Consider the following 71,742-nt stretch of genomic DNA (forward strand, 5'->3'; position numbering starts at 1 on the left):
TGCATTTTTACTTAATGTCATGTTATGTTTCTTAAAATAAACCTATTGTTGAAATACAGTGGAGTTTAACTGTTTTTGTGGCAAATCTGTGTGCATTTAGTAAATTTCTGAAAATTAATCTGATGTATTTTTGATGTTTGTTCAGTTCTTCTATTTCTGGAGTTGTGCCTCACCTGTGTGTAATGTCATTTTTGTTTTTAATGTGGAAGGTGCTTTGTTCTTTTGTCTCATTCCTTGTGGCTGTTCAGGTGTAACTTCTGGTTTGTTTACACTCAGGCAACGTGGTCTTTGCCTTCCCTTTCTCCATGCCTTTGGCTGCAGTTGGCATTCCAGCAGGAGTGTCAAGTGGGGCTTTCCAGCCTGAGAACACTATTGGAAAACCCCAACCCCTTTACACTGAATTTCCCAGCACCCTTGCTGCAGAGCTGAGAACTGGAGACCCCTGGCTATCAAAGCAAAGCAAAACTGCTGCAGTGATGGTTGCAGAAGTGCTTGGACGTGGTACTGGTTGGTTGAGAGCCTTTGTTCCCTTCCAGAGGCTCTCATGACCAGTGGAGATGCCAAGTCATGGCAGCCTGGGAAAACACCATGGGATTCTCTTGTTGGGGACATTGTGCTGATTCTCTTGTGCTGCCATTGTCAGGTCTGCAGGCAGTGTCTGTGTGCAGTCAGGGGCTCTGGTCCTGCTCTGACTGCAGAGCTGTGCTGGGCTGGCTCCTGTGGCTGGGATGGTGCTCTGGAGAGCTGCACTCTTTGGGAAAGCCAGGCCAGGGAGGCACTGTGGATCTGGGGGCAGCACTTGGGATGTTTCAAAGTGTGTCTTGGGGTGGGTGATGAGTGAGTCAAGACTTGGGGCTCTGCTCAGGGCAGTCTGGTCAGTCTGACCTGCTGTGGGTGTTTGTTACAGGCCGCCTGAACATGAGAGCATGAGGTTTTCTCCAGGCAGCCTTTTCAGAGGTCTTGGAGCAGTCCCATAGGAACAGGGGTCCAAGAGAGCTGGTTGCTATTAAAGGATCACTTCCTTCAGGGTCTAAAATGATGCAAACTGATGAACAAGAAATTGGGTAAAAGGGGCAAGACACTTGTGTGAGTGGAAAAGGAATTCAGTTCCTGCATAAGCAGGAAATACACAGGAGATGGGAGCAGGGTCAGAACAAGAGAGGGACAGGAGTGTTTCAACCATGCTCTTTGATTCCCTAATTTCTGTTGTCGAGGCAAAGAACAGATGCATGGATTGTCCCCCAGTGCCCCAAGTTCCTGTGGAGCTCTTGTGAAATCCTTTCAGTGCTGGGCTGTGTTGGCAATGCTGTAACAGAGGAGGATGACTTGGCAGGGTCAGGTTAACCTGCTCAGGTGCAAAGAGGGTGAGCAGCTAACCAAGTGAGCTGGGGAGCCACAGGCTTGCAAGTGATTATACTCCTCTAAGGGTCAATAAGGATTTTCCTTCTTTGGATACTAAAGTAATTTCCAATGTATTTTTTTGAAGAGAGAAGTAGCTGAGCCCTTGAGAGATTGTTCCTGTCTGCAGGTTGGGGATGGAATTATTTGCTGGGCATTTTTTTTTCTTTCAGAGACTTCCTTTTAGAAGTGAGTTATTTTAGAAGCTTCTGCTGAAGGACAGGAACACACAAACCCCTGCACTCCCCCTAAAGCAAAACAGCATTAATTAAATGAACTTATCCACTGTGTTTGTGCCCCAGAGCTGTGCAGTGCATGCTGCATGCAGGGGAGTATCTGCCAGCTTGGCACTCGTGTGCAGCCAAGAGGTGGGGAAATCACCATCCAGATGTTGCTTTCTCCTTATCTCTTTGCACATGTTCTCCCCCCTGGGCCTCTCAAAGAGTCTGGAAGAGTGAGACCAGAAAACTGGAACCTCCCCCATTTCTTAATATCTCACTAAGGTCCCTGTGGCTCACTGCTGGTTTTTGTGCTTTACACAAATAATGTACAAATATCTACTCCAAGAGGCAGGAATTTATTAACTTTTACAAATATTCTGTGATCAAATTACTTAACAAGTATAAGCTACAAAACCAACTGAATTCTAACATCTCTCCAAGAAGAATTTCTGAAGTACAACAAAGGCATTTGTCAGCCAGCTTTCCCTTTCAGAAGGTGCTGGTGGGGTCTCTTTGTTTTCAACAAATCAGTAGGACACAATTCCTGTGCAGACTCTACATTTTTGAAAGGTTTGGCCCTCTACAAAATGGAATTTAAAGCAGCCTCCAACTGAGGAGTTGGGAGGCAGAGTTGTGAGAGTGATCAAGCACATGGACAGAATCCTGAATATTGTATTTCTTCATGGAAAAAGTGCTGGGTTTTACTGTTTTTGAAGGATTAGGTGAATTCCTGCATGTCACAAGCTTTGACTGAAGAAGGCCTAGATCTCCCTGAAGAGGAACAAAAGGGAAATAGGTGAAGCATTTTGCCCTACTCTTTGCAGCACCTGGATGATGGGGAGACCTTCCCAGCATGGAGGGACCTCTGTAATTCGTACAAGTGTGTCACAGCTTTCTCCTCTGCCCTTCTTCTTTCTGTGGCTGTGAGCCAGGGCACAGCCTGGTCCCAGAGGCACTCCAGGGTAACAGGGCTGGAGGTTGTGCCCACATGCCTCAGGCTGCTGTCTTTTAACAGATCAGCTCCACAATTTACCATGCTATGTGCGTGTTTAGACCTTTAAGTGTCACTGAGTGCTAGCAATGATAACACACCTGTAAAACATCAACCTAAATGGCACCAAATCTATCTGTTTTAAGGAATGCCCTCTGTCTCCTTAGATCTGCACGTGACCTCTGCTTTGCAGCCCTCACTGTCACAGAACTGTAAGGACTGTGAACTGTAGGCTCACTTTGTGCCAGCTTTTCATCCTTTTGTTTAATGATAAATATCTAATTTTTGATTATCTAAAAACTCAGTTCTAAACTCCATTAGATCAATTATTTTGAAGTCAGGATGTTGTGTGACACATCAGTTGCAGAAAAAGATTTGCGGGTAAATTCTGAATTGCCTTAAACCCTTCCAGAGTGATTCAGTTCATGTTCCTTCAGTAACAGATTTCTTTATAGATTCTGAAAAGTTCAGGGGCAAGAATAATTGGTGAATATCAAATTAACTGTCTCCAACAGCCAATAAATTAAGTGCTGAAATTGTTTTTATTCTGAACATTTAGATTTTAAGTAAAAGTTATGCCACATTTTATATCAAAACTAGTATATGGAGAGGAAGTGTTAAGAAGAGCAGTTGGATTAGTCTTTTAAGTTCAATTTTTCATATTTTTTGAAATAGTAGAGTTTCTGCTGCTTTTGTCCATCTCAGCCACAAGGGAGGTGTCCAAGATTTTCTGAAGTGATTTTGAAGAGCAGTCTCAATAGTGTGAGTTGCTATCGTGTCTGAAGTGCACTAGAAGTGGTCACAGCCGGTAACTATCAGCAAAAACCTCTAAAAATCAGGCAGTTGCTGTTAACAGAGATGGAAGGAGGAACAATATCAAACAAAGGCAAATCTATGTTTTGATTTGGTAAAGCACCAGTCTAAAATGGCTTAGTGTCAAGGGAGCTGTTGGGTATCCACAAGCAAAACAGAAAGTGCATCTTTGGAAGTGTAGAGTTAATTAATTCTGAAGGGTAAAAAGGATTTCATCTTTTGCAATGCCATTCTATCTTACAGTAGCATTCTTCCAACACTATACTTTTAGGAACGAATGACTCCCATGGACTCCAGGTCTGGAGTGGTTGCATTCTCCTCCACAGCCAGCTCCTGGTGCCCTCCCGGAGGACCACATGCACCTCCAGCAACCTGTAACAAATCCCCACAGCACCCACAACTGCCTTTAAAGATCTACTCATTTCAGAACACAGAAAAAGCACCAGGTATGCTTGTTATATTTCTGGCTGTGAAACGTTTTTAGAGAGAATAACTGGTAGGAGCCATGGCTGGTGAGGCAGAAAGAGCAGGACCACGAGATCGATCAGCCCAAGGAACGTGCAATTGGAATTTGTTCCCTGACTCTGAGCTAATGGTGAGAGCCTGGGGAGACAAGCGTGGAGTGCCTGTCAATACTCCCCAAGCTCCAGCAATTTGCCATCTGCAATGCCAGAAGTGACATCTCTGTGTTTAATAGTCCTCAATGGATTTCTCCCCAGAATTTATCTTGCTGTCTTTTGACCCCTGGAGACTTTTTTTATCAAGCTGTTACAAGTGCCTGGTAGAAAAATCTTTTAAAATGGGAAATGTGTATTGTGTGTCCTGTGTTGTGAGAAGAACATCTGAGCTGGCTGGGAGAGCACCATTTGCAGCCTTTTGTGCTGATGCAAACTGGGAACTTGTGTGTGGGTTTGGGCACTAATTGTGTCCTTGCAAAGATATATCTGCTATGGAAGAGTGTGGATAACTCCATGTGGCTACAAGGCAGGAAATACAAGCTACAGGAGATGCTGACGGGCAAAGTTAACTGGGATGTATCATTTTTCTAACTCCATTTACCTTTCTTATTAATTTTCTACTCAGGTTGGCTGAAAACAGTTCCCTGGCCCACCTACAATCAGGGTTTTTTTCCTATTTTTCTTTTGTGCCTCAGTAGTGTATTGCAGCATTGGGATTATAAACACGGCTGCGGAATGTTTTAAATCCCCCAAATGGGGATTTGCAACATAAGTCTGGTGGAAACATTCCTGCCGAAACTGGGTTACATTAACCTTTACAAAGCATGGATATTGCTCATTTAATAGTCCAAGTCAACTGCTTGGTTACTGGTAAAAAATTCAGGAATTTTCTGTATCTTTTCCCCTCACTCCAGGGTGATATTTACCCCTGGATAAGTGTTGCTGTGTCTTGTCAACTCCTTCATTTATTGGGTGATCAAAACCAATCTTTTGGAGGATTTTGGGTGACCCAGAAGTGATTCAGGAGAACTTTGGGCAGAGGGTTAAAATGCCCATAGCAGGATGGGCAAAGACCTCCATATGCAAATTTCCCTGGAGCAGAGCCTGCAAAAATACATTTTAAAGAAAGAATAAGTTAATATGTACAAGGAAAAACGATATCTGACAAATAATTGATCAACATCCACAGGGAGCTGAGACATGCCAGCATTCCAAGCACAGCGGACTGAGAGCTTGCTGTGAAGGGCCACCCCCATTCAAGAGGACTTAATGTGACATACAGCAGCCTTTGGGTCCAACAGGTGGCAGAGATTGTTCCAAGTGAGGGTAGAACCTTTGATCTCCTCTGGGGTGGGGGACAAGGTCAGCAGATGGCTTTAAAAGGCAGCAGGTTGCTCCCAGAGGAGCCAGGGACGGAGAGGGACGGCGTCCGAGCCGGACAGGGAGCAGCCCAGTGAGTGTTTGTGTGTGATGCTGTGCTGGGGTTGAGGGAATCTTGGCCCCATGGAGCCCTTGGATCAGCAGGTGAAGCTTCATTAGACTCGGGTTTGATTTTTCAAGGTGCTGTCATCTAGCAAGAAAACCCAGCCCCTACCAAGTAAAACGAGCAGTGTAGCAAATTGCACAGTCCGAGAATGGCCCCAGTTGATCTGGGTTACTGAATGAAGGTTGTGATTGTATTTGTTGGTTCAATAAATCAAAGAAAGAGGATGGTAAATGTCAACTGGATTGAGATGTAAGGGCCTTGATTGTGCAAGTGACCTGGAATTCCTTTATTTCCAAGTTGTTGTTTGTAGCCTCAGAGAGATTCTTGAAGAGGGTTGAATGATAGTGAAGATCCAGAATACCTGTCTAAAGAATAAGCCTAAATAAACGATCAGGAATTAAGCAGAAGCCTGCAGGGAGTGGTAAGTGGAGAAATGGGATATCCAGACTTTTTAACTTCACAAAAAAGGAAATTGGGACCAAGTGAGAGAGCTGACAAGTAAATTTGTGCCAGACAAAGACAACTCTTTCTTTAAAATGACAAAGTTGTGGTTAAGAGGTGTTAACAGAAGGGGCAGTGCCTGTGGGAGAATGGTCCTGGGCCCTCCTTGGTGCTGATGTCTCACAAACCTCAGGGCATCATGCCACAGGAGAAATGAGGGGAGACTGGGACTGTATCACATCACTGCCTGCTGGTTGCTGAGGCTATTAAACCCTTTAAAAATAATCCCAAATTTTATAATGCCAAAGATGGGTTCCCCTAAGTCTTCCTCTGAAAGCCTTGTTTTAGAGTTGGAGAGGTAAGAGTCAGCTGGTGTGATTTTTAATTTTGACTGTACATTATATTTTCATTTAACTTTGGTTTCTCTCTTTGGTTTACTGTATTAATTTGCCTTGATATAGGAAAGATTTACAATGATCTGATACCATGGTCTGATTTTATGCTAATGTCTTCTCAATATATTTCTCATTAAACAAAAAAATCAAATTAAATGCACAAATATATTCATCATGTAAGACTTCTAAAGGTGGTGTATGATTAGTCACAGTTTTAGAATTGGTGGTAATAAAAAATAGCCTTTTAAATCCCATTTATAATGTTCAGGTTTAACTTTTTTAAAGGATTACGAAAAAATTTGAATTTGAGGGGCCTGAGAATTTTGCATATCCTAAATTTGAATGGCAAACATAACGTTAAATAGGGAAACATGTCCTCACTCTAACCACCCCTTTATCAGTTTTATTTTGCCTAATTTCAGAAGCACTAGTATATGTCAATATTTTTAGGAGCTTGGTATTCTCCATAATATTTGAATGGCCTAAACTGGGTAGAATAACCATGAATGAAAGAAGCTGTGCAGTGAAGTGCAATTTGATGAGTAATAAGATCTCTTAAACATCAACAGACAGGCATTTCAACATCACCACTATTACTTTTTAACTTGGGTTCTCCTTTTAAAATCTCACCTCACAGTAATGAAGTCGAGTTAATGTAGTTCTAAAAGAAAATTATTTCCCTTTATGGAAAGGCTTAGATGATGGGCTATAACAGACTCTGCATCAAAATGTTCCATATACTGTGGGTACCTGTAAAGGGAAAAAAATGTTTCATGAATATCTATCAGAAAAGTTTATTAGCTAATATCAGAGCAAGAGAAACTTTGCAAGTACAATCTTGCTGATCCTGAAATTAAAACATAGCATCCTTCACAGTGTAATGCAGCATTTTCTTTATTATTTATAATTTCATTGTAAAAGACTTAGTTGGTCATCTCTTGATATAGCAAAGAAATCTCAGGAAACCCAACATCTTGCAATGCTAGATATTATCCAGATAGAAATTAGAGTGGATATATTAAATATTAACATTTTGGGCTAATAATTTTTCCAGTTATAGTCAAGTTCCTCTCATGTCCAGTGAAATCCTTGTGAAGGGGTTGGAGCTGGATGACCTTTAAGCTCCCTTCCAACCCAAGCCATTCTGGGATTGTGTGTAAATGGAAGTGAATCCTCTCGTGGGTCTCAGTGGATCAATCCCTGTTAGACTGGCTCTGACCAGGGCTCCTCACCCACAGAGGCTGGGAGAGGATGCCCAGGGATGAGGGTGAGGATGGAGCAGGGGTGGAGATCCTCTTCAAGTGTAACCTCTCATCATTTGAGGGCCTCTAGAGCGCTGAACATGGGTTTACATAAATTTCCTTCAATTAAAAATAAATGAAGATGAATGGTCTTGGTCTGTAGCAAACAAAGAGAATGAAGAGAGGCTATGACAAGAACAAAAATCAGTGATTATCTTTCAGTACAGGACAAAGTTTTCAATGGAGGTCTGACTATTTTGCAAAGGGATTCCAAAACTCATCTCTGATGTATCTGAACGATTCACAGAAAAGAGATGCATGTTTTATTTATTTTTCTTTTTTATCCTCATTTTATTTTAATGACCAGGGAAAATGGGAAGAATGCAAATGAGTGAATGCCCTCTTTGATCCGGGCTGTTCCTGAGCATAATCTGCTAACCTGGCAGGCACCAGGGACGAGTGGAATTGCTGCCCATAAGCAGGAAGGAACCTCAGCCCCTTTGCAAGCAGTTTCTCAGTTTGGTTGATGGTTTGAGGGAAGTAACAGCCAGAAGAGCCCTGTCCCCCTGCAGAACAGGGGAGCTGGGCCCGCTCTGGGGCTGCTCACCTGCTGCTTGCACCATGGGGATTGTTCTTTCAACCAGGAATCACCTGAAATCATAAGGACTCCCACCCATGTCTGAGAAATACACAATAAAGGATTCACCCTGAAAAAGGTACAACCACTGGGTTCTCTCCAGAGGGACTGTGACAGGAGTGACCTCCAGGAGTCATCTCCCAAGGTGGGACACAGAGCCACAGGCTGGACGTGGCACAGAGCACAGAGTGAGTGACTTCACCTGGGACTGAGCTCTGCTCCTGGACATGGGGGCCATAGGAGCATTTTGAGGGTATGTATTTAAAATGCAGGTGGAAGAGCTGGACAGGGTTATTGCAGAGGGAAGGGTGATCTTGGTTGTGTTAGAATTGAACAGTAGAACTGTCCAAAAGCAGCAAAAGGATTGAGGCTTCAAGAGCGGGTGATTCTCTGTACCTCTAAATCATTTTAATTTGCTTTAAAATGATGCCTGACCACATGTTATGAGCAATCTGTACAACACACCTCTCCTCTGCTCTGCAGGACACCGGCAAGCAGGGTTTGCTCTGGAACCTGCCCTGACCATGTCTCCTCCAGTGCTGTCAGACCTGGGCTATGTCCCCCCCGATGGAGGATGGGGCTGGGCCGTGGTGCTTGGAGCCTCCATCTCCATTGGGTTTGCATTTACCTTCCCCAAAGCTTTCACAGTCTACTTTAAAGAGATCCAGGCTTTCTTCAACATCTCCTACAGCCAGATTGCCTGGACAACATCCATCATGTGTGCCACCACCTACGGAGGAGGTAAGTGAAGCAAGGCTGGATCTTCCTTTGGAAAGAGAAGATCTGAGCTCTACACCAAAAGGGGAGAATGCATTTCTTTGAGAAAGTTCCTGGAAAGCGCTAACTCTAAGCCTGGCTTTCTGTTTCCTGATGATACATATTGGAAAAACTAAGAAAACCAGTAGTGCTGAGTTTTTTATTGCCAACATATATGAAGCCATCAATTATTATTTCATCATAATCCTTGCTATGCGTGGGTGAGTGGAGGCTTGGAATTATTTGAGTCTGGGAAGTTATTTCAGTATATTTATTCTTTTGTTCTGTTCCTATTCTTGTCTTTCCTTTTGAAACAAAAAATGTGTGGCTTGTACTCTTGATTGCAGAGAAACCACTGAAACTCAAACCCCAAGTTTTGCTGATGTACAGACATGAAATATGTGCATGTGTATCTTAAGGCAGCATTGAAATATGTTCTTCCCTAAATCTGTTGCTAAAATCTTGTTTCAAATAAGTAAGGGATGATGTTTTAGACTTTTCTCTGTAGAATCTTTCTAAAAGAACAAATATATTCACTGGTTTCTTCAGATTAAAAAATGTTCACTGGGTACCTGTACCTTGGCTGCAAAAATTGGTGCTGTGGGAAGGTATCTACTGTCCTCATAAGGGAATCACCAAATGGGTGTTCCCTGAGGGATGTCTCCAGGTTATCAGTCTGCCACTTTGATGTGAGCAGCAGGTCAATCGTGCTGTTAATGGTTAGTGGAGATCAACTGGTTCAGGCTGCTGGTGCCTGTGAGGTGCAGCTGCTGGCAGGCATTGCTGGGCTCTCAGCAGATCCTGCTGGTTCTCGGCTGGTTTTGCAAGGGTGAAAGGTAAAAGGATTAACACTGGAGAACACAAGATGAGCCACCCAAGTGTGAGTGACCTCACACCTCCCCAAACCTGTATTCTCCCTAAAAAATTCTCTGACATTCTTTGGGGAAGACTATTACAAAAAATTTTGTAGATGGAGGGATCTTCTTGGTACCCTCCAACCTTCAGGACAGGGTGCTTTGGAGGCTTCCTGGGTCACTCATTGCAAGATCAGGGGTACACTCTGGGCACAGAAGGCTCACCCTTTAGGAACTGGTTTTACATGGCAATAAAAAAGGAGCTGGTGTGGGATGGATTAAGTTGAAAGGAGATGTGTGTGACCAAAGGGGTGTGAGGGATGACAGAGCCTCTTCAGGTGTGGCTGGAGTGGATCAGACTGTCAGTGAGGCAGAGTCCCTGGGCTCTTTGGGCTGTGCTCTCTGCTGCAGATGGACAGAAGGGTTCACCTCCAGGGGGAATAAATCCCTGGATTTAAAATCCTGGAAATAAAAGCAGCTCCCCTGAACACTGATTTCCCCCTGAAACAATGGCTGTGTGTCCTCTGGCTGCTGTTTGGCCCTGGTGGTTTTGTGTCAGGAGCTGGGAAGGGCTGACAGAGTGAGAGATGGAAGAGAGATTCATTTAGAGGGATTATTTCCTTAGGGTGGTTGCTCAGGGCCCTCTGGAAGCTGCAGGTCTGAAACTGAGCACCAGACCCTGCACATGTCTCAGAGTGGTGGGGATTTCTGGTTTTTTATTCTCCACATTCCCTGAGTGAGGGCCTTTGACATCTGGCTGGAAACAGGAGAGGACAGCAAGGGATCCGCTGGCTGTGGAATAGATGGGGGAAGAAGCCATCACAGTATCAGATTTGTGGCTTTCATCACTGATCTTCCCATCTTTAAATACACTTTTCTGACACCATCCTGCTGCAGAGCTGTTATTATAAACCAGAACTGTGTGTGCAAGTGCCTGACTTTCCCAGATGCCACCTGTAACAACAGGAGGGTGCAGCACAAGCAGGAAAATATGAGATGCTGTAGAGAAAGTCAACTTTTCCTTTTCAGCATTGTATTTATATTCACCCAGACTTTGGGCCAAGAGCTCAGTGCTGGTAAGGGGGTCTTGTCCCTGTCACAAACCCTGTGTTCATTGCTCTCAGAGAACCTTTCCTCTCTGGGGTTTGTCCCCCAGGCAGAACCTGCTGCCCTGCACCTCACTCAGCTTTTAAATCCCTGCAGCATCTGAAACAGATAATGGAAAAACATAAATCTGAGGAAAAAATCCCTGTGTACTCTTCTAGAATTAAGGGAGATCAAGTGTCTCATCTGTTTTTGAGCATGATTCATAATTCTAAACATTTCCCTGTCATGTTCTCATCTTTCAGTTTTGCTGCCAGTAACTGGTGTTGACATCTCCATAGATCTGAAGGCAGCAGCATGCTAATAGCAACAGAAGAGGGAATTGCAATAATAACAGATTTAGGACTTTCATCTCAGGGAATAAATACCTTTGAGTGCATAAGTAATTGAATACTCAGTTTGATCTTCCTTTCAGCTATAGCAGCATAACTCTACAGCAATTCTGTAGCATCCAGTGGAGCTGCATGCTGTGGTTGGAGAAGGAGGAAAGCACCAACAAAGCCTGCCCAGAGTGGCTGGAGGAATGCAGGGGATCCCTTCAAACCCCAGATTTTATTTTACAGCATTCAGGAAAGCTGCAGCTATCTATATAAAACATATATATATATGAGATATATATAAATGATTGAGATAGATATATATATAGATATATATATATAGATATATAAATACATAATAATGTATAATATATATAATATATATGTATTAAATATATTAGATATATATACATGAGATATACATATATATATATATATACAGAATATATATATATAAAAAACAGTTGTTTTTTATATATATATTATATATATATAATATATATATAGGACAGGACAGCCTAAAGTAAAATAGTACCAGAGTAAATAGTAAAAAAAACCCTTCAACAAACATTGAGTATAATTTTTTGGGTAAAGCCTGGGCTGCACTGAGGTTATCAGGCATTTTGCCATCATCTTTAGTGGAGCCAGGATTTCATCTTTCAGCTGCTGAGTTTGACCTGCTGAACTGGAGCAATGGAAGCCTGGCAAATTTCAGCCTCAAGCATTTTGGGAAAAGCGCTTTCCCAAAGGCGTTCAGGAATAGGAAGCAATGGAGTGCCCTGTAACAGGTAACAGGTGCCTCTTTGGAGCACATCTTACAGGGAGTCATTTCTGTGGAACTCAGGGGGCTCTTGGCCAGCCTGTAAACCTGGGATTACAGCAGGTTTGAGTAAACACTGCATCTGGACCAAAAAACCTCCTGGTTTTGTCCTTGTGGGGTAACAGGGATGTACAATGTCAGAAGTTCAGCAAGTTCCTTAAGAACTCTGTGTAAGACCTTGGAAGTTAATGCCAAAGCACTGTGCTGGTCTGCTGGACAACGGTCATGCAGAGGGGCATTCAGAGCCAGGAGCCTGCTGGGCTCACCCCCAGCAATCCTGAGAGCTGCACCAGCCTGTGTTAAGGGCACAGGGGTGTCACACAGCTCCCTGCACCCCGTGATGTCTGCACTCAGCTCCTCCCAGGTTTGTTTCTGTCTCTTGTTTCCACATCCCAGTGTTTTACTGAATTTGAAGGGTAATGAGGAGCTTCCTGGCTTTCCTCCACCCCATCAGGAGGAGCTGGTTGTGTTCCAAGGAGCTGCAGGCTGGATCCTGTTCTCCTGCCTCCCACCTGCTCTCCTGCCTGCCCAGAGCTCGCTGGTGACCAGCACCGCGAGGTGCCAGCTGAGACTGGCTGCTGCTCACACCATGCCTGTCCTTGGAGCACATCAAAGGCGTCCTAAATGCATCAGCAAACAGCAGCTCCTGCTCCCAGAGCACTGCAGTCATAGAGAGAGATTTCCTGGGGAAACTCATGTTAAATAGAAACACCCTTGTGGAGTTACAATTTTATTTGGTGAGGAACCAAAACCCACACCAAAGCCTCTTTATGATATTTTTCTGTACTTATAATTGACTATCCCTCCATCATCTTAAAACTTGGGTGATGTGGGGTTAAGTTTTTTGGAAAATACCTGGATTATGTAATGACTAGGAGTACTATGATCTGCAAACAATGGTGTTCCAGACACTGCTTGGAAACTGCTGTGACCTCTCCCTGTCCCCTGGTGACTGACCCCCAGTTCAGGCTCAGTCAGCATTGTGCAGTCCCAGGTTTTGCTGCTCTGGAGTGGGGCTCACTCTGCAGGGTGATCCTGCAGCATCTCTCCTCTCTCAGACACCATGAGGCTTTAATGAGATCTAAAATTCTCCAGCTTGGTGAAGAGTTATTCAGGCAGCCTTGAGGCAGCTGATCCTTTTTCTGCCCTGCTGACAGCAGCTTGGGAGTCTGCTGGGGACAGCAGTGGTTTTCTGCTGCCAGATGTGCCACAGCTGCTGAGGGCCATGCCTTGGATGTGGTGCTGGTGGAGAGGTTGGATGTGCCACAATTCTCCAGATTAGTTTTGCCTGTCTAAGCTGCAGATCTTTGCTAACCTGGCTCTTTTTCACTGAAGGGAGTAAGAAAACCCTCACAAAAATACTCTCACCAGAAACCACAGGCAGGCTGGGTGGGTAAGGCAGGCTGGGGCAAGGTGGGATCCACACTGGTTTTACTTTGGCACACTAAGGAGTCTTTATTCATTAAGTGTTTACCTTGAGCAAAAATGTATGGACTCCTTATCCTGTGCTAAAACCTCACAGCAAGGACAAGGCTTGAGCGTGGACCTGGGTAGGCCCAGGGTGGGGAAGGCAGAGGTTTCCCTCTGTCACCAGTGGAGTCCCCTTTATTTTCAGTACAGAGAGTGACCTGCTCTGCTCTGGCTAATGTGTAATTGTACCTTCAGCACAACCTCCTGCCCCAGCTGTTTGTTTGCCTGTCTTTGTGTGCACAATCTTAAATGCCTTCAGGCTCTGCATTCAGCAGTGTTTGGAAAAAAACACAGTATTTCTCCTCATTTCAGCCATTTAGGATTTGGCATAGCCAGACTTCTGTCATAAAAGTTAGTAGCTAAATTCTTGCTGCATCTCTGAGTACTTCAACCATGTTGTTTTTCCCTTTCTGTGCAATCATTTTCCAAATATAACAGAGGAAGATCCTTCTGGGATTAAAATGTAGATGAGACAAAGATGCAATAGCAAAGGAATAATTTGTTTTAATTCCCCAGTGAAAGCATTCCAGTTATTAGATCTAGATTAATTGTCACCATCTTTTTACCAACAAGAATGTTTTCATTTGAGCTGCTGATTAAACTCCTGCAACAAGGGAAAAACAGAAGAAGTGATGTTATTGCTTGGTTTATTCTGATTTCTCCAGGAAACCAGCACATCCTGCAGTGATGCCTCATGCACCTAGCTGGTTTGATGGCACAGACACAGGGCTGGGGATGTCTGAGAGGTTTCCTGGCTCTGGAGAATATTATTTCATGTCATGAATCCCTCTACTGTCTGTTACTAATATTGTGGTTTAGCAAAAAGCAAGTTTGATATTTCATAACTTTCTATTTCAACCTCTCCTTGATCCCCTTGTAAAACACATTGCTCAGTGAAAAACAAAGCCAGGAGGCTCTGCCATTGTCCCAGGTGGTTTTGGTGCCAGCACTGATGTAACCTGGCTCTGTGCAGTGTCACCTCATCACCAGGGATGAGGAGCTGGTGGCTCTGCCTGCAGCAGAACATCTCACATAGCAATAAAGAGGCTGCATGGAAATTAAAGGTTCCCTCCCCTCCCAAATAGCCAAGGAGATGCCAGGGGATGTGGCCTGACCAGGTCTGACCAACAGATGCCACTTGGAACGTGTTGGTTGGGTGCTGCCTGCACCCCTCCTGCTGCTCAGTGCCCCAGGAGCCACCAACCAGAGTTTGGTTCCCTTTAATTAAAAACCCAGGCATGGAAATATTAGTGGTAAATCCCTGAGTGCTGGAGATAAAACACAGAGGAATGTGTTTTATCAGCCTGGTCATGCTCAGGCGGGGAGAACACAAGGTACAAGGGTAATTCTGTGCTACTGGGAAGGGAAATGATGCTTTGTCCCCCAGCTGGCATTTTGTGGTGGCATCAGCTTGGAGTCCAGAGCAAAGAGTTTTGGTGATTTGAAATCTACTCTCAAGTTTTACTCTGTATCTGTATGGATTGATCCCTTGGAAAAAGTTAAGAATTTTATTAGGAGCACAAATAAATGGGCCTATTTTTTGAGGATGTGATATCTCTCTCCTAGGACAGGTCACACAGGCAAATGCAGGGGATGTTCTTTAGAATGACACCCAATTTATGTGCCATTCCCTCCTGGAGAAGGGAATTCTCATCTTCCAGTGATGGTATCACATGGGTCCAGCCCTTTGGTTTTGCAGAAAATTGCTGTCTGTATTCTCATCCATCAATTCAGGAGCTCCATTTTAACAGGCTGTGGATTGGATTTCAGTGCTGCTGCACTTTATGAGCAAATGGAACATGACAATAGAGCAGGGTTAAGAAATGGGGTGTGCCATTAAAGGCCCTTTAAAGAAGTGCAGAGGTGCCTCTTCTGGCATTTACCAGATGCTGTTTTCAAGCAGCAGAGCTAGGTATGGATTTTTTTTTTTGTAATGTGGAAGCAATTTCTAAAGTCCTTAATTGACTTCCAAAGACTCAATGAAAGAAAAACTCTGTTGGAGTTATAAAGTTGTAGCTCTTACCTTTGGCTGCTACAAACTGCTTTGCATAAAATGCTCTGAATAAAATTATTTCCAAGTGCCAAAGTGGTTCACTGAAGACAAACGGAAATGTTTTTGTTTCTTGAGGGGGCCCAGAGGTTTTCCCCTGATCCTATTTTTTTTTTCTTTTTCCAAGACAAGAAAAAACATTGAGGTTGTCCTCACTGGTCACTTTTTTGGGGGAACTTAAGTGCTCCACTATATGGGTAAAGTGAAATGAGGCCCTGGCACAGGTTGCCCTGGGAAACTGGGGCTGCTCCATCTCTGGAAATGTTAAAGGCCAGGTTGGATGGGGCTTGGAATAACCTGGTTTGCTGGAAGGTGTCCCTGCCCATGCCAGGGGGATGCTCCCTGTCCTCCCAAGACATTCTGTGGTTCTATAATTTTAAATATTGTCCATCAAACCTTGGGCTTCAATAAGTAAAGGCTGTGAGTTCATTTGATTAGAAAATCATGACCTGGGAAATGTCACAGAAAGCTTTGTGAAGATTGGAAGATGGGAGAGGAAGAGTTTCAGATTCTGCTTTGCTCCTGTCCCCTTTTCCCTGCATGCCCCTCTTCTTTGAGCAGCCCTGGAGCACTGGGAATTACAATAGCAGGCATTTATTTACATGGAATACTGTGATAGGGAAATGAGTCATTTGGAAAGGTGTTTTGCAATTTTAATCAATTTTTTTGCTGATTGCCAGCAAATTAAAAAACCTGCCCTCCAGGAAGCGTCTGCTGTCGGTGGATGAGAAAGCAGAGCCTGGTCCCCACATGGATGGGGAGCCCTGGCACAGGCAGCAGCTCTGAGAGCAGCCCAAGGCTCCCAAACTGCCAGGAAATCCTTTCTGACCTTTGAGGCCAGGTTTCCAGTGTCACTGCCACCCTCTGTCTCAGGCTGTTCTGCTTTGCTTGTGATTCTCCTCAGAGCAGCAGCAGCAGTGCAAACACCGCATTTAACATCTTTAGAAATCATTTGTTTGCCCCCAGAGTCACCTGCTGCAACTGGTTCCCTGCTCCAGTTCTGAGTTTGTGTGAAAATTTACCCAGAGGTGCCCTGCTGGGCTGGCTGCAGGGGCCATTCTTTAGCATGACACACAAGGACACACAATTTAATAGTTCTGGAGGAGGAAATTCTCATCTTCCACCTGAGAGCTGTTGCAGCTTCCACGGCTGAAGCTGTACCTGCTTCTCCATCCCTCTGCTCCCTGAGCTTTCCATCTGTCCTCCCACCTTCCCTGCTCCTGCTAAGGATGTGCCAAGCTCAATCTTGGGTGTGTTTATTCCATTTTGGCCTTATTTTTGATTTTTAATAGAACACTGAAACAACTGAATCCTGGTATCCTCACAGCCCATGAAGTTGGTCAGGGCTGTACCAAAATAAAACTCCCCAAGTCATCACACTGTGACCCCACAGCTGAGAGTAAAGGTTTCTGGTCGTTTTGAGTTTACTCAGTTTTATAGGAAGAAAGAAATGGCAGTAATAATACATTTTACAGTTGTGTTGTGAGGAGATTTCAAAGCTCCAGATTGACTGAGCCAGGTAAACTGCAGAGCAAGGCCCTGGTTTTTTCCCCCTCTCAGCTGATTCATGGTGCAAGCAGAAAAATGGGGCACACACAGGGCTGTTAGCTAAGGCAGGGGGAGGCAAGGTTGAGAAAGATAAAAGGTCTGTGGTGAAACTGCACCTTCCCAGCCAGAGCAAACACTGCTTAATGTTTCCCAAGCAGAGCCCCATGTGAAAACTAGAATACACAGCGAACTGGTGAGCATGAATAGGGGGCAGAAGTCTGCAGTGATCACAGAACCACAGAATTCTGAATTGAGTTGGAAGGGACCTTAGAGCCTATCCCATTCTAACCCCCTGCTACCTTCCCCTATCCCAGGTTACTCCAACCCTGTCCAACCTCTCCTTGGACACTTCCAGGGATGAGACAGCTTCTCTGGGCAACCTGTGCCAGTGCCCTGGCACACCCACAGTGAAGAATTTTCTCTCAACATCCAATCTAAATCTCTCCTCTTGCAGCTTAAATATGTTCCCTCTTGTCCTATCAGCATCTACCTGTGTAAAAAATCCTTGCCCTTTTTTTTTTTTTTTTTTATAACAAAGATGTGGGCCAGGGGCAGGAGTGTAAAGAATCACTCTCCTTTTTCTTTTGTAATGATGATGTGGTCCAGGGGCAGGAGAGCAGCAAACAACTTGGTATGGGGTAGAAAAGAGGAAGCACGTAGATGGAAACGGAAAAGTACGGAAAAGAGGAAGGATGTAGATGGAAACACAGGGAAGTAAAAAAGAAAAATTTGCATGTAAGTAACTGAGGGTGATTTAATTAACACCCGCGGGGTGGCTGGTGGTGCTGCCTCGGCTGGGGGCGAGGAAAGGCGAGGGGACAGGAGCTGGAGTGAGGGATGTGACAGCCGGGGGGTTCGGAGCCGGTCCCGCCCGGGCAGAGCCGCGCTCCGCAGCTGGGGCCGCTCCGGCCGCGGGTCCCATCGGCGTCCCACCATTGTCCCACCAGTGTCCCAGCAGTGTCCCACCGGTGTCCCAGCAGTGTCCCACCGGTGTCCCAGCACTGTCCCGGGCTCGGCAGGCACGGGGCGGGGCGGAGCAGCGCGTTGCAGCCGCTGTTTGAAGGTTTCCCCCGGTACACGTGGCATTCCTGCCCCGGCGCAGCCCCAGCGGCTCAGGCACAGCAGCACACGGGACCCACCTGAGCTGAGGTGTGTGCGGGGCTCAGGGGGCTCGGGGGGAGCAGCACCCCGGGATTGGGGGATCTAGGGAGCAGCACCCCAAGGCTGAGGTCTGGAGGAGCAGAATCCTGAGACTGGAGGTCCAGGGGAGCAGTATCCTGGGACTAGGGATTCAGGGGAGCAGCATCCCGGGTCTGGGGGTCCAGGGGAGCAGAATCTCAGGATTGGGGTTCCAGGGGAGCAGCATCCTGGAACTGGGGGTTCAGGGGAGCAGAATCTCAGGATTGGGGTCTGGAGGAGCAGCATCCTGGAACTGGGGGGTCCAGGGGAGCAGAATCCTGGGACTGAGGATCTAGGGGAGCAGAATCTCAGGACTGGGGTTCCAGGGGAGCAGCATCCCGGGAGTGGGGGTCCAGAGGAGCAGAATCTCAGGACTACAGATGTGGGGAGCAGTATCCTGGCACAAGGGGTCCAAGGGAGCATCATCCCAGGACTGCAGGTCCAGAGTCTCAGAACTGAGAAGTCCAGGGGAGCAGAATCTCAGGAGTGGGATCTGGAGGAGCAGCATCCTGGAACTGGGGTTCCAGGGGAACAGCATGCCAGGACTGGGGTTCCAGGGGAGCAGAATCTCAGGTGTAGGGGTTTGGGGAGCAGCATCCTGGGACTGGGGTTCCAGAGGAGCAGCATCTGGAGACTGGGGGCTTACGGTCTCAGGACTGGGGGTCCAGGGGAGCAGAATACCAGGATTGGGGGTTTGGGGAGCAGTACCCCAAGACTGGAGGTCCAGGAGAGCAGCATACCGGGATTGGGGGTCCAGGGGATCAGAATCTCAGGACTGCGGGGTTTTGGGGAGCAGTACCCTAGGACCCGGTCTGGAGGAGCAGCATCCATCCCGGGACAGCGGGTCCAAAGGAGGAGCAGCATCCCGGGTCTGAGCCCAGAACTATTTGTGACCCCCTCTGTTGCAGGGCTCCCCGAGCCATCCCCGGCCATGCCGGCCCCTGCCGAGGCAGGGCGTGTCCCCGGCCCGCCGGACGGTGGCTGGGGATGGATGGTTCTGCTCGGCGCCTTCGTTTCCATCGGCTTCGCCTACGCCTTCCCCAAAGGCTTGGCCATCTTCTTCAAAGAAATCCAGGATTTCTTTGGCACGTCCTATAGCGAGATCGCCTGGGTCTCGTCCATCATGCTGGCCACGACCTACGGTGCAGGTGAGTGCTCCTGCACCAGCCCTGTAAGAGCAGCCAGAAACCTCCACTCTGGGCCAGAGCAGAGCCACCAAGTGTCCATCTCTATGGCCACCATCCACAGATTCACTTTCTGATCGTGTTTCCAAATGTTTGTTTAGGCAGACAAGTCATGTGTGGAGCCTGAGGGGCTCCTGGCCAGAAATCAGATTACCTATGAAAACTTTCTATGGGCATCAGGGAAAAAGCCCTGAGAATAGGCTGGTGTGAAATAACTGGGTCTGGGTTTCAGCCAAGGCTGAGTGTTGAATAGAATAATAAATGAAGTAGCTGCTTGTTTATTGTGGCAGCTGATAATGACAGCAATGAAATTGCCAGTCATTCCTATCAGTTGTAAAGCAGTGCTTGTAACTCTGCTCTTTTTTATGATTTCAATATCACTTCATGACTGAATGAAATACATGGGCTGCCCTTGATTAAATCTTCAGCTGGAGGTGGACAGGAACCACACTCTGCAATTGCAGGAAGCTTCATCAATATTTATCCCGTCTATTAAAGACATTCTGAGAATAATCTTTGTTTTTACAAAGGTGGTTTTATTTTTCCCTTAATAATGCACTGTAGTGCAAGAGCACAGTTGCTAATGAAAATAAAGTTGCTTTGTGTAAGTTTGTAGGATAGAAGTGAGGCTTGAGTCAGAACCTATTGTAATCCACTCTGTTGTAACCCAGACTTGGTCCTACAGAGATGAGCTCTGCAAAGTTCCTATAGTTCTAAAGTTCCTATATTAGTTCCTATATAAGAACCCACCAATGGAGCACTTGGAGGGCAGAACCCAAGCAATGATTCAGAGAGAGAAATGCCCTGCTTGTGCCAGTGCTGTTGTCCCGTTGGCTGTCCCATTACACTGCAATAAAAGTGCCAAAGTATTTACCTCTGGGCTCCCTGGATGCCTCTGTGAGTTGTTGGCAGCTCTGTCTTCCAATAAAAAAAAATGTTGTCCCCTCCTTTGATATGGAAGAGATGCTTTGTGCCTGACCATGACCAAGTGAGGAACATTAACCCTGCACCTGGCAGCACCCCAAGTTACTCACAGGGATTTAGATGGGGAGCTTGAGCCTCTTGGGGTTCAGCTTATGGCAAATGAGGTGCTGGAGCAGGTGAAATGCTGCTCTGATCCCCTCTGTCTCAATCCAGCTGCTCATTTTCCAGCCCACCTTCTTCTCTGTCTCTCCAAGTGTTCCAAGTCAGTGCTGTGTGCTCTGTACCTGGGATGTTGCAGAGGACTTTTATCCTGATTACCTGAGCATCTCCTGCCTTAGCTTCATTCTCCCTGATGCTGTTACACAGTGATGTGGGGGATAATACAGCTGAATTGCAGGTGACTTTTGAGGGAAATAGTAAAGGCAAGATGATTTCTAGAAAGCTGTAAAAGTAGGTTTTAGAAACAGAGAGAACAGAAAACATAGAACTAGCTGCAGCTGCAAAGTCTGAAAGTAGAAAAGGTTGCAATAGTACAGCAAGCAAGGACAAGAAACAATAGCTTGAGTTTAAAGTTTGGTTAAGATAGACTTTAAGGCTGTAGAAAAATGCGCTTAGCAGGATAGTAGAAGGTTTTAAGCTTAATAACAGTGTATTGCATGTTGTTAATAGAAGGCATACAAGGAAGCATTGTGTGCAGCAGGTGTATGTGTGCTTTTAGTGATTGGCTAGGACAATTGTTTGTAAGCTTTAGCAATATGCTATTGGCTAGAAAGTTTTTAAACTGCTCTGTAGCAAGGAAATCTTTGGCTGCTGCTGGTTGTAAATGGGCCTATGTCATTTTTCTATTGTCTCCACCACGTAGTGAAGCTGATGCTGCAATACAGCTCAAGGAACGTACCCCAGCAGTCCCATCCTGTTCGTGAAAAATCCTCCAAACAATCTCTTTGTACAATCTCTTGCTTGCAGCTGCTCAGTGTCCAGTTTCCAGCCTCCCCTCCTGTGCTCTGGGTGCTTGGGATGCTCCCCATGCCCCTGGCTGAGGTGCTGGGTGGTGCAGACAGGGCGTGGTGGGAGCTGCTGGAGCATGGGGCAATGAAACACCAGTGTCCAAGAGTGTGTTTGACACTCTGCTGTGACTGAGTGGGCATTTAACACCACTGTGGGTGTAGCTTATGCATGACTCCAGTGATTTGGAAATGCTCATTAAAGGGCAGCTCCTCTGTGGCTGTGCCTGTTGGAGCTGTGAGCATGCAAGGCTTGATTTACACTGCAGAAAAAACAGAAAGCAGTTTGACACTGAAGTTTTGTCAATCTTTTCAAAATAAGAAATTCTAAAACCACCAAGATTTCAACATACTCCTGAGCAGCTAACAGAGCTACCAAACCAGATGATTATTATGATTATTGCCATAGCACGTGCATCCCTTCCCTTCCTCTCCCCAGCGAGGCAGAAGAGCCACAGGCTGTGCAGGTGATGCTCTCTGCAGCCCTGTGGGGACACTGAGCACAAGAAGCACCAGGCACATGTCCCTGGAGGAGGGGACATGTCCCTGGGGTGTGGAGGGGCCAATTTGCAGTGTCAGCCGTGGCCATGGAGGGCAATCCCTGCCCCATCCCTGCCCCTGCAGCCCCAGGGCAGCCTGGTGCCCTGCAGGGCACTCAGAGGCTGAAGTTTCCGCTGGCCACAGCTTGTGGTGACACAGTGCCCGGTTTCCTTGGTGTTCTCCTTGGTCTAAGGACTCGTTTTTGGACTGTGCTGCTTACACTGTAGCAGAGCTTGCGTTTGCATTTCATAAATAATGCAAATGAAGCTTATTTTCTGAAAATACATGAACTAACCCAAATCTCCACTGGAGAAGCTGTGTTGATTCTGACAGCATGGATGCAGATTTACAGTGACCACCTCAGGCTTTGCTTGCAGCACCAAAGGAGCTCCAGTTTTTCAGACTAAAGCTGAAAATCAGCAGCCAGGACTGTTTCTGCCCTTCACTTTCTGCTGAATTCCCCCAGGAGGCTGTTTTACACCAGCCAGGGCTCTGGCAATATATATTACAGAAGTTAATGTGTCTTATCCCCCAGTTTCTTAATCTGAACTAGGTTGCAGAAAACAATTCTGTCACTGTAATACAAGCAGTAAAACAGATTACTGTGCAGTAAAGTGGATAGCCTGGACTTTATGATGGGGTACTTGTAGCTCTTGCCAGAGCTCCTGCTCAGCAATTCCACATTTCCAATTGCACAGGGCAGGCTGGGAGGTTTGGGAGCGAGGAGCAGGAGGGAACATTGCTCTTCTCTGCCCAAATCCCACAGGCTGAAGCCCTATCAATCTGATAAAGAAGGATTTGTTTTACAATGTTTCTACTTTTCTTTCTTGTCATGGGTGAAGAGCTCATTCCTTACCCCAAATGAGAAAGGTTTTACAGAGCAGAGTTTTTGATGCATGGGAACAAAAAAAGGAAAAAGGATCTGATCAATGATCTTAGAGGTCCTTTAATGATTCTCTGGCCCACACAAGACCAACATTCCCAAGGTTTTTCCTCACATATAGGGGTGAGTTTTGTTTAGGAAACAATTTCATTGCAAAGCCAAAAGCCTTTGGCCTTGGCACCTCCTGATTTGGGCTGTGTGGTGGTGCCAGGTTCACCAAACTGTGCTGCCCTTGTCCCGCTTTTGAGGGTGACACATTTCAAGCTAGGCCACAGAGGTATCCCTGGGGAAAGCAGGAGGCAGCAGAGCTCTCAGGAAAGAAAAGATAAGCAGCATTAATTTACTAGTAAATTAGTTGCCCTATTCAGCGTCAGGGGAAACAGCCAAACGTTCTGAAAATAAGAAATAGTGATGCCACTAATTTAATAGCAGCAATGTTCTTGTAGCTCTTATGGTCTCCTGTGAGGCTGCAAGAGAGGTAAGGATTGTGGGAAGAAGTAATGTCCTTTATTATGGCCAACTGTTAGAGCTTGAACAACGAGCCAGCCTCCTGGCACATGTGCCACAATAGAGGGAATAATTTAATACCAGGACAGGATCTGCATTTTCTTTTTTTAAATTTTTTTTTAAATGGTGATTGTGTGGCCAAATGCCTCTTCCATCTTTATAATGGAATAACAGGAATCATCCAAGGGGAGCTCAGAGAGCAGATCCTCCTGCAGAGTCATTTCAGCTGTTTGCTTTGAATAGCTGGGGCTACACCAGGGCACACTGGACCTTCTTTTTAGTAATTTAGAGAATTTCACTATTTTGTGATCACTGTGCATGTTTATATACAGCTTGTGGGTGTAAATATGTGCTGCTTCTGTTGCCCTTTAATACACAAAAAGCTCAGGCTCATGGCATCAGCACCATCATTGTTTTTATTCAGAATGTGCTGCAGTGGAGCCTTGTCTCAGTTTTGCTGTACCCTGCTGTGAAACTCCCCCCAAAATCTCCAGGGTACTGCTCTCTCACGTCCAAATTCCCCTTAAAATTAAAGAATCTCTGTCCATTTTACAAAGACATCATCAGAGAGCCACATTTTGTAAACACAATAAAAATGAGAGTGCTTCTGGTGAAAAAGCCTCCACCTGAAACCAACCAGTGTTTATTAGTCTTGTTATTTATTGGTTTGTAATTTGGTGAAGATCAAATTACCTGAAGATTTAATTCTGGAAATGCTCCACAACTAAATCTTTTCCTCCAAAAAAACACTTTCTCCCAGAGCTTGTAAGTGCTTAATAGAGCATCTGCTAAAGCAGCAAGGAAGAGATAGGGAAGCTGAAAGTCCACCATTGACCTTGAACATTTAATCCAAAATTTTATAGTTGTATTTTATTACGCTGCTAGCATGATAAATTGCAGTGACAGGTTTAGAAAGAACCTTACAACATGCAGTGGCATAAAGCTATATTAATAATGAGTTTGATCCTGCAGTTTTTAACTTAATCAAAGCTGCCAATGTTCTCTCCTGCTCTGGTCCAGGCTCTATCAAAACCTCCTCTGCCTCCAGAAAACCCCACCCAGGGCTCCCCACCCATCTCAGCTGCCTTCAAAGAGCTGTGAAGCACTAAAAGGGGAAACTGAGGCATGGAGGGAGGTGGGTTTTTTTCAAGGACAAAGTTATGTTCATCTGTGTCATCTGGTTCAACAAACATTCATTCTCCAGTGGGGCTTTAACCAGGATTTCCATTTTTGCTTTCCCACTGGGTATTTTATGGAGGCTGGAACAAAAGGGGGAAGATAATTCTGTTTATTCACAGAGCTGTGGATATCCAGCATCCTGCTATCCTGGCCCAGATCCTGCCAGGTGCTCCCTGGAGCTGCCTGATGCTGGAATTCACCTTTTTCCTTACCTTCCCCACCTCTGGGAGTCCCACCCCATCATCCTCCCCAGGCAGGGGCAATCCCTGGGTAGCAGCACCGTTAGAACCCCAGGTTTTGATAAGAAAGCTGCCTGAGGAATGATTTGATTTCTGTAATGGATGGTGCTGCAGGTTCATATACTTCTCCTGACTCTCAGAGAGCACTCCAGCTCTGCAAGGTCACCACGTATGGGCTTGTATTTTTTATTTTTTTAAATAGCTCTGTTCTACTTAAAAGCAATAATAGCACTGTAGGTTCAGGTGAAATATTTCTGTGTTGGTGGACTTGGTCACAAAGCTTTATCATTTTGCCCTTCATTGGAGCTACCAAGGTCACCAGGCAGCAGTAATAGAGATGTGATAGACTTAATAAAAACCAAGATTAATAAGAACTAGGGAGAAGGAAGTGAAGAGTTTTGGCTGAGGGGTTGTTAATGGTGTTAAGCCAAGGAGTAGAGTTATAATCCATTCCCCCCAAGTGGAATTCAAACATGTGAAAACTTCTTCCCCCAGATGCCAGCCTGTCCCAGAGCATTGCAGTGGAATTGAAAAGCAGGACCTGTGGTCCTCTGTTATCCTCTAGAGCCCCAGGATGGGCTCTGCAGTGTAACTGAACCCTTGGTCAATGCAGGGTGGGCAAAGCCCTGTGGAGAGCACCAGCAGGCAGGGCCAGGTTTGGAGCAGAATGTTAAGAGTGGTAACCAGGGGCTGCTGACCTCCAGGAATGGATGTTCAGCGATGTGGGGGTGCCAGCTGTGGGTTTCTCTGGGTCTGCATTGAAGGCACTTGAGACAGTAATTCATGTTCAGACTCAGGTGTTTATTATTTCTGATCAGTAAAACAGTCTCACTGCTGTGAGTTGGGCAGCTTTTCATTAGAAGGCACAAAATGGCCAACAATCTCTTGGCACAAGGTCTTTTAAGATTGAACTATCCAAATAAGAACTGACACCTGGATTCTTTTCCCTTTTAACCCAATAACTGATCCTAAAGAGCTGCACTGGGGACTTTTCTGCCCAATTACAAAAGGCCACCCAAACCCATGGAGAAGGAGGAAGAAGCAGCATGAAGAAGAAACCCAGGATGACACCCTGTGCCCTCCATCTTGCTTCCATCCACAACATACTAAAAATCCCAAAACCTCAATTTCTCACCAAGTGACACACCTACACTGCTCTCTATAATCTATTGCACACTTTTGTGGGTTCCGGTCTATCTTGAACTCCAGGAAACTTTCTCCATGAATGAGGGTCAGAGTCAGTGCTGCCCTGGGGTCAGGGCACCCCAGAGCAGACACAGAAATATTCCCAGTGCCCTGGGTTTGCACAGTGGCACACAGGGAGCTCCTGCCCTGCAGCTGGAATTCCAGTGATGCCAGTGGTCCTGCCAGGGCAAAAGGGCAGCTAAAGAAATCACAGGAGAGCAGCTCAAACACTGAGATGCTCTGACCTTGTGAAGGTCTGAGCTGTGATCTGCTGCAGGGTGAGATCCAAACCTGCAGCTGGGGTTGTCCCGGAGTGCTGTCCCTCTGCAGGAGAGGTGATTTAACTGCTTAACCTCAGAATGACACAAAGGGCCTTGGCCACAGCCCCAGTCTGAGAGCTGCTGGCCTTTGGCTCCTCCTGCACTGCAGGAGCAGCATCTGAGCTGGGTGATGTGGAAATTGAAATGCCAGAGCACTGATCAGATAGGACTGCTGGCACTTTGTCTTTCTGAAGCTTGGGCCTGGTCTGCTTTTGTTTTCTTCTTCTTCTTTTATATATATACATATATATTTTTTTTTTTTTTTTTTTTCTTTTTCTTGACATCAGGTTGCTGCTGTGGCAAGTTTCAGAGTTTCAGGTGGGAGGCCAGGGTCCCTGTGCTCCCAAGGGCATGCCTGGTGGGTGCAAGGGAGGGAGGGTTGCTGCAGTGGATCGCTGCCCTCACCACCTTTCCCAGTGAATGCAGTGCCAGCCCTGCCCAGGCACACAGGACTGACCAGTTTGATGACTCAATAATGTCTGTCCAGACAATTTCTCCCATGCTTGGCTTATGAATCATCTCACAGGGGTTGTGCTGGAGCTGCAGCCATTGCCCATTAAATGAACTGGCTGTTCTCCTCACCTGTGAGGAAGCGAATGAAGCATCTCTGGGGCCAGCTTAGCTGTGGAGCTGCTGTGGCATGTGCTGGATTTCAGCCTCCTTATTTAAAATCAATTATTTTTAATGTAAATAACACCAATAGAAGGCATCAGGGTGATTTAGGTGTGGACAGGTCTTTGGAAGCTGCTCTGTCAGGTCTGGCAGAGGAGAATTTGGGACTGTGGTTGTCACCTGGGGTGTGTGCTCAGTGCCACTTGTCCCCAGTGTGTGGCCATGCTGTCCCCAGCAGCACTGCCTGAGGAAGGCTCTGTGGTCTGTGGGCTCCTCAGCCCATGCAGGTGAAAACCAAACCTGAACCAAGCAGCTGAGACTAACAATTATCAGGCTTCATGATGAGCAGGTACCAGCAGTTATTCTCCAGGGATCTGCAGCAGGCAGGACTGAGTCACTGAGGGTGAGCAGGAGCTCTCCACACCCTGCTGACACAAACACCCAAACCATGAGCTGCCCAAGCCTCTTCTGGCATGACAGAGAGTGAAAGGCTGCAGGTTTGACCCTCTCATCCTTCCCCCCACGATTGCAGCTGGGCCCTGTGTTCTCTCTGGCTGCCTCCCTTGCAACCTCAGAAGCCAATTTTGAACTCATTGTGAGCAGGAGCTGCTGCTGCTGATCCCCCCATCTCCCGAGGCTGGGGGGTCTGGCAGCTCATTAATAACGTGGGGGCACTTGCTTTCATTCAGGGGTAATGAGGAGGCTGCTCTGTTATGGTGGGCTGCTACCCTGGTGGATAAATTACCAAGCCAAAGGCAGGGTTGTTATTCCACGGAGGGAGTGAGATTATTACTGAGGAAATTGCAGGCCTGCTCCCATTCTTGTTTCACTACTGGTGTAATAACAGACTTTGTTCCATTAGTATAAACGATTTCCCCCCTTTCCCTCTCCTCTGAATACACTGCACTCCTTCTTATGTCCCCAGTGAGTCCCCACAGTCAGTGGCAATCCTGGCATGCCGAGTTCCTATTTGTATTTTCACAATAGTTTGGAAAATATTAACTATATGGGCAGTCCTTTTGGTGCTGGCCAATGTCCCTGGGCAGGAAGAGTTCTTTAGAGCCACTTGTCACTGTGGAAAAGCAGGAAAAGCTCAGCTGCATGTTGCAGCCCCACTGGTGGTCCCAAACCTTCCAGTGGTGGTCTGTGCAGTTGAGTATTTTAAAGTATTTTAAAGTGTTGTTGTTTATCACCTGTGAGGTCATCAAATGGTCTGACCAGCAGACCCAGAACATTTGCACTGGCTCTGTGCCACTTTACACTGTCACAAGGTCAGTGTTGTGAAACCTGGGAAAAACCTGGAAAAAACCCACATTGCTGGAAGCCTCTGGGTTACAGATTGTCAGGCCCTCAGCTCCTCACTCTTATCTGAGAGCCCTACACAAAAATATTGCAGCAGAAATTCATCCAGGCCAAGCTCCACCAGAAAGGAGGAACACTATTAGTTAGGTTAAAAAAAAAAGCCAAACCAGACCTTACAAATAAGGGATATATATATACACATACAGGGTCAGAGGTATGGGAAAGGAGAATGTTTTAGTCCCTGTTAGAAATACATCAGGGTTTCACACGGGCACTGGAAGTTTTGCAGCTCATAAGAAATTCATAAGGCTTGCTGAGGAAAACAGGAAGGCAATTCAGGTGTCTATTTTTTGAGCACTGTCATACTTGCAGGAGTTTATGCCAGTCTGGATTGATATTTCTTGTTATGTGCCAGCCCTGCATTATGATCCTCTCTGGATCATAGTTCAGTGACTCAGGAAGAATGAATGACAGGGTGGCCTGGGTTAGTGGAGGGGAAGAGAGCAGAGCCCAGGGTTTTTTGCTGCTTTTTTATGGCTTTACAGTCTCCTCTTCAGGGTCCTTTTCACTTGTGCAAACACAAAACTCAAGGTGAAAAGTAATTGGACAAGCTAACAAATGAGCTGAGGCTTGCTGCATTCCCCACTGGCGAGTCTCTGTGTTCCTCTTGCCACCCAGAGCAGCCTCTCTGACATGGCCTTTCATGTTCCAGCCAACAAAGAATGGAAATCTGCCACAGATTTGAGAAAAGAGAGGCTTTAAACAGGACAGGCACTGAACCAGAGTGATTTATATGGGCTGAGGGCAGTGCTTTACATTTCATCAGTCTTCCAGGGGCTCCATGATCCCAGCTGCATCTTTTGGGCCTGTTTGGTGCAAACTGTTGCTCTCCAGGCTGCAGAGCCTTGCTGCAGGCAGAAGTGGAAGCCTCAGGGTGTGCACCCTGCTCAGGAAGGGTTTGGAGTGTAAAGTGAAGCATTTCTGAGCAGGCATTCCTTGCTCTCACCATGGGCTGATGGAGGTGATGGAGAGCAGGTCCCTGAGAGCCAGCGGAGCTGCAGAGCCACAGGCACAGCTCTGAGTGAAGCCAGCAGCAGGATGAGGCCCAGCATCCCCACTGGGTCCTCTGCTGTCCTTAGCAGGAACATTGAGGGCTTTAAATGCTTTGCTCCATGGCACAGCATCCTACAGGGTGAAAGCCCTCTGCCAGTGGGCAAAGGTAATGGAAACCACATTTTCTTAGCTGAGTAATTAGATTGATTCTGCAGAAATGCAGACATGTGGAAAATTGAAAAATGGAAGAGTTGTATGCCCTGAGGCTGCAGATGAATATGTTGGTGCCTTTCTGAGGAGCACTGGCTCAATCTATTGAATTACTGATGCAAGTTCAGGCCCTGACCAGGGGAAACTCTTCAGAAGGGGGTGTCTTTCTCACTGTGCTGATCTCAAATATATATCCCTTTCCCCAGAACTTCTCATTGAATTCTGTAGTGCTCTGTGCAGCAAAAGGATGCACCTGTGTGAATCCAGTTGCAGGATGAGCAGAAAAACTCTCCATGTAACTACAGACACCCAGAAATTTTAATTGAATGGTGCATTTGATGGGACTAGATCACAGATCACAGTTACAGGGATGTTGTTGACACTGTGCTTGTGTGCATTTAATTTATGAGTGTTTTGACCTCAGACATCAAATGGAAAGTATTTCTATGGGCTTCATTCCCCAGATTAAACCAGCCATACCTACTGCTTTCTATTCTTGCACATTATAACAGCTGAGAGCTTGTTTGGATGCTGTCAGCCATGCTGAGGGAGGGTTGAGGTTTCTGTGTTTTGTTCCTGTGATCAGGAGTTCTGTGGTTTGCAGGGTCTGGAGAGAGCTCTGGAGCTATTTCTGGCTGAGATTATTTAAGCACAGGTAAATATGCCACCATGGCTCTGTGGTGTGGTGGGTACCACAGCCAAACTCCTCAGAGATACCTGTGCCTTTAAAATATCAGTTTGCAGTATTATGTGTGTGAGTGGGAAGTGGCAGGAATGAAGGCAAGCAGGCACACTGGGCTGTGAAACACCATTGCTGAATGATGAGTAGCACCACAAACAGCCAGGTAAATTCAGATATTGAATCTGCCTACATTCTCCTCATTTCCAGTATCACTTTTGCAGCATTTTGATTCAGGACTTTTGAGTAATACAGAATCTTTTCTTTACATCTCACAGCTTGGACTTCTGGAATGCTCCTTCCTGTTCAGCTTGGCTTTTCTAGTTCTGGCTTCTCAGTCTGTTCTAACTTCAGAGCTGGCTTTTCTTTGAGCAGGAGGTTGGTCCTGAGGTACCACCAAAGTCCCTCCAATATATATCTTACTGTGATTCTGATTTTTACTGGTCTCACTTCCTCAGATTTCAATACTTTGTTTCAGTGTGCACAGTTTTTGTCAAGCCATTTCCCTCTTAATTTTGCACTGCCCTGAACCTCCTCTTTGCATAAATGCAAGTCCAAACTGGTTCTTTTGAGCTCTGGCTAATCCATCATCCCCAACATTTCCTACCTACATGGACTGCTATTAAGATTTAATTAACAACTGTTCTGCTGAAGCTTGGGTCCTGGTCAGCAATATTGGAATTGCATTAAATAGAGGCATTAAAAATGCAACAGCATTTGTGATATCTGCCTCACAATATGAGCCACTGCTTTGTGTGTGCAGTTTAACATCATCATAAATCAAGGAGCTCCTGTGACTCACAGGATTTGTTATTGCTGTTTGCCTTCTCTGGTGACACGTGGAAGTGCTGAGGGCAGGAGCTGTCACTGGTTTCACACCCATGGCACTGGACATGCTGCCATCTCTGCTTTTCTGTTTTCTTCCTTAGCTCTCCCTAGGAGCTGTCTCAAGAGGACACAGTCTCAAGCTGTGCCAAGGGAGATACAGGCTAGAATTAAGGAGGAAGTTTTTCACAGAAAGAGTGGTCAAATACTGGAATCATCTACCCAGGGAGGTGGTGGAGTCACCATCCCTTGATGTGTTTAAAAAAAGACTGGATGTGGCACTTGGTGCCATGACCTAGTTGAGGTGTTAGAACATGGGTCGGACTCGATGATCTTAAAGGTCTCTTCCAACCTAGAAATTCTGTGTGATTCTGTGTGATTCTGTGTCAGCAGCACTCAGGCCCCTTGGTATTGCAGAGCTTTACCTGCTTTGTGTCAAACATGCCCTTCTGTCAGAAGACACAACCTCAAGGCCCTTCTTGCGCTCTTTCCCCAGGTCCCATCAGCAGCATTTTGGTGAACCGCTACGGCAGCCGCCCCGTGGTGATGTTTGGGGGGCTCCTGTGTGGGGTGGGGATGATCTCAGCTGCCTTCTGCACCAGCATCCTGCAGCTCTACATCTGCGTGGGCTTCATCACAGGTGAGAGCACAGCACCTCCTTCCCTGCACAGAGAGGATCCCTCCTGATGGCCTGGGGCTGGCACACCTGGGCAATCTGCACCAACACAAACACAGGGAAAATGGGGAGATAAAAAGCTTGGGAGATAAAATCTGGTGGGACAAAGGCCCCCCTTTATTGTATTTGTGGGGTTCCCAGATGAGGGAAGGAACGATGAATCTGACTCCGTGTTCTCAGAAAGCCAAATATTCTATTCTATTCTATTCTATTCTATTCTATTCTATTCTATTCTATTCTATTCTATTCTATTCTATTCTATTCTATTCCTGTACTAAAACTATACTAAAGAATTCAGAAAGGATACTTTAGAAGGCTAAAAAGATAATAATGAAAACTCATGACTCTGAGTTGGCACTGATTGGTCATTGAGTCAAAACAATTCACATGAAACCAATGAAACAATCACCTCTTGGTAAACAATCTCTAACCACATTCCAAAGCAGAAAAACACAGGAGAAGCAAATGAGATAATTATTGTTTTCCTTTTTCTCTGAGGCTTCTCAGCTTCCCAGGAGACAAATCCTGGGCAAAGGGATTTTCCCAGAAAATATGACTGCCACACTCCTTATCAATGCTTATCAATAGTTCCCTGTGCCCTGTTCCTGGCTGGACGTGGCATGTGGGATCCAGGCAGGGCTGTGCTCTGGGCCAGGTGCTGGGCATGGTGCCCATCAGAGCCCTCAGCTCCTCCTGAAGCAAACCCAGGCTCACTGTGCTCTGTCCTGGGCATGGCAAGTCCTTCTGGGTACAAGTGTGACTCATAAAGAAAGCACCCTTGTTCTTATTTTACTGTGTGTTATCTTCCCTCTGTGAGATACATGGGATGAGATTTCAGGGGTTTGCTTCAGTTGACTTGCCCTTTTCCAGCTTGTGAGGTGAGGAGGCCCTTTATCTGAAAATGAGAACTGCTGGAGTTGACCGAAAATATCCCTGCATGGAAAAAACCTCCATGTGTTTCCTTCTTGAAATTCCAATTTGAATTGCCTGTATTGAAATATGAAATCCCATATTGGAAACTCAAGTAGAATAAGGCACAGGCTCGGTCCAGCATTTTTAAAGCCTGCAGGTGCCAGGTTATTGCTTTTAAAAGTAGATGGATTAGAGCTCTCCACCTGTGTGAGTATAGGTGCTTAATTGTGAGTATTTTTGGTTTATTATTTTGGATAAGGTACTGCCAAAGTTTGTTCCAGTGCAGCTAGGACATCTGCTTGGAAGCATGACACAATGAGTTCAAATTGGCTTCTGAGGTTGCCAGGTGTATGGTTTAATGAATGTTCCCAATCTCTCTGCAGATGCATTAAGTGTTGGTGCTTTCTGAATGTGAAAATGAGAGCTCAAATTTAAAATCAATTAAACCAGCCACTAGCAAAGTAAATTGGGACAGAAAGTTTGTCAGTCTGTTCTTCTATATCAATATTATTTTATTAAATCTGTACAGTAGTGAATGAATCCCTGTGTAGCACTACCCCGCTTAAACTTTACTCTTCCTAAGGACTGTCACTATAATTAAATGAAATTGTGTTATTATTGGAAGAATAAATGCTGCAGATTCCTTGAAAGAGACTCCAGAAACAAGGGGATGGGAAATCAAATTAACCAATGTCTCCCAGTATTTCTCAATGCATGAGCTTGCATCATTTCCTCCTAAACAAATATCCTCTGGGAGGGTAAAGGGGGAAGTGACAGGACAAGGGGAGATGACTTTCAACTGACAGAGGGCAGCTTAGATTAGATGCTGGGAAGAAATTCTTAATTGTGAGGGTTGGGAGGACCTGGCTGAGAGAAAAGCTGTGGCTGTCCCATCCAAGGCCAGGTTGGATGGCGCTTGGAGCAACCTGGGACAGTGGAAGGTGTCCCTGCCTGCCAGGGGAGTTGCCATGGGATGAGTTTGAAGGTCCCTTCCAATCCAAACCATTGCGTGATTCTAAGTTGACTACTGCTGGATTAGCACGTGGACACCATAAATCCTTTGCTGAAAGTATTCCATGCACTTTGGTGAGCAGAAGGACTCAGACAAGAAACAGGGCTGTAGGAAGGCACCAGCCTCTCTGTTCTAAAGCACTTGGATAAAAAGGTGACAGAAGGGAGCTCTGTGCATAACCCCAACAGAGCCAGGATTGATAAAGGCCTTGCTCTTGGTCCCTGAACGTGTCTGCAAGTCTGGGGCATCACCCAGCATGGAGTGTGGGCTGTGCTCAGTGCACACAGGTGACCCTTGTGCCAGCCCTGAGGGACAGAGCTGAAACACCCACATCTCTTTGCACTGCTGTGCTGATTCCTCTGAGCAGGGCACACCTTTTGTGTGCATCTTTGTCGCATTCATCTTTTATGGAAAATCCTTTCTTTAGGATTTTTCCTCCTGAGAAGCTGAGAGGCCTTAGGAACAAAATGTAAGCAATGGTTATCTGCTGCTGTGGAATGCAACAGGTGCATCTGTGATTGGTCTCATGTGGTTGTTTCTAATTAATGGCCAGTCACAGTGAGCTGGCTTGGACTCTGCCTGAGACAGAAGCTTTTGTTATCATTCTTGGCTATTCTATTCTTAGCTAGCCTTCTGATGAAACCTTTTCTTCTATTCTTTTACTATAGTTTTAATGTAATATATGTCATAAAATAATAAATCAAGCCTTCTGAAGCATGGAGTCAGATCCTCATCTCTTCCCCAATCCGAAACCCCCTGTGAACACCCTCACACATCTTTTCCTCCTGCCTGCTGAACAAGGGCAGCTGTGGGGATGAGGTGCTGGCTGATAACCCATCATCCCCAGGCACAGGGGTGTGTGGGGAAGGAATAGTAATTTGACAGAGAAAGGGAAATACTTGCAAGCCTGCTAACATGCTTGATGCCTCCAATTAAGCTTGAAGTATCTTTTCTGGTCAGGCCTAGCATGGAAGCATTCAAGGGCAATTAGGAAGCCACCTGCCCATCACACAGCTGTGACAGTGCTGCTGCACGAGGAGAGAGGCTTTTGTGAAGGGGATTTGCAGTAACTGTAAAGCAACCTGTAAACATCACACCCTTTGTAGCCTCCTTGCTACCAGCCTGGAAGGAAAACAGGCTGATGTAAAAGCCTGGGCTCATGTAAGTCACAGGCATGGAGGTAAAAACAAGGTCTTGGTACAGGAGGTCTCTGCTACAGTGCTGTGCCTTTGGCATATTAATAGGAATCTCTTCAGAGGGGCAGAGCAGGAAGAATCTGTTGGCAGTGGGGGGATTAGACACAGCAACCTCAGCTGCTGACTTGATTATGCCTGTTTCCATTTGCATGCAGAGCAGGAGCCAGGCTCTGCTGGTGGAGGCAGCTCTGTCCTTGACGGCTCTCTGGGCTGCACGAGGCACTTTGAAACCCCACAGCCCTTTCCCATTTGTTTCCCTACAGCACTTAGAAAAAGAAATGGGGTTTGCAAGCTGTCCACCTGGACAGATGCCAGCCTGGATGCATTAAGTAGGTGTTTCAACATGCAACCTCTCCAGAAGTCTGAGGCAGAAGCAGCAAATTTTAAAGCTGATTGCAAGGTGGTAATGACTGGTCAGAGTTTAGCTCAATCTGGACCAATTAGACTGCCATGAAATAAAATGGGATCTTAGACTGCCATGAAATAAAATGTGATCTTGGGTGAGGCACATGGACTAATGAGAGCAGAGTCTTTGCCATGGCTGTAGGTGTTGAGCACTGAAATACCTGGTCAAATGTTCCTTGCTAATAAAGTGAGAACAAGATCAATAACTACACAGCTGAGTCCTGTAGCACCACTTATTTCCTTCTGATATGAGTGAGATGTATTTAATCCAGGAAAGGACACTCCCTCTGGCACAGGTTTGCCTCTGTTCTTGCAGCACCACTGACAGACCTCTCTGTCACATCCCTGGGGAGAAAATGTGGTTATTGAGCAACAATTCCAGCTATGGAAAAGCTGCTGTAGCTTCTGAAAACCGCAATAAAATGGATGCAAATGTTTCCTCTTAAAGTCAGCCAAAAGCTTAAAGTAAATTGAAATTCCAGTTATTCAATTTGAAACTCTCCAAATTTAATTAATGGGAAGAGCATGAGGTAATATTAAATTAGATTTGTCTGACTGGCAAATTAATGTTCACATAATAAAAAAAATTGAGATGATTATTGTTTAAGTGGGTAGTTGGCATCCAGTCTGATTTTCCTCCTTTGGAAGATGTGTGTTGTGTCCCTACCAAAAATGACTCTGTGGAAGTGATGGTTCAATTTCTGCCCTTACTGACCAGCCTGGGAAATGGGGAGCTAATGCAAACTCTCACCTGCTGTGCTGCATCTTCTCAGGTGGAAAAAGATACATTTCTATATTTCAGCACTGTCAAGGGTGTTCTCTAACCAGGGCTGTGGTTTTCCTCTGTGGTTCCCAGGTCACCCTGAATTTGGCCCTATAGCCATTAAAGGCAGGCTGCACTCCCCAAAGATGTGCCCTGCATAACATATGGGCTATCTAAAAAAGTTCATGCTGAGAATGTTCTCTATCCAGAATTACTTTAATGTGTTGCCATTTCAATTTATGTTTAATGTTGTAAACTTCAAAGTAATTAAAAAAAATAACTTTAGACTTGGCAAAAATCATAATTTTGTAAACCCATCTAAACTGAAACTATCCAGCATTGGCTGGATTCTGCTGCATCAGTTGGATTCTACTCTATCAGTGACTAATGATAGTGTTCCTTAATTAATTTTGAGGACCTTGACCTTTGTAAATTCTCTTCTGTAAAGCAATATGCCTAATTATGTACTGCACAGTTAAACAAACTAATTATATTGACTAATGAACAAGAAAAAATCTGCATGACCCTATTTTCAGGATTCGTGTTCTCTGATATAATCACTTCAAGGATTACATTTCTACTTTGTTCTAATGTGGCTCATTCTTTCCTGGATGATGGAGTGGAAAATATGTGGCATGACTTTTAAATGCCATTTTGATGGAGTTCTGAAAAAATGAACTTTTTATGAAAATACTGTATGTCAAAGAAATGCTTGAAAATATTATTGATGTTTAATTATTGACTATTGGTGCTGGGCATCAGGAGGAATGGTTGGATATCAGGAAGAGTTTTTTCATTGAAAAGGTGATTAAGCCTTGGAATGGGTTGCCCAGATGGTGGTGGAATCACCATCCTTTGAAGTGTTCAAGAAAAAGCTGGAGGTGGCACTCAGAGCTCTGGTCTGGTTTATAAGGTGATGACTGGTCAGAGGTTGGACTCCTGACATGGTCTTGGGGGTCTTTTCCAGCCTTACTGGTTCTGTGATTCTATGGTTCTATTTGTCAGTGCTCCCAAACAGAACCACAGAAAATTGAGACCACCACAGCATTTGGCATTTCTGCCTGCAGATTCCACCTGTGCAGGAGAAGCTGGCCAACTGAATTAGCAATGCTGATTTATAATGGCATTTATATATCTAAATGCAATAAAAATAAATTCTAATTAAAAGACACACTCTGGGGTCCTGTGTAATTAGCATCCTCAGTAGCTGTTTTGCTGTGTACTTGCAGACCTCTTAATCTTTTGGATCAGACCTGAACTGCTCACAGCACCAAATCAGTGTGGCTCAGGAGGGTGGTGTTATTTTCTGTGCAGGTCTGGCTGCCCAGCAGCAGAGTTGGGTGCCCTTGGAAGGGGAGGCCAGCCCTGGATGGATGAACTTTGGTCGTTGACACTGTCTAAGCCAAAATAACCTTCCTCAAGCTGCGAGTTGCCATTTTTTAAAAACAGATCAGTCCTCTCCCCCAGCAAGGCTGCTGTGTGTGGACAGAACCCACCAGAATTTCATGAGGGAATAATTTTGGTTCACTCTGAAGCAAACTCTTGGTGCTAGTTTTGCCACCCAAAAGATTTGCAGTGCAAAGGGAAGGGGTTTCTCTGACTGAAAGAGTGTTTCTGGGGTCTGGTTACCCAAATCTGGCAGCCAGAACTCAGGGACACCCTAAGCAACATTTTCATCCAGATTGTTGTGTTGAAGAGCCACCAGTGAACCAACTGACTGTGAATTTCCTTAAACAATGAGCTGAGGAGAAAACTGTTCAAATCTTCCTTTGTTTATCTGAACTGTTTTCCAGGATTTGGCCTTGCTCTCAACCTTCAGCCATCAGTGATAATCATAGGGAAATACTTCTTGAAGAGAAGACCCCTTGCCAATGGCCTTGCTATGGCAGGGAGCCCCGTGATGCTTTGCACCCTGGCACCTCTCAACCAATTCCTTTTTGACAATTTTGGCTGGAGGGGCAGCTTTTTAATTCTTGGGGCAATTTTATTAAACTGCTGTGTGGCAGGAGCTCTCTTCAGACCCATCGGGCCAGGCACAGCACAGGTCAAAAGCCAGGTGACTGAGGAAGGGAAGGATGCTCTGAAAGGAAAGATCACTGAAGATGGCCCCATGGAGAGCAAAACAGAAGAGGAAGGAGAAAAGGACTGCTTTGAAAAAGTCAATCAGTACCTTGATTTCTCCCTCTTTAAACACAGAGGGTTCTTGATTTACCTGATCGGAAACGTGCTGATGTTCCTGGGGTTCTTCGCCCCCATCGTTTTCCTGGCACCCTATGCCAAGCACACTGGCGTAGACGAATATTCAGCTGCTTTCCTGCTCTCCATCCTGGCCATTGTGGACATGGTTGCTCGCCCCGCCACGGGCATCATTGCCAACAGCAGGTGGGTGAGGCCGCAGATCCAGTACTTCTTCAGCTTCGCCATCGCCTTCAACGGCGCCTGCCACCTCCTGTGCCCGCTGGCCTCCAGCTACACGGGGCTCATCGTCTACTCCAGCTTCTTTGGGCTGGCCTTTGGCATGGTGTGTGCCATGCTCTTCGAGACGCTGATGGACCTGGTGGGGGCTGCCCGCTTCACCAGCGCCGTCGGGCTGGTCACCATCGCCGAGTGCTGCACCATCCTGCTGGGACCCCCCATCGGAGGTGAGTGTGCTGTCCTCCCCTGCTCTCACTTGGATTTACACTTTTGCAAGCACAGCAAAAGTCTAAATCTAAGTGGGATTTAGACTTGTGGGAAATTGTCACTATAGGACGCGAAACAACACAAGTGCACACACTGCTGCTCTCAAGGTGAAGAAAAAGGGAAGTTTATTTTCTGACTCCAACATTTATAGTTTTCTAAAAGAGACAGTGGATTGGAGGGGGAAAGTGCCACCTCTTCAATGACGCTGGACAAACCAACAGTCAATCAAATTTCTCTTCTTTCATAAAATAATGCAAAACAATAAGTTATTTACAGAAAGTGTGAGAGAAAGTTCACTACAAGAATGTAAACATCAGAAGGCTTAGAAAATCTTAAAAAATCAGGGTGACATTAAATTATTTTAGATGTGTTTTCTCTGCCTCACAATCACCACTTTTCCACTAGTAGCTGGACAGGAAAGGGTGTCCTTGATGTCTCCTCCAGCATTTTCTCTTTCCTCCTTTCTGTTGGAGTGAGTATTGGAGAGTCATCTTTTAATCCTGGATCCCTTCAGACACTTGAAATGAACTTGCAGAGTGGGACTTCCTACAAAACCAAGCACTTTGCACTTCAGACAGCTCCTGCTGGACATTCCTCCTTTTGCAAAAGGCTGGAGTCCACCATGATTTAAGCAAAACACAACAGTTCTATGAAAGCCTCTTGTTGACTCAAACCTTGCTGTTTGTCTCTAAGGCTCTGAGTACACCACTTAGGAATTTCAGTCATATTAGTGCAGCTGAAAGATTTAAGTATGTTCTAAAAATAATTTTAAAAAATATTTTTTTGGATGGCATGGTTTGAAATATCAAAAGGCAGAGCCCACAAAGGTCCGTGTGGACAATACAGAGTCCCCAGGAGGACTTTCAGTCATCTAAAGATAAGTAAGGGCAGTGATATCCTGTGATTTAACAGCCTTAATATTCCCTCTATAGCATGTGCTCCTTTTGCAGTTTGAACCCTTTTCCTGGATTCAAAACTGAAATCTGGCTAATGCTTCATATGACACATCCTGCAGAGCTGTTTAATTCTTCATATTACTGGGTAGCTCATACAGTGTGACAGAAGCAGCTGTATCCTCTTGCTGTCTTAGAGATTCATTATTTAATTAATGACAAACAAAAGAAAATACAATTTTAAAATGGCCGTTTTCTGAATTATGTAATTTTCTGTGTGGGAGATTAAGTTAATGACCAGAGACTGCTAATGAGGCTAAAACAGTTCTGTGTAATAATCAGTAATATTAGTTTTGTAGGGTTTTCCCCACCATTTTAATAAGCAGCAAATTTATTGGTTCTTTGGCATTTTAATAACCTACTGCAGGGTTCTGCTTTAATGAACTAAGTAAATTGTTCCCAATGTGTTTTATGACTTTATCTTATCCTCAAAGGAAAAGAGGCAAGACTATCCTACTGTTGAATTTTCCAATACTCTACTCATTAAAACTCTCATTGAAGCCTATTTAGGAGACCTCTAGGTCATCCTGATGAGCAGAAAAGGAAAAATTGTTGCAATTAGCGTTTGGTTGATGTTTCACCAGTAGCATGAAAAATACAGTGCATGGAGAATGGTGTACCAAGTCAGCTAGGGATGACTCAGGAAAACCACTGACCAAAACCAGTTAAAAATTATTATTATTGTGATCAGGAAATCTCTTTGGTGACCATAAAAACCCTTGTTAGTGCAATGCACCGGGATAATTAATCATCAGTTTTTAAACATTAAGGGTCAATTGGGATGTAATTAAAGGTCCCTCTTTCTGAGGAGGAGAACATTTTCCAAAACGTCAGAGAGCTAAGGGATGATGGGCCAGTTTCAGGGAAGATTGTATTGTGAAGGCCAGGTTAGGAGTGGGTCTTACTTTAATTAGGGTTTGGGATGTTGAGAATGGTCTGTGTTGCCCAGTAAATGGGAATTAATGCTCAGGATCATAATCCCAATAAGATTTGCATTACATTTTGACATAATGGAGAACGGTGACATTTCAATTAAGCCATCTCCCTTCAATTACTCTGTAACTCCATAGCAGAGGCATTAACCTTTGAGAGGAACCTGTCACATTTGTCTTGGCATTGAAATTATCTGACACTGACAGCATCATCTTTGCTTTCCCTGGAACTAATGTTTTCCAGTTTCACGCTGTGCCCTTTCCTCTTTGGATCAAGAGTGTAACTGCAGAAAGCGCAGCTGTGACCAAAAGCTGAGCCCCCTCTAATGCTGCGTGGTGGAATAAATCACAGGGTCTTTGCCAGGAGCCTGAGATGAGACCCAGTGGGCAGGTGCCTTCTCATGAAAGTCTTCCCGAAAGCTGCTGCTTTTTGGCTGCCAAGCCAAATGGAAAATGGACATCCTTGTAATTGATCATTGGAGTTAGTGGGGAGGCTGCCTGCAGGCTCTGTGATCAGAGGAGCATGGAAAAAAATAGGTGTGGTGAAAAGGTCCAGACTTCGCAGCGTAGGTTCTGTCCCCATCTACTGAACTGTGCAAATTATCAGAGCATCACCTGTACCAATGTCAAGTACCCACAGGCTGTATAGTGCAGCACATGTTCAGTATTTGCAGGTTCAGAGTGTTTGTGGAAGAGATCAGAAGTTCAGAAAATATTTTATCCTAAAGCCCCAAGGCTGTTCCTTGATATACAGCATCTGAAAACACAATGCCTTCCCTTCATCTCTAAATTTCCTTTTTTTTTTTTTAATTTATATTTTACAGGAATTCTTATTGATACCTTTGGGGACTATAAATATATGTTCATTAAATGTGGATCTGTGATGGTCCTGGCAGGAACCTTTCTGTTCATCATGAATTATTATAATTATCGTATGCTTGCCAAGGAGGAGAAGGAAAGAAAGGCAAAGGAAGAGGATCCTAAATCTGTAAGGACAGAAAATGAAGGCCAAAAAAACTGGAACAAAGACTCCACACAGGATGGACCTGAGCTGGAACCTTTGAAAGAGAAGGGAGAAGGATTAAAGAAGGAAATGAATGGCACAAATGAAGTTTAAACCCGTTCTCATGGGCTGAATGGTAAATGACTTTTGGGTTGCTCAAGTGAACACCAGCTCTGAAATCACACTAGGTTTTAAAATTTTACTCTATTCTCTGCCATGTGCATCCTCGTCTTTGTTGTAGGAGAAGACTAACCAGCAATAAATCCTGATTCCTACAAACTGCTGGGACACTGCAGTATCTGCTTGCTTACCAAAGGTCCTGCAAGATTTTCCTTTGGATATTCCCCATTTCCCAGAGAAAAGGGAAATGTGATGTTTTGCAGGGGGCCAGGATGAGGCTGGCATGAGACAGGAGTCCTCCTTCAGGTGCTTTGTGCAGGGCAGAAATTTAATCTTAAATTTAACCCTTGACCTGCATTCCAACAGTGCAAATTTAATTTTTCCCTGGGAGGTTACAAAGTGCTTTTTATCCAATTTCTGAGAGCCTTACCATTTCTAGTGAGCTTTTTCTTTGCAACACCCTGGTGAGACAGTAAGTGTCGCCACTATTAATTAATTGTACAAATGAAGAACTGAAGCACAGGGGAGCATAATAAAGCTTGGGCATGCCAGAGCTGAAATGGAATCCAATGCCCTGAGCTGCCTAAAAGCCCTGCTGAGCACAGGTATCCCCTTGCTAGAAAAGGGGAATACAACGGATAGCAATGCATTAAACCTGTGCACAGTGCACTCTGCTCACTGTGTGCTTCACACTACTCACACTAATCACAATTAGTGATTTTGAGCACTGTCTCAGAGCTGGGCCCTCGTGCCAGGCTTTTTTTTTTCCACCTGCTTCAGTTGCATCCATGCTGGAGGGAGTCCAAACCCAGCTGCCTCCCCCTTGTTTGGGCTGGAGTGGGCACCTCCCTGCTGCTGGTGCTGCAATTCCTGCTGGCCCTGCTGCACAAAGCAAAGTTTGCCAGGGCAGTGATGCAGAGGTGGAGCTGAGACCACATGGGAGGCTCCCATCTGATGTATTTTATACCAAGCAGAGGCTCTCATCCTGTGGTGATAATTTTGATCTGTGAGGATTTGCTCTCTGATGTATTTTATACCAAGCAGAGACTCTCATCCTGTGGTGGTAATTTTGATCTGTGAGGATTTGCTCTCTGATGTATTTTATACCAAGCAGCTGATGCCCAAGAGCTGTGGATGCTGAGCGTGACATCATGCAGTTGAATCATCAGATTTCTGTGGAATTTCATGGATTTGATTAGATAAAAACAAGGACTTTTCAGGCAGATCACCCAAATCCAAAGCTAAAACTTGTCCCAAAGTTAGTTCTCCTTTTTCTGTGTTTCAATGGTACCCATATGTGGTCAGATCATATTTTTTCATGGTTTTGTCTTTGAAGAACTGTATTTTCTTGTCACTTGTGTAAACAATATGAAGAAAAGCTTGTAAAAATACTTGCATAAATACACTGTACTTTTAAAATTAGGTCATTCTGATCTTCTTGTACAAAACCTTTTCTGTAAATTCTTTTGTTTTTCTGAAGAATAGTGGTCTTTGACTTCAGTAGGACTTAAATTTTAGCCTTATGTCATAACTTGTATTTTCTCTAAAAAAACCAAAATATATACAGAATAATTAGCCTTCAGTGCTTGTTTTTAATATGCTTTATTTCTGTCAAATATATCTGTGATATTTCATTTTAAAAGGCATTAAAAGAAGGTCATGAATGTTTTCCAATATGCCTTCTGTCATATACTTAATAAAACCATTTAAAAAAACTAAATTAGTTTGCATTTTCCTGTGTGTGTAATGCAGCTTCTTGATTCAGTAAGGAGTTTGTCCTCTGAGGGTTTCTAGTCCTGCCTCCATGCACATGGCGACACAACTCTTGGTCACAACCTCATCTTGTTGATTTGGATTCCTTTGATATCCCTTGGTGGTCTGGCCCAGCCTGACTCACAGCTCCAATTGTGTGGGCCCAGGAGTTATAAAGCTGTGCAGAATGACCTGGCAAGGACCTGACAAGATGATTTTCATACCTTTCCACCAGGTTGTACCAATTAATCCTCAGTGCAATGACCCAGATCCTCAGCTGTCCTTATGGCAGGAACTGATACTCTGGCTCCTCATCTCTCAGAAACCCCAAGCAAGCTTTTTAGGTCATAAAACTTTGTTAATACAGATAAGATTTTTTAAAAATGCGTTCTGTTCAACTACCTGTGAAAATCCTCTGGAAAAGACGCCTTTGTGAAACTGCCCCTTAGGGCAAAAGATGTTTCATTGGATAAGTAGGTTTTTAAGGCTTCAGAATTCTTCTAACACAAAGCAGGTATTCCGTTTAACCTGCTCGCTCTCCTGTCAAAGAAACCTACACAGCCTTTAAGTTTGTGGCACTATTTCTGTCAGGTAGGAAGCCAGACAATTTTAAGGCAATTTTGGTGGTTGTGGCTGGTTGGTATATAAAGCCAGACAATTTTAAGGCAGTGTTGGTTCAGTGGTGGGTGGCAGTTCCCTGCTACCTGTTCCTGCTGCCACCCTACACTCAAACCTCTGAGCATGACATCCCACTAATCACTGCAGCAAAGAAATGCCAAATAATTCTCTACTCATAAGCCCTAGAAGTGCTTTCCTGACTCAAATCCTATGAATTCAACACCTTGCAGACTCAAGCTGTAATCCTTTCTTGGAAAGCTCTCAAACTTTCCTAAGAACGTCCTCAGTTATTAAAAATAACTGGTGCAATATGAAATAACCATTACAAAAAGCTCTTGTGACGCAGTGGAAGCTGCCTGTGCATCTAATTTAGTGATTTGTGTGGGAAATTGAACACAAAATTCATATTTACTTAGGTTTGGAAAGCACCTGTGTAAGGAAGTCAAGAGGTGTGAGAGCTGTGCCATAAATATGCGTGCTAGGCACAGGGGGGATATTTGGGATATCAGATGTGCGGGGATGATTGCAAACACTTTCTTTGGAGTGCAGTTATGAGACTTTTCTTTTTATACTTCATTAGCTTGTGACCTTATTAGAAGTAATTGCCATTGTTTCCAGGGCTGCTCAGACCTCATCAAGAGCCTGATTTGGATGCTGGACCATCATCCCCAACAACCACAAAAGAAGCCAACAGAGTGGTTTGATGGGGAGCTGTGACAAGTGCCACAGATTGGATTTAGATTTATCCCATATACTCATTTTTTGTTTACAGTTCCCCTCACTTCTACCCTCTCTATATTTAGCTTTCCAAATTCAAAGGCATGGAGGTAGAATTCAATAATTTACTACTTCAGTGTGGCAAAATTTGTACACATTGCTCCCTCCCTTTTAAAAAGAATGTTAGAGCAGTGACTCTGCCACATGATGGAGTGTCATGCTACTAGAAGGGGACATTTTCTGCCATCACACCTTGGGCCAGGTGATGCTTTGCCCCACATATAAAAATCATTTAAATGGAATGAATGAACCATGAAAGTGCAAAATGCACAAGGAGACTTGAGAAGTCTGGAACCACAAATGAGTAGAGGCAACGTGGTAGTAACTCTGTTAAAAATTAGTAAGCAAGCAAACAAACAAACAAATGAAGTGCCAACCTATGTGTTTGAAATATGCAATCATTTTAGACAACGCAGGAGATTATTCAGAAGGACAGTTCCCATGGCAGCTGACACCAAATTTATTTGGCTGGGTTCAGAAAACACTTCATAGACAACACAGGTGCATTCAGATTATATCTGAAATGAATTTAAAAGATGACTTTTGTGCCCTCTGCAGTGACAGTGACATTGTCTATAAAATAGTATTATTTGGACTTATCAGAACTGTGTGAGGGCGTTTTGATGAGTGACATTCATAACTGTCAGCAGAGCTTCCCACAATGGCAGCGTGGCTCAGGAACCCAGATTTGATTTGCTGTCCTTTCTGACACTCACTAAAGTATTGCTGTGCTTCAGCTTGGATTTGGAAAGAGGCTCATTTACATCCTGACACCAAAAAATGAACATCCATGGGTAAATGGGATGTTCTGTGTCACTGTGATCGAGACCAGTGACAAAATTCCCTTTTATACAGTGTACAACCCTTTGTCCTGCACAGTCTGCATCTACTTCATATAAAGTATCTGACAGTCTAATGATGCAAACACTTCAGTGGGTACTGCCCACCCTCACACCATCATCTCTGAATGGTCCAGCCCATGGCCCAACTCCCCAGCCCATGAATTTGTCATTTTTCTACAGGTTTTTCAGACTAAATCCATGGAAAAAGAGAGACAGAGAAACACAGGCTTCCCATAGGCTCTCCAGAGGTTTTGGATTCAGAAGACAGAAGACACAAAATGTGTCACATGAAGAAACTCTCACCTCCTGTGGGAACGCTGTTGTTTGGGACAGGCACCAAACAAGAATCTGCTTCTACACTTCCCTGGCCAAATCCATTGGCTTCCAAGAAGGGGAAGATAATTCACCAAAGATGGCAGCTTCAAGGTCTAATTCTGACACATCAGATTCCTTATGAGTCCTGGATCCTGTTTGATGTGCAAAGCAGAGTTTTTCAGATGGATGGGTGTGATTGAAATGAAATAGGGATGAGCTCTTGCCTCCTGCTGCAGAGCCTGGCATTCCCTTCCTGGACAGATGAGATTCTTAAGTAGTTTTAATCAGTATGTAATCACTCCTGACCATTAGTTATGCCTGTGATCACAAAGCACAGCTCCAGAGAGAGATCCTTGGAATATCTAGGAGGTTCCATGCATTATTAAGTGAAAAAACCACAGACTCTACCTCTCACCCATTAATACTGTGTACAAGAACTGCTTGTTGAGCAAACTTGCCAACTCTAATTATTCTCCCAGCAGACTGTGGAGGGGTTTTTTGGCACTTTTACAAATCTGATGGAAACCTCCACAGCCCTGCTCCTGCAGAGGCAGCGTGGGCAGGGAAATCTCTGTAATGTGATAGCCCTGCCTACCTTGTGTGCACATCACACACCCACAGCCAGCACTGGGACAGATCTAAGGGAAAACCCACCTACTGAAGGCTGGCATGCAGGGGCTGCATTCCTCTGGAGTGTCTGGATTGATGTGTTAAAGGACTGAGTCGCTCAAACCTCATATCAGAAGGGGTCCTCAAGCATCTTTGATGGTGCACTTTTGATCCCAGAGGTGGCAGTGGCAATGGGAAGAGAGAAGGGAGCTTTTTTCAGCATCACCCAGATCACAAACAGAGACTGGAGAAGGAACACAGGTTGCTCTCCATGTCTGGGCTCCACTTTTCACTCTTCCAGGGAGGACAAACTGTGTAATAAAGTTTGTTCACAACCCATGACCTGCGACATGATGTATGTTGATTCATATTACTTATTTCTTTAGACTTTTTGGTTTTTTTTAATCAAAAAAGACCATGACTGCAGTGGCTAGAAATAAATAGAATTAGCTTACTGAGGAGGTATTTGTCCTCTGATTTACCTGTTACAGAAATCCTTCAAAATACAGTATTTTGTAGCACATTTCAGAATGACACATGAGGAACAATGATATGATTTCAGCTTTCAGCCAGAGAAGACAGTAATTATATACCATACAAATAGAAGTGCAGTGAAGCTGCTTTGTAATTACAGGGTAACTAAGCTGTACCTCATTTACTTGTATTCTGAAGTGCATCTGGAGTTAGCAATTAGGGCCAGCACATGATTAAACACTTACCTTCACCAATCCCAGTATATATAACACTATACTTACCTTCACATGTGTATTATTTTTCACTCATATCTGCTATAAACCTAGATATTTTCCAGGGATTAATGACACACTGCGGAAAGTTGATAGCCTGAAGTTCAGCAGAGAGCTATTAAACTGGCCTGACCATCAATCCCTAGAAAATATCCAGCACCAAGGTTGTTATAAGGTGAATATGGAAAATAACTTTCCACTCATGCTGACTTTTGTCTTGGCTGTTATGCCTTTGTCAGCGTGCAGGAACAACACCCCAAATTCGAGTGACTCCCTTGGGTTTGGGTGTGTCTGAGGTAAACAGGATGAGTCCTGCCTCAGTTCACCTTTGTGCTTCACAAGGCCCTCAGCAGAGAGTTTGTGTTCCAGCCAGCCTGTCTGAGCCACAGCTTTCTGGCAACCTTTGGAGATCAATTTTAGAGTGAACCTGCATTTTCTGAAATGTGCAATTCCAGCTTCTCCGAGCTGAGAAACAGCACTGGCAGCCAAGTAAAAATATCCATTACTGGGGGAATATGTAAAAACACTGTTTCATCAGTCATCCTGCTCACACAACTCCCTCCCAGAACTCAGAGTGGTAATGAAAGTAATTTAACACACATCTATAATTAATTTACTACATTCTTCCTGCCGATGGCAATCATCTTACCTAGGAAAGTTCATGAAATTGATCTTAATGCATAAAAATAAAGATGGAAAAGCGTTAAAGGCAGCTAAACGTGGTTTACATCTAAGCATGTAAGCAGTTAAGCACTGTTTGGAGAGCCAATTTGGGGCTGATTTAGCGCAGCCATTACCTGTGAGAAATGGCAGTGAGCACATGAGCAGAGCAGGGCTCTGCCCTCAACGCTCCCAGGCTGTGAGCACTGCTGGGAGCAGCAGCCTCTGCTCCCGCTTTGCGTGGTGTGAACAGAAATGTGAGTGTGGATCCCAAGAGCCAGTGCAGGAGGGGACAAAGCTGGGACAGCTGGAGGCAGCCCAGGGACATGGCCTGCACCAGCTCTTGCTTCAGGACCATTGTGAGCCATGAGCCCAAGGCCCAGGTATCCAGTAAGGACAGCTCTGGCCAGTGTGCAGAACATCCAGATGTGCAGATGTGTCTGGACACTGCACACACACCTGTGCACGTGCTGCATGCACACAACAGATACCATATATAAAAAAAACAAAAACAAAAACAAACATATAAATATAAGTTATATACACATATATAAATATATATATAATTAAATATTAAATAAATTAAATTAAATATATAAATATATAAAATTAAATACATAAATACATATATTAATATACAAAATATATAATATATAAATTATTAGAAATACAAATTTACTATTACTAGAATTATTATTATAATTATTAGAAATGCAAGCCCTGCCCTGACCAGCTCAAGGCATGAGCTTCTACATTGTTCAAGACCTGCACACTTTCACCCTGCAAATATTATGCATGAAGGGCCACCACTTATTTTTTGTTGGAACTAGGAAGAAAACCATATGAAACAAAAGAAAAATTCGTCAAGTCTGGCATTTACTTCTCCTTCCTCCACCTTTCCTCCCTCCATCAGTCGTAGGAGGAGCTAGGTTGGATGTGACAGGGAAGTAAATAAAAAACAAGCATTCAGCAGAGAATGAAGAGAAGCAATCACTCTGAACAACGATTTGAAAAATTCTAGAAAGATTGAAAACCAACGTTTTTCTTTTTCATCCAAACAAACTTTGCCAAGAAGCCTGGTACTCTACAGGAGCACTTCTCCAAGAGATTCACACAGGGCTAAAACAGAAAAGTAGTGCTAAAACAAAAACGGCTTTGGCGGGAGAAAGCACATTCTGATGTGTTACTTAAGAGTGAAGAAAAAAATAAATCTAGGCAAGTTTGGAGCGGTGCAGCCGGAGAGCGCCGCTAGAGATCAGCCTTGCCCCGCGCTTGCGGCCGCCCTGCGCTCCTCCCGCCCCTCGGGATGCTCAAACCTTTTCCCCTCGGGATGCTCAAACCATCCCCCTCGGGATGCTCAAACCTTTCCCCGCGGGATGCTCAAACCACCCTCCGAGGGATGCTCAAACCTTTCCCCGCGGGATGCTCAAACCATCCCCCTCGGGATGCTCAAACCTTTCCCCGCGGGATGCTCAAACCATCCCCCTCGGGATGCTCAAACCTTTTCCCCTCGGGATGCTCAAACCATCCCCCTCGGGATGTTCAAACCTTTCCCCGCGGGATGCTCAAACCATCCCCCTCGGGATGCTCAAACCTTTCCCCCTCGGGATGCTCAAACCTTTCCCCCGCGGGATGTTCACATTGTCCCTCCGGGATACCCACACCTTTCCCCCCGGGATGCTTGCACCTTTCCCGTGGGATGCTCTCATCCTCCCCTGCGGGATGCTCACACCTTTCCCGTGGGATGCTCACACCTTTCCCCTTGGGATGCTCTCGTTCTCCCCCGCGGGATGCTCTCATCCCGCCGTGTTCCCTTTGCAATGTGCGTGCTCTTCCCCGTGCGTTTCCACACTCCCCCGTGCTTCTCTCCTATCCTTCGTGCCTGGCTGTGTTCATTAGCCGGCAGCACGAGGGGTGAATTTCCTGCAGAGGGAGCGTGTGCGTCTCCCTGCAGCAGAGATGTCCAGGTAAGTCCCTCTGCCCCCGAGGCTGTTTGCTTTGGTTTAGCTGCTTTTTTACACTATCCTCTGCTATAAACTTGTAAGAGTTTTGTTTCCCCTCCAACTCCCATCTGCTGATAGGTGACTGTCTAATGCTATGCCTGACATTTTCCATTCTAAGATACACCCGGATCTGGGAGAGGTGGATAAAAATAGATAAAGGAGAAGGTTATTTTGCTTTTCTACAAGGGCTCTCCCATCCCATGCTACATGGTCTCTGAGATTGGAGGCAGTGGGCAGCAGGACAAGCCCAGCCTTTCTCTGAGCTCAGGCAAACCATCCATCCTCCATCCCACTCCATGCCCACACCAACTCATTTTTACACTGGGGATGCTGGGGACAGTGATATCAGTGACCAAAATGTCAAAGTGGATCACTTTGGTCTTCCACAAGGAGCGACTCTGCAGATTCTTCCCCTGGAGCAGAGCTTTTCCAGCTCCCACTCTGTGCCACACTCAGCCTTAATGCCGCAATTAATCTCCCGCTTTCCCCGTGTCAGGTATTTCAGAACTTCCCTGATCATCTTTCATTTCGAGCCCAGGAAATGTATTGAACATGATGTGAGGATGTAACCAGCTGTGACAAATGGTGCTGTAGATGTGAGGAGCACCTGGCATACCAAAGGATGCAAAATGCCAAGGCCTGGGCTCCACCTTCATCCCCAGCCAGAGGTTTGTCTCAGGCAGAGCTGGGTTCACCCTCAGGATTTGTCCCAGCTCTTTACCAGATTGCTCTTTATGTTCATACATGCATCTCACCTGTGTGTACATGTTTTGGACACATGCCTCACTATTAGAGTGAAATGGTTAAACTGCAATAGGTATTTTTAACTAATTACAGCCCTTTCTTAAGGGAAAATGTACATCAGTTCATTGTGCCATGATGCAAAAATCCACCTGTGGGTTGGATTAAACTGATGAGACTGCTCTTGTAGCTCTCCACTAAAATGAAACAAACTGAAAATGAAGGCTAAGGAACCAATGTGACTGAGTGGTACACTGAGGGCAGATGTGGGCTGAGTCTCCTCCAGCTCTGAGCTGGCCAGATGTGTCAGCCCCCAGGGATGTGCCTGCCTGAGGCTCTTCTAGGAATAATGCTCTGCAACTGCCTGAATGGGTGAATTTGAAAGCCATTGTCCTCAAGGGCTGAGACTATTCCTCCTCCTGCCCATCTCTGGGAAACAAATTCTGAAAGCACTGGAAGGTGGCCAAAATTTGTTTATGAATTCTGCCAAGATTGAAGTGCTCAGTTTTCTAGAGGTGGCTGTCAGTATATACAGCATTAAATATCTCTTCTTATACTGGAGGGAGAGTTATTGACCAGTCAAAAATTCAGATTCTGAGACCTCTATCTACCTCAGTAGGCTTGTGATGTGCAGGAAGGCTCCTTCAAAAGCCAAAAGTGACAGCACATGTCCTGGGTGATGGAAACCAGACTGAAAGAGGAGGCAGCAGTTCTGCAGGAGCCACAAACCTCTAACCCAAGTGATCCCTGCAAACTGAGGTGAGATCTTGAGAGTCAGAGTGGAAGGAGAGAAGGCTGGGTGAAGAAGTGTCAATCCCAAATAACCTTCATGTCTGCCCAGAGTGAGAGCTCTTTTCTGCTTTCACTCATGGTATGTGGACACATGCCATTCTTCCACACTCATTTAGTGTCACCAACCCCCTTGTGCCTGCAGAGGACAAGGATGAGCCCAGCATTATAATATCCATTATACACAATACAGAGGATTTTACAAGGAATGTGACAATATCTGAGCACCCAATCTCTTTAAAAGTGAGAAAATAACCAGGAAACACTGGACTGAGTCCCAAAAGAGATGTCACTGCATTTAATGTGTATTTATGCAGCTATTTAGAAGCAAACACGAAGCAGTGATTATGTATAGAATAAAAGGGAACAACAAATTTAGAATGCTTTAGTTTCTGCTCTATCTGATTAGCCAGGAAGAACAAGAGTCTGAGGTGCTCTGAGCAAGCAGGAACATGCTGAGCCTAAATGTTCTGCTCCTTGGAGGATTTATTTTTATTTACTGCATGAAACAAGGAGGGAGAACAAAGGAGATTTGTTTTGAGTCAGCTGTGGCTTTTGGCAGCCCAGGCTGAGCCAGCCCTTCTGCACACCTACGTGCTGCTGGACTGGCTGGGGATTCTTGGTGCCACTTCCCTGCTCCTGGGCTGAAGTCCTCAATCAGATGGCACCAACAGTGGCAGCTTTGCAAGCCAGCCCTGGGTGAGAACTGTGGCACAGGAAAGTGCTGCAGCACAAGGTATTTATCTCCTGGACACATTTAACAGTGGAGTGTGGGTGAGGGTCTGTGGTGATGCTGTCAGGTGCAAAGGAGAGCTGCTCTATTGCAAAGACCAGGCCTTTTTAAGCAGTCAGGCCTTTCTCAGTTACACAGTTTTAAATCACAACAAACACAATTCAATCAACCACCACATACCATGATGTGAACACATGATGGTTAAATAAATTGTTTTTCTACCTCTAATTCTCTTTCCCACAGTACTCTTCTACTTAGCCAAAGTAACAGGCCTGAGCCATTACTTTAGAAAGTCTTCCTTTTGTAAGGTTTTACCTTTATGCAACAGTAGAGGATTAGGTGGAATAGCTGAATGTGGTGCCTCAGGGTCCCCTGGCTCAGATGCCTGCTCAGTGCTGTGAGAACAAAAACCCACCACGGACACACTCAGCAGTGATTTCCCTCAGTGGTGATTTACGGGGACAGCCTGCAATGCTTCCACACTCTGTACACAGCCATGGGGAGCAGGGAATCCATGCATGAGGTGTCTGGCATGATCCCAGCACAAGATGCAGCTGGGGAGACTTCCAGGAGCCAGGTTTTAAAGGAGGCAAGTTGAGATTGGACATGAGCTCCTAAGTCTACAAAGTGCCACTTCAGAAAGATGGGAATCACCAGCTATAGCTTTGCTCTTGCAGACCCCTGACAGGCACAAAATAGGTTGTGCTGGGGATGAACAGGAGCTTCTGGATGAGCTCCTTGCAGGTGCAGGATTTCATTAATCTGCCCTGGAACCCACCATGGGACCACAAAGCCCTGGTGAGCATCAGTGCTCAGTGCACCAGCAGGTGTTATGTGTTACCAGGGCTTAGGTGGTACATTGCAAGGGTAAGCAAGAGTGGCTGCAAAAAACAGTTTAAAGGTAAAGGTTTAGTAGATTTTTCATGCTGCAGTTATAATCCTACACCAAAAATCCTCATGACCTATGTGATAAATAACACTTCTGGGGCAGGAATAACAAGTGCACACAGCAAGTGCAGCAGGTGCCCTTCTCAGCTGAGAGCTGAGGTCTGCACTGTTAAATCCTGCATTTCCCTGTGCCAACAGGCTTTGGGGTGAGGGAAAGATGGATGCTAGCAGCCAAGTAAAGCAAAGCATATCCCTAAAGAGCCTCTCTCTCTATCCTCCAGGTCCCAGTCTGGCCACACCACAAAACTGAGACAAAATAAGCAAACTAAAACCTTAATCAACTACAGCCATACAACAATATAAATCCCAGAAAAATTGATGGGAAAGCAAGCCCAACCTGTCCTGAAAGCCTCTACTTCCAGAGTGAAGCTGCTCTTGCTATAAGGTGCTGCATTGCCACAAATAAAATTCCCACTCAAGTCTTGCTAGGTTAGGTTTCAAGGATAGCCCAGGATTAATTTTATAATATGATGTATGGTTATCCCTGAATTTTTGTTCCAGCTGCAGTGAATCTCTCCCAGATTTTGGGATGATGAAGGCAACATCCAACTAAAGCACCCCAGCATTTCTGTGCCATCTTCCACAAGTAGGAGGAGATGGCTTGGAATGTCATCTGCATGGATGAGAAGAAGACTGACTGAGAAACAGTTGTGATCCTGATTTGAGGAAATGCCTGTGTTTATCAGGGCATTACACCCTCCATTTATCTGTCATCTCTTCCCTCCTTCAGCTGACCAGTGGGATTTTACTGGCAGGCTTTGTTTTGTGTGTTTACTCCTTCCTTGTCATCCCAGCAAACAAACACACGCAGCTCACACTGCCTGGTGTATCCACAGAGCACACACAGACCATCATCCCTCATCAGTGCACCAAAAAGGTCAGAGGATTCAGCTGGCATTGCAAATCAGCACCAGTTATGTACTCTGACAGCACCAGATGTCAGCTCCAAAATGAACTGCATCTGCTCAGCAGCACACAGGGAGCAATGCATGAGAGGATGAGAGCAGACTCTGGAATGGCCCCTCAGAGCCAGGGCTGTGGGCTTGCATGGCAAATGCAGCACAGCCCATCTGCAAAATCAGCTTTGGGCTCCTACCCTGGGCTTGTTGTTGTGTTTAAGCTGAGATGAGCATGAGAACTGCAGGTTAAATGCAGCAGACTGACCCTGGGGCTGGCCTTTACGTGGCCATTCCCTTTCCCAGCTCTGAGCAGCTCAGGCCTGGGGTTGTTTTATTCCATCAGCTCTTTCCCACTCCAAATCCTGCTCCCACCAGCTAAGGGGTGTTGACTGGGGTTTCCTTCATCTGGTCAAGCCCTCAAGCAGCATTTTCCTTCCAGAATGCCAGTTTTCACTGACCCCAAGGGAAGAGCTGGTTTGGTGGTGGCAGCCAGGACAGGGTGAGCTGCCCTGCCCTGGAGCTTCCAGCCTGGAAACGTTCCTCAAAGTCCCATCTTTGAGTTAATCATGCCCCTTATGAGGCTTGATAAAATATTTGTTCACTGGACATGATGAGGATGGTTTGGCTTATTTTGTCTGTTGGGTTTTTTTTTAAGGTAAGGGTAAGGAAGGTTTTTCTTTCTCTCCTTGCACATTGCACCTGACATGATAAATCTTAGAACAGTAATGAGAACAAGTTAGTATGGGACTATATTTTCTCTTCTCATAATGAGCTTTGTCATGGAAATGGATTGATTTTATGCCACTTTCTTTTCTCTTTATAATTTTTATGGGTAGAATGAGTTAGCAAAATTTTCTCTCTCATAAATTCAATATAAATTTGTCTTAGTCTACGTAAGTCTGTGTTTATTTTGGCCACCTATTTCACAGCTCCCCTGTTTACAGCATGGGAAAGAAGGGAAATGGCCAATCAATCAAAATCTGGAATACTGAAAAGGTCACAGCCATTCACATGATACCAGATCCCCTGCAGCATTGGGCATGTCCCAGCTGCTGCACCACTCCAGATGTGCCTCCTCCTGCCTTCCCTGTGACTTCCACAGGCTCTGGAGAAACTGGGGGAAATTCAGCTATTACCTAGAGCAAACCAGAGCAGGAGGAATGGCAGTGGAAGGGTTCTGTCTCTAACCAGAGCAGGAGGAATGGCATTGAGAGGTTTCTGTCTCCAGAGCAGGAGGAATGGCAGTGAGAGGTTTCTGTCTCCAGAGCAGGAGGAATGGCAGTGAGAGGTTTCTGTCTCTAACCAGAGCAGGAGGAATGGCAGTGAGAGGGTTCTGTCTCACCAACCAGAGCAGGAGGAATGGCAGTGAGAGGTTTCTGTCTCCAGAGCAGGAGGAACGGCAGTGGGAGGTTTCTGTCTCCAGAGCAGGAGAAATGGCAGTGAGAGGGTTCTGTCTCTAACCAGAGCAGGAGGAATGGCAGTGAGAGGGTTCTGTCTCTAACCAGAGCAGGAGGAATGGCAGTGAGAGGTTTCTGTCTCTAACCAGAGCAGGAGGAATGGCAGTGAGAGGTTTCTGTCTCTAACCAGAGCAGGAGGAATGCCAGTGGGAGGGTTCTGGCCCCTCCAGCCAGAGCAGATGTCCCGCCTGGCACTGGCCATGGCAGCGCTCCCGTCCCTGCTGTCACCCTGCCTCTGGGACTGCCAGCCCCACACAGGGAAAATGGATCAAATATCCACCAACTCCATCCAACTGCACTTCCCTGTAGCCCCAAAAAGCTGCAGACTGGACTGATGAATCATTTATGCTTCAGTGTTGCATAATTTTCTCCATCCTCTCTGAACTTCTTGCTTACCACCTTTAATAAACCCTTTTCCCCACCAATTCAACAGCTGCCACTGTGGCAGAAAAGCAATTTTTCCCCCCAGGTACTCATAAACAAATGAGGGGCTGAATTTTAGGTGTTCCTCCTTGTAGGGCTAAACTAGACACCTGCATACTCACGGGTGCTCATTTCTCACTGTGCACAGACCAACAGAAACCTGAAAATCCTCTAAAACAAAATCATGGAAATAAAAAGGGATTTCATCTTTCTGCGCAGCTATGTGCAAAATCACACATAATGTAATGACTACAAGCAGGACCAGAAGCTGTCTTCTGCTGCCCAAAACAGCAGGGCAGAAGGTGTGGGTGGCCAGCACATACCACAACAGCCTCAAGCCTCAGGGTATACTGAAAAGTGGCCTAGACCCTGCTAAGTAACAATCTGGCTTCTAGAAGTCAAAACAGACCAAAAGTTTAAACTCATAATGAACCTCATCTCAACCCTTGGAAAGTTGTAGCCCTTTGCAGTAAGACTTCATGGAAGAGAAACCCATTCCTTGAAGGGTTTTTGGATTATAACTCTTTTAAATGGGAAGACTGCATAGGAGAAAAAATTAAGTAGGGGAATTGCAATTTTGCATTTTATGAAATAAAAGCAATGAGGGGATGAAGGGAACATGTGGCCACTATTTCACAAACTGAGTTGTGGAAGCCAAGCTCCACCTTTGCTCCCATTAAGGATTAACATCTGGAGGTAAGAGTTTAAAATCCAATATTGCCTTGAAAACAACGCACAGACACGGCTTCAAGTTGTTGGCTTAGCTGCATTTTACAATTACTGTGGGCACTACACAACTGCTTTGCAAAACAGCCCCATCAGACACTGCAGAAAGTGAGGGGAAACTGAGGCAGACCCAGGGCCATGCAGAGGGAATCTCCCTCTCCCTGTTCCATAAGGATTAACTGCCCTCTATCAGCACCTCAGAACCATCACACTAACAAGTCAGAGAAGAGACCAACTCACTGTTGAGAAGGATTAATTTTTATCTTCATCTTAAAGAGGACCTTTAGGAAATGTGGAAAAAAAAATGAATGCAGCAAATACTGGCTTAAACCACTGGAAAATTGTAAAGCCCATTACATAAGGGGAACAAGTCCTAGAGAAGGAGAAGAATATTTTAGCTATTGAACAATGCCAGCATGCAGACAAATGGGCATCATCTGGCTTTTTGAAGGCATGAAGCTTGGAAATTAAATGTCAGCTTCCATTGAGAGAGAGGGAGCAAGAAAGGAGTATATTTAGCTCCTGTGATGCTAATACTGGCAGGTTTGTGTCCCTTTTCCTTCTACAGGGTAGCTGATTAAACACCACTGATACAGGGGATCTGTAATGCACAACCAATGCATAAGAAAGAGCTCTAACTGTGTATTCACAGGAGAAGATAAATAAAGAACTTGAGGTCTATTTTTAAAAAACCCAAATTTGTGGCTGTTTTTACAGCAAACTGTGTTGTTTTGCCTCAGCGCTGTTGGGAATTAATGTAACTGTAACTAAGCACTACTAGAGGCAATAGAACAAAATCCCCCAACCCAGTAAGCAGTGATGGGTTCATGCTGAAAATCCTCCTCACTCTTGCTCCCACGAGTTCTGAAGTTTGGCAAAGTAAAACTTGGAGAAGCAAAAATCCTTCAAAATCCACCCAAACACAAGGCTGAGGGGGCACTGCAAGTGCAAAACCCAAGGGGCTTTCTTCACTAAAATTTGATTTTACTCCTGGATGAATCCTGACACCCACTTGGAAGGAAGATGCTGAAAGTGAGCTCCTGGTTCCAGGCCTGTGTCAGTCTGTCCAGCTGCACAGTGACCAGTGCTGGGCACATCAACCAGCTAATTGACAGTTAATTGGCTTGTCAGACAGCTCCAAATATTCCTTTCTGCCATAAGTAGTAGGGACGGGGAAAAAAAGCCCCCGGGAGAGAGCTTCAGTTTTCTGTGTTGCAGAGTTTCTGGATAAATCACATTTTCTTGGCAGCTAATACAGATTTGTCCACAGAGCTGTTCACCTCAGCTTGTTAATATAGGGACCCTCAGATATTGTTCACATATGAATGGAGTTATGAAAGTGAGCTGTGATTTATAGATATATTTCACTTTACAGCTTTGATTTACTTAGGCTGGGATTTGCTTCTTTAGGAGGTTCTGCACTGGCATTTGCAAAGCACCAGCCCACAGCAGGTTGTGAGGGACTTGGCAGCTCAGGAGCAATAGCTGCTGTACATCCTTGCAGAGCCAGAGTGCTCTGAACAAGGGCAACAAGAAATGTTTACCCTGAAAAAGCTCTTTCAAACCTTCCTTCAAAAAAAATCTGGTTCTTGTGCAGCATTTCTTTGTCATCTTACAGCCTGTAAGGAGCCACCCAGGACAGAACCTTGAGCAAATATGTCCTTCATTTCCTAAATCAGGAGAAGTGCATCTTGCCCTGATTAATACATCTGGAAGAGCTGAAGTGATTTGAACATTGCCCCTTTCCATCACCACCCTGGCTTTGTTTGGCACCTCTTGCTCCCTCTCCTTTGGTGCACAAGGCATCCCAAAGAAGGGCTTGGTCTGCAGATGCTGAGCAACCTCAGCACATTGACTCTTCTCCTCTTCCTCCTCCTCCCTCATCCTGCACATCTGGAGCTGGAAGTCAAACCTGATCTCTTTGGAAAGCTGCTATCAGTGGCTGACACATTTCCAAGCAGTGAAATGTGGTTTACAAACTCCTTGGCAGCAATCTTTAGGGTCCACAAATTATAAGGCAATGGAAGTGCTGTCACATCCCTGTACCTCCAGAGTCACATCCACTTCTTTGCTCTCCTGTCACTGATTTTTATTGCTCACCCAGGTCTCACCTCTCTGCCCAGCCAATAAGTGCTCCCTGCTGGAGAATTTCAGGGGGATGGGTGCACACACAGAAGGCTGGTACCACAACAAACACATTATCACCAGGAAAAGAAAAGGAAAAGGAGTTTACAGGGACCATGGAGTGTTAGCTCGACAGTAACAGTCAATAATACGATTCTATCATTTTAGTTCTCTTTGCTATCAATCTGGTATGAAGATTCCTCTGAGATTCATGCCACCAGAGCTGAAAATTTAAACAAAACTTACACAATTTAACACTGCTTGAACATGGGTGACCATGATTTGTCTTCATTTTTGTTTTCATTAATCCCAGTTTTGCTGTTAGATTGGTTTGTTTGTTGTTAATCCTACAAATGAAATTAAACCAAAGCTGTTGTACATGAAGGGCTTGCATGGATCAGATCTTTTAGTGTCATATTGTGTTCTTTTATACAAAATGATTAGCTAGTAATTGGTTTAATGGAAGACACAACAAACAAAAACCTCAATGAAATGAGCATTTCACATGCCATGCATGGCTGAAGTTATGCTAACTGTGCAGAATATCAGTGCTTTGTGCTGGGCACTGCCTTGTTCCAGTGAAACCAGCAGAGATTGTCCAGGGGGGAGCAAGCTCAGATGCAGGAGCACACAATGAGCAGTTGATGTAATTCACTGTGGTGTTACTGTGAGCTGATGGCAGCATATTCCTGTAATGAACAATCTCCTGCCTCTGTGAGGTGCTCCAAGTGGGGCAGGAATATCCCAAATTTTGGTTCTCTGTGTGTACCACACCTCCCCAGCCTTGCTGAACTTTGCCACAAAGGCAGCTGTGGTAAATGGCTCTGTAAATCATGGGGACATGAAACTTTGGTTCAGCATCCTTTAATGTCCTTGATTATCTCACAGCTTGGTGGTCTGCAGTGGCTCAGCTCCCCCCAGCTCTGGTGCTCATCCATCTGCACCTTTGAGTCTATCCCAAACCCATTGAGCACAAGTTTTGATGCTGAAATGCCAGAATGACAGCAGAGAAGCAATTAAAATTTTTGAAGAATCTGTAAAATCTTTTACAAACTGCATCAAAATTTTAAGCATCATTTTGCCTTGGTGTCTGTTTAGAAATTCAACTCCATTCTGTAAATACCAGGGGAACTGAGTTAATGTGCCCCAGAAGAGGATCTGTCTCTTGTTTTGATCAGTGGCATGACCAGGGTATTTGTGTATCTTCTGTTCTAATGTCAGAGTGACTCGATGACATGCACAGGCTATTATTCAATAATGACGCCTAAATGGAGCTATCAGAAGGGTTATTATCAAGGTTATTAAAAAGCAATTCTTTCTGCCTTCAGTTTAACCATGAATTGCAGAGCTAACCATCATCTAGGTGAGGATGTGCATATTAATCAAGAGGCTTCCCATGGTCTACCTAGATATCCCAAGCCTGGATAATGATTGATTTACTCTGCTCTTAGATTAGCACACAATCATCCAGGGGTGTTGAACATCTGACCAGCAGAGTTAATTCATGATGCTTGGCATCCATTTTGCAATTTCCTCACATCTGTTCTTTCTGGCTGAGACATTACATTTCTTTTAAGAGCCCAGAAAATGGCACATAGAAAAATGTTTGTGGTGCAGGCAATGGTCCTGCTAAAACCACTTCCACTTCAACATTTTCCAGGAGAAATAAGCTTTCTATAGAACAATATGCCAGATGCTAAGGCATGGAAAATGCCAATAATTTTTCAGCAATCATTTGTAGCTAGCTGCCCAGAATTGCATTCCTGGGCAAATCAAATTTAATCAGGTTAGTTCCTAATGAGCCTGTGAGCACCATTTGGGCTGAGCACCAACTTTAGGGAAACATATTTAATTTCACTTCCTGCCTTGCTGAGGTAGAGGGCAGCTCCTCATTGCAGCAAACCCTGGATGCAACAGGAGCTGCATCTGTTGAGCCATTGCTTTGAACAGAGCCGTCAGGATTTTGCTGCTGACTCTGCACTGTCAGGGCACACATCTCAGGCTTGCCAAGGCTCTCACAGTGCTGTCAACCTGACCAACACATCCTGTATTAAATGCTTTCCCATTTGCTGTTATCATCATTTTCACAGGCTGCACTTCAGCTTTGCTGTGCACTTCTAACACTTCTAATATTGCATTTTGCAAGTGAGGAGAGCAGAGATGCCCACGTGTCCAGCCCAGCTCCTTTCCCTGACAGCCAAAATTACAAATGGTCACTAAAGGCAGGCAGACTTTTCCCTGGTCTGTCCCTCAGTTATGTTATCCAAGCTGCTCATCCTGTCCTGGGAAGCTGTCAGGAATGAAATGTGCAGAAAAAAACGTGAAGGTGGATTTAATAAAGATTCTTCTGAGAAATATTGTTTGCACAATGAATAAAAAGCTTTGGAGGGGCTCTTAGGGCTTTTGGGCAGTGATTTGAGTATAAGGAGCTTCTACAAGATGGGAAATACAGGCATTTCAGAGGGGGCACTGAGATTCACCTCCTTGGGTTTAGGTGCTGATGGACAGCCCCGTGCTGTTTTTTAAAATACTGCTTTGACAGTGATAACCCTGATTTGGAGCAGCTGCCAAAAGTGAGAGGACGGGAAGAGTCATCATTTGTATGCAGAAAGACATAACTATCAAAAAGTGAAGTGTATTCTGAATTTCATACCTTCCATGGAAGCAGCAGCCTGGAAGCTGGATTCACAGCAAATAGAGCAGGGTCAAACCAAACTGCTTCAGTGGAAGCAGATGAAAAGCCTGGTGGAGAATCATCTCAAAAACCTACACACTCCTATTGAATAATTCAGTGCTGGGAAACTCATGTTTAGTTGTTTCTGCTACTTATAAAGCACAGAATACCAGGGCTCTGTATTTCTGATGTTATGGCATAAGCTGAGGTGAGCAGCACTTTGCTCTGAGGAGGTTTAGGTTTTTTCTGATAAAAATTCCCTTGTACAAGTACTCCCCTGTTAGTGGGACAGACATTACCACACACAGCACTATTAGAGCACTGCCTCCCCATCCACCCAGCCCAAAAGGGATAATCACTTCTGGAAAAGCATCTTTATTACAAGTTAGGATGCACTTCAAGCTCCTACCATGGAATAGCAAATTCACCCCCTGGGAACAAATAAAGCAACAGAGTTTTGCTGTTATCCTCCCTTTAGAGCTGAGTACCACACACAGATATCCCACCCTGCTTTAGAGTGAAGCTGCTGGATTCAATTCTTCCTCTTTTATGAGAAAACCTTATTTTTAGAGAGGATTTAGCAAACAGAAGAGCACCCAGCCCGCAAATCCCTCCATGGTACAGCCTGGTGGGAGATACAAAATGGGATGCTGGTCTGGCAAAGCATTTTAGGTTTGTCCAAAATAAAAGTTTTGGGGAGCAGAGGTGCTGAGGGCTCTGTGTGGAGCTGAGGTGCCCCCAGGGTGGGGTTTGGTTCTTCTCATCACCAGGGTTTGCTCGAGCCCAGCTCAGCAAAGTGGACTCCTGTGGCCTGATAATTTATGCCTTGTTATGCCTTAGCTCTGTAATTCACCAAAATAAAGAATAACATTCCTGTAACAGAGATTAATGGCTGTCAGGCTGCAAAGTAATTTTTCAATATGAAATGGAGCAAAACTTACATTTTTAGCACAATTTCCCAGTTCAGTGATGCACCTGGTAATAATTATGATTTACATTAACCATAACATCATCCTTCTTATATCAACTTGCCTTAGTGAAGAATGAAATAGGCTCTTGTTAAATGTTTCATGAAATAATTCAAATTACATATGCTAAAATTTCCCAGCTTCCACTAGCCAGGCTAAAAATCAACAAGAATAAAAATTATTTGCTGCTGCAAACCCCTGATTCTATGTTAAGAATTAGGCAATTAGAGCCCTAAGAGCTCTTGGGGTTAAATTAATTATAACAACAGTTGAGAAAAACTTCAAGTCTAAAATAATGATGCAACTGCAAAACTCATTTTATGCAGATTTTCCATGTGCTGAGACTGAGTTCAGGCTCACTTTTTCCTGTAAGAATTTGCCTGTAACAAAACAAAAGAGGAACAAAACCTCTGCTATCCCCAAAGTCAGCAAAGTTCATCCCTTCAAGACCTCCTAATTAATTAACTTCAGGCAGCAGGGCTGCAGAAGAGCAAAGGGGTTGGCAATTTGTTGCTTTGCTAATCTAGGGCCTGAGTGGGTCTCTCACTCTCCAAGGCAGGATGAAACACTTCCCTAGTGGAGTTTCTTGCCAATATACAATAAACTCCTGCAACAAAACCAACAGACAATGTCTTTTCCCTGGAATTTGTGAGGAATGCAAAAAAATTCCATGCTAAAGCACTACATGCAAAAAAAAAAAGGCACCGGAACAGAGTGAATTATTTGTCTTAGAAACGCAGATAAATGAAATACAGAACAAATGGAACCCTAAAGAGCAGGTAAATTAATTTGAATAATGGGATTATGATTTATGATTTTCCTATTGCAAGAGCGAGCTTCCCTTCCACAACCTTTAACCATTCACTGGTTGCACAGAAGCTGCTCTGCTCCCGAGCATGGAGCACCAGGAGCCCAGAGAGGATTCAGGGGAGCCCTCAGGCACCAGGAATTGTCCTGGGCTGTCCCCTGAGGTCCTGCACCTCTGCCAAGGGGAGCCAGCAGCTTCCAGAATCCAGAATCCCTCCCTGCCCATAAATCTGCTCCCTTCCACTTCAGCAGTCCCTGGAGCTCCTGCTGGAGACAGAAATGCCCAGGCTGGACTGCAGGATGCTCCCCAGTGTCACAGACATCTTTTTATTGAAAAGCTTTCTTTAAGAATTTTTCCTCCTGAGAAGCTGGGAGGCCTCAGAGACAAAATGTAAACATTGATGATCTGCTGCTGAGGAATGCAACAAGTCCATGGTTGGTCTCATGTAGATGTTTGGAATTAATGGCCAATCACAGCACAGCTGGCTCTCTCTCAGTCTGAGCCACAAACCTTTGTTGATTCATTCCTTTCTATTCTTAGCTTAGCCTTCTGAAATAAATATTCTTTTAGTATAGTTTTAATGTAATATATATCATAAAAAAATAAATGAAGCCTTCCGAAACATGGAGTCAGATCCCTGTCTCTTCCCCCATCCAGAGCCCCCTGTGAGCACCGTCACACCCTCTCACATCTCAGGAGGCTGCTGCTGTTTGGGGAGCAGCAGTGGGTGCAGCCCCAAACCCCAAACCTGCAGCAGCCAAGTGCTGCCAGCGTGGCTCTGGTGACAGGGACAGCTGATTTTAGCACACAGGGGTGCAGAGCTGCCCAGGCAGCAGCTCAGCCTCCCCAGCCCCCAGTGCTGCTGCATCTCCTCTGCCTCTCTCAGCCCCTATCAGCTGAGCTGGGTAACAGCCTGGTGCTGCTGCCTCTGCCAGAGTAAAGTTCAGCACTGAATCATTAATTAGGATGACTGGATACTCTGGGATTTAAACCAGTGATTAATGAGCCTCTCCAGCTCTAGCTCCGTGTGAACAACTATCTAGTTCACGTTATATTTAATTTATTAAAAAAAAAAAAAAACTCACCAAGGCAGTAAATCTTGCTCGGAAGAATTAGTGGAGAAAGAAATAACACACTGCATTTATTACATTGCCTGCAAGATTATATTCACACTCTCTTGCACTAATTCGAATGTCTTCTTTAGAGAGATGATAAAATTTATGGTTTAAGGGTTTCTTTGAAAATCTGTTTAGGTTGGAAATGGGGAAGGGGTAAAGAGGGTAAAGGTGATAGGGTAAAGAAAATGGGTACGGCAAATAAACCAAAATAATTCAGATGAAGCAAAAATACACTACCTTGTTCTTACTCATTTTGGTATAAAGCTCCCAAGCCCTTTGTGGTGAGACAGCATATTCTGCCAAACCAAGCAATCCACTGTTAATTACCTTGCACAGGAAATTTGAATTGTACTGGCTGCATCACACAGGTGCCCAGACATCCTGGGCTTCCTGGTGGTTTCTGCTTTTCTTAAGCAAAGGTTACAGTGTGGGGGTGCGTGGCACATGCATTGAAAACACAATTTGGACTAATCTGTTCAGAGCATTAATCCACTCCTAAGCTCCCTTCTCTCCTGGAGGATACAGAATCAAAAGCTGGGATCGTGGCTGCTGGGTCAGTGCCTCCCCTCACATTGCAGGCAGGCACCAGGACTCAAAGGCCACCAGTCCTAACTAATTCCTCTAACTGTGCTCAGTGATCTCCTCACCACGAGTCAGCCCAGGCTATCTGCAAATTTCCATATGTTTGAAGTTCCTCTCCCCTCTTTTATCTTTGTCTGAAAGCTGTCAGAACGCAGCCACAGTTTCACAGGGTAATGAGAAAGAGATTAAGGAACGCGCACATCTGTCACCTGAATACGTGCAATAAGGAGAACATAAAATAAATAAAATTAGGATCCCATAAAAGCAAACAGCAGCAGCTGAATTGCCAGCTCGGGTGCCTCCTACACCAGGTTAACTCCTGCACCCCCACTGCAGTTCCCAGGATATTTTCATTATTTTCAGCCCTGTGTCCAGGGATGGAGGTGAGAAGGACAAGCTTGCTCTCCATCCAGCCCATTCCCCTTTGCAAATGGATCATAACCCAAACCCTTCGTGACAGCTGTGCCTCATCCTTCATGGAGCTGAATGAAAACACCCAAATTTCAAACCAGCAAAAACCCAATTTCAGACCTGCAAAACCCAAAGCAGGCTTCCTGCAGCACATTAAAAATACACTATTATCAAGCCTAAAATGTTATTTTTTGGGATTACTTCAGTATTATCTGCGGGAACACTATCAGCCCTCAGCTTTCCTTATCTGTACAAGACTGAAGAGATCAACCCAAACCTGTTCACAGGCAGGAGAGCTCCAGTTTTCCCAGTTTGAGCTGGGATGTCCATACAGGAGGTAATGGAGATTGTGAAATGGGCTCATTCTCTCTATATTTCAGCAATAATGCCCCAGAAAACCTCCCATTTTCAGCCTTTACCCAGAAATAGTTAAGCTCCTAAATTGGATCCATTATCACCCAAATGAAGACACATACCAGTAAGCTAATTATGTTCCTTACCAAACTCGTGAATAATTAAATATTTTATTGTGATGTTACAATTTGTATTTATTATCCTTTGCTAAGGAGTGAAATTAAACATAACGAGGTCTGTTAGTGCCTCTCTTCAGAGACAAGGCTGCATTATAAGCACCTATATCATTGGCACCAATGGTGATTAATGGCTTTAATTTACTTGACTTGCATATGCTGGAATTTGTGAGGGGGAGAGAGAAGGAAACTCAGATTGTTAAAATCCTTTTAATTAGACTAATAATGCCAAGTTTGCATGTGTTAACTAGGGTGCACTATTAATTAGTTTTAGTGGGCTGTTTTGTGAAAGGTGGCACTGCAGCATCCAGGCCTGTCTTGTGATCCCAGGAGAGCAGATGAGATGACAAACAGAGCATGGCATTACACATAACTGCAAACAAACAGCCTTTAATCTTTCTGGGTGAAGAATTGGGGGTAATTGATGGGCAAAACACTTGCTGCACTCTAGCTGCCTCTTCCTCTTGTTGCCTTTACTGGGTGTTACTCATCCAGCTACAGCACAGCCTCCACAGAGCAGCCCATCCCCAGGTAAAGTTGTAGTTATGGATCTCAAGCCCTCCAAAACTGACAGCAGAGGGCTTATTCATGCACAAAGTGCTCAATTCTGGGGTTTCACAGCTAAAATTGCTCTTCCAGTGTAGGAGGCAGCAGGCTGGGCAGACTGGTCCCACTGGCAAACAGCTTTCCCTGCCCTGAGCATCACCACCAAAGCAGCTTTGGCCATCTCCTGTGCTGTCTCACCAGGGACAGACACAGAAAGGAAGGGACAGATTGTGCCCCTGATCAGGTGGCAGCTCAGGAGAAAAGCACAGAGCAGAAGTTGGGAAGGGAGGAGAGATGTCAGTGCTGAGGAGGGAGTGTGTGAAGCTCCCTGGCATCAATTGCCCTGGAGCAAGTTTGCATGGAGGTAAAAAACACACAATGATTTAAAACAACTTAATCCCTGAGTGCCACACTGACTGTGTCCCATTGTTGGTGCTGAGGACAATCAGTGGACAGGTAAAATCACCTTGTGTGAGCAGCTGGCGCCATGATCTGTGTGCTGTTTTCAGCCTAAGCAAAGACAGATCAGGAAAGCAAAGCCCCAGAATTCAAGTCTAAAAAAAAGAAAGCCCATCATGTTCCTGCTCTCTAAAGCAGGAGCCAGGGCAGGTCTGTCTTGCAAACTTCACAGAAAAGGTTTGAGGCAGAGGAGAGCTCTCCTGGAAAGGCTGTTAGATCTATTTGCTAATCTGCCTGTGCCAGGCAGCCCTCTGCATCTCAAACAGAGGCTTTCCTGCATCCTCCCACCCCTGTAATTCCATTTTCACTCAGATGGAAGCCAGGACTATCATCCTTCTGAGGCACTGCTCTGCATTGCCAGGTCAGGTGTTTCTAGGGAATTTGTATACATTTTTCAAACACTTCCATTCACATTTTTTCCCTCCACTGTATCAAGCTTTCCTGATTCAAAGTGCTCTATCACAAAGATCTCCATGACAGTAAATTTAGTGTCAGGTTCCAGGTAAAAGCAATGCTTTGAGGACGAGGCACCCAAACCCTGAGCTCATTTACTCTGTCACTATCTGCCATGCCTTAGAGATGAGAAACCATCAGCAGTTTAGTCCACAAATAAGCAGAAGTTTAATTAAAGTTATAGCTACACAGAACTGTAAAAAATGCTGGGGAGCAGTGATAGGTGCTCAAAAGGGGAGGCAGAAGAGAGGAGAGAGTGTCAGAATGTGTGCAGCCCCTCTTTCTGTGTCACAGCTGAGCCAGAGCTGCATATCCAATTGCCACTATCACAAAACCTCCAGCAACACCTTACTGCAGCTATTAAGACATTACCTGACAAGCGATATGTCTGGCAGTGCTCTGCCTGTGTACTTGGACTTTTCCCTGTGATGAGTGGGGGAGTTAGTGGCAAATAAACGCATTTTCCCACCATTTACCAGCTGCTAGGCTGTGAGCTGCCTTTTCAGTCAGAACTTGTCAGCTTAAATAGCAGCACACCCTGGAGTGCTGCTCTGGGATTTGGAAGGAGACACTCCAGATCCTTCAAGGAAAATGGGTTATATCCATTCATTGCTGTTACAGCACATCCCTGGTTTACTCCTGGTGCTCTGCTCACAGCCACAGTTTAAAATCTGCCTGGCAATAAGGAATGAACCTGCACATTTCTCCATAAATACAGATAAAAACATGTTTTGTTTGGCACAGGTTCTGGCTGCAATGAGATTTTGGCCATGACTAAATCACCCATGGCAGGTAGAGATTCGAAAATTGTGATAAAGATTTCTGGCACAAACAAAAAATCCAAAAGGTTTCTCTGTGAATATTTTGAACACTCTGAGGCATTTTAGCTAGGATAAGGTGAACTCTCAATCATGCTTGGATGGTAAGAAATGTTTCAGTCTGAGTCTTTAACCTTTCTGATAGAATTCTGAACTCCAAACCAAGTAAATTGTGGGCTAGCAAGTATTTCAAACCACAATGCTATTTCACATTATAGACATAACTTTAATATTAAAAAAAAAAGTGTGCTTTTAGAGAATCTTCAAATTCTAGCAAAACAGACAGATAGCATCCACAGTTCAAAAACTAAAAAATCAACCCCACCAATTCTAGCCTAGGCTCTGATCTCCAGAATTTAGTTTCCCAACATAAATGAGAGAAATACCAAGTCCTTCCACACAGACGAGGAAATATGCTTATTTTTAATTCCTTCTGGCAACTAAAGAATACCTATCACAGCTGGAACAAAGACACCCAGAAGAAAATAGCAGAAGGAGGTTATGATAATAAGCTTATTTTCATTACAGTAGGATTATATTTTAAACCTTTCATTAGGCTCTTAAAATTTCAGAACATGCTTCTCGGTGCCTACATTTTTGAAAGACAAAAGAAAAACAAAAAGAAAAGGAAAAGTCTGACTCCTGTGGATGAACCCAGTTTTGTTGCATAGAGAAGATCTTTTTGTAAAGTTACTTAATTATATTCAGGGGACATCTAACTCTGATTATGACTAGAATCCTGCATGTCTTCATTTACAAAGTCCTGTTGGAGTCTGTGTGTCCTAAGCACAGGCCCTTTGAAGCATTGCTAAGTGGGGTAATTTGATTGCACGAGTTTTCTTGTAAAAATTATTGTCTTTCTGGATGTCTAATTAAAATAAAGATGTAATAAAGAATTTATGGTTTTAATTAGAGCATAGATCTTAAAGCAATTATAAAGTGATTAATAATTCCTTAACAGGCTTTCTTAGACAAGATGAAGAAAAGAAGATTTGGGCCCCATGTAAAATCAATATGCATTACTCAATTACATTAACGAAGCTACACAAAGCAGTCTAGTCCCCAATTAAATTGCTCCTCATGTTAAACTGCCAATGGAGTCTGTGCTTGCTAATGAGTCCATCTATTTGTTTAGCCATTGTGGGGTTTTTGAGCTATGGGGTTTTGTGGGTCTTTTATTGGAAAGATGCAGAACACAGATGTGCTTGTGGCCTGATCCTGCCTGAGTTCTGGTTCAGAGAACAGGGTGAGCAAAGTTTGCTCCAGGATCAAAATCCTACAGCCCCAGGTCCTCAATACACACCTGGGGACCATCAGCATCTCCAGGAGCCCCAGGCAGAAGGTCTGCACAAGGGCTCCCTTGCTCATGTACTAAAATTAAAAATAAATAACTGAGCGAGGACACAATAAAAATCCACAATGAATGGTGAATCAAAGCTGGGCAGGAAAGATTATTCCCTATTTCTCATAAAAGCAGGAGCTCTGGATAGCCTGATGAATGCAGCAGGGAGCAGGTAAGAATGTAACCAAAAGAAATACAACCTCAAGAAACATGCCCAAAAAAGGTTCTGACAAAAATATATTTTAAAGATCAAGAACATAAATACATTGAAAAGGGGAAGAGGGAACTCACTGACAGGCAGGTTTTCTCCTAAAGGTCCAGATGCCAGTTTGGTGAAGCCCAAAGACATCAGAGAACACCTAGACCTGCCCATCCTTCACCATTTGCACCTGGATGCTGCCAGCGACAGGACACTTTTCACACAGTACAGCTCTTCTCTTTTTCCTCGGTTGTTTTTTAGGTGATGGTTGGTAAATATTGATGAGATGAGGGGAGGGATAAGGATTTAATGTACAGCTTGTGTGTCATCGCTGAAATTTCTACCAGAAATATTATTTTACCTTTCATTAATAACCTGGCTGAACTGATAGAGCAGAGATTTGGATAAGTTCATATTTAACAGATCAAATGAACTTTAAAAAAACTAACATAGTTATACACTCAGTCGTGCAAAGACAGCTCTGACCAAGCAGCCCAGCAAATGAAGCCACGCTAATTTAAATGTACTGCAGAAGGAAAATGATCTCACACCAAACTTCTAATTTGTCATTCTGTAATATGGATTGTGGCTTGGAAACTCACTAATTGGCCATTAAGAACACATTGTTATAGAGGTGGACTTCTTGGTGTGTGAAGAACAAAACTCCCAAACTTCTGAAAGAAAGGAACCACCATTCTCTCCAAATGAATGCAGAGAACGTTGATGTTTTATTGTTTTCAGTCTCAGCTATCACAGAACTCAGATTTATTTTGGCCCTGTCAGCTTGAGGGCATCCCTGAGCCTCCACTGCTGTCTGTGAGTGATGCTGCCCACACACAAAGGTAAAGATGCTGTTGGAGCTACCTCCAGATCTCATTTCCCAGATACATCCTGCACTCCTTTAAAGTTCTTAAAACTCCCTTTGAAAATGCAGCATCCTTCAGCCCAATGACTGCATGAATTCATGGTGACTGCAAAGAGTTGATCATATTAAGAAAGAAAATATTCAATTATTGTGATGGGGGAAAAAATTACTACTTTATTCCAAGTTATTTCTGTGGTTTCAGTTACTTGAAAATCTGATTCTAAAAATCCTTTAAAACCCTTTGAAAGGAGTGCAAGGTATTCCCAAGATTTCCCTTTCATGTTTTTGTCTCTCCTGCCCAAGGTGTTTGGCTTTTCCCAATGCTCTGTGTGGCTGAGGGATTCACCAGACACAGGACAGGGAGGCAGAGCACATTTCCATTGCAAGGACAGCTCCTGGCAAGGTCCTGTGCTCACTGTCCTGTCCCCAGGCCCTGTCTTTGCTTAGCAAACCTTCCCTCCCATTATTTCCTTTCATATCTCTTTTTCCATCAGGAAACCATTTGCCTTGGCATGCTTTTTCATCTTCTCATTTACATGTCTCCTGCAAGACAAACTCCAGCATTGATTTTACCACAAGATAATGTTAATAGGATCAATAAACCACAATGACTACATCAAAGTGTCTGTTCTTCACCCTCCAGGACTGCAGAAGGTGCTTTAGTCTTAAAGTACATCCAATACAGCGTCTCTCATTCTTCTTGTCTACTCTTATGCATGAGAGACTGTCTGTCTGCCAGGTGGAAAATAAATTGCTAGCTTGTTGAAATAATTTAAATTTTAATACTGCTTCAGCACATATTAAATATTACTGATGCAATTAAAAATTAGACAATCAGCTCAATGCATCTAAAAATGGGTGTGGTGTGCCCTGAGAGGAATAAATGAGGTCTGGTGGGAAGACTATCGTAAGCACAAATTTCTTCTTCATCTAAAGAATTCTCAGCTGGTAAAAAAAAAAAAAATCAAATGTCCTATTTCATTCAGGTCAGCCACCATTTAATGATTTTTCTAGGGGGAGATTGGTTCTCTACAAGCCAGATCCTCCAGGATGCACAGAAGGGTAATTTTCAACAGAGTAAAGGAAATTATGTTCTTTTCACTTTCTTGGTTGCTCCATGTGTTGTTTAAGTGGCTCCTTTCCCAAAGGCCACAAAATAAATGGTCCTGGTTAAAGGATTGGACTACAGGTTTCACCAGGAAGGTTGTCCAGGCTCCTTCCAGCACTGTGCACTCCCAGGAAGAGCTCACATGCCCCCAAACTGGCCATTTTTTCATTATTCTTTTTGTTTGCAACCAATATCTGACACTTGAACTCAAGGCATTTTG

The 71,742-nt window shown here is 44.7% G+C and overlaps 1 protein-coding gene across 2 annotated transcripts; it reads left to right on the top strand.

The window, feature by feature from the left end:
* Nucleotides 1-7,979: 7,979 nt before the first annotated feature.
* LOC131563020 (monocarboxylate transporter 2-like) lies at nt 7,980-43,199 on the top strand. Of its 2 annotated transcripts, none has more exons than XM_058812874.1 (5): nt 7,980-8,334; nt 8,565-8,822; nt 31,322-31,465; nt 37,583-38,431; nt 41,181-43,199. In XM_058812874.1, the coding sequence occupies exons 2-5, from the start codon at nt 8,606-8,608 to the stop codon at nt 41,471-41,473; spliced, it is 1,503 nt and encodes a 500-aa protein (XP_058668857.1). In that variant the 5' UTR covers nt 7,980-8,334; nt 8,565-8,605; the 3' UTR covers nt 41,474-43,199. The 2 variants fall into 2 exon arrangements, with proteins under 2 accessions (XP_058668857.1, XP_058668856.1); XM_058812873.1 differs by lacking the exons at nt 7,980-8,334; nt 8,565-8,822 and adding exons at nt 18,108-18,149; nt 19,088-19,327.
* Nucleotides 43,200-71,742: the final 28,543 nt, after the last annotated feature.

The sequence above is a fragment of the Ammospiza caudacuta genome, chromosome 12 (assembly GCF_027887145.1).
Source record: "Ammospiza caudacuta isolate bAmmCau1 chromosome 12, bAmmCau1.pri, whole genome shotgun sequence".
In the NCBI taxonomy this organism is placed as follows: Eukaryota; Metazoa; Chordata; class Aves; order Passeriformes; family Passerellidae; genus Ammospiza; species Ammospiza caudacuta.

Coding starts and splice junctions, on each gene's coding strand:
- LOC131563020 (XM_058812874.1), top strand. CDS start 8,606: ATGTCTCCTCCAGTGCTGTCAGACCTGGGCTATGTCCCCCCCGATGGA. Junction 31,466..37,582: donor CTGCGTGGGCTTCATCACAG/GTGAGAGCACAG, acceptor ACTGTTTTCCAG/GATTTGGCCTTGCTCTCAAC. Junction 38,432..41,180: donor GCTGGGACCCCCCATCGGAG/GTGAGTGTGCTG, acceptor TATATTTTACAG/GAATTCTTATTGATACCTTT.